Source organism: Cupressus sempervirens, chromosome 11 (genome assembly GCF_028749045.1).
Source record: "Cupressus sempervirens isolate cs-2001-9-10 chromosome 11, ASM2874904v1, whole genome shotgun sequence".
Classification (NCBI taxonomy): domain Eukaryota; kingdom Viridiplantae; phylum Streptophyta; class Pinopsida; order Cupressales; family Cupressaceae; genus Cupressus; species Cupressus sempervirens.
In genome coordinates, this window is record NC_143128.1 from 356,822,867 (window position 1) to 356,894,955 (window position 72,089).

The window sequence follows — 72,089 nt, forward strand, 5'->3', positions numbered from 1 at the left end:
TAAAACAATGTTCCACAAAATGTGTGTCATGCTCTTTGCCATCACTAATATAAAAGTGATACACTTTTTTAATGACTCATGCTCGATCTGTACTTTCCACACCATCCAAATTGATTATTGCATGTTGATAAGACACTTGGACCATAATAGTAACCTACTCTGTAAAGTAGTATTATGCTTGAAGTTGTTTTTGAATTATGAAAGAGTAATTCTCTACAAAGAAAACAATAGATAAAATTGTTCTGGGCGGGAAAGTTTCTCTTGGTGTTTGAAACTATTTTTCTTGTCACTTAGCAAAAAAAGCATGATGTATATATGGTTGAATGAATTTACAAAAAAAAAGGACATGAATTCTCCAACAAGTATCTCGTCCTCTACATATTCCAACCTTGTTGATTCCTTTCCAAATTTTGTTTACAAATTTATGTACTTATATCTCTTACATTTTACCATCCTCACCACATCAATATCTTCATCTCTCAAAGAAAATTTAGTTAGGTTACCACATATTTCACAGGTTCCTTGTATGCAATCTATTTCATCTATTGCATGATCATCTAATTTGTCACATAATATTGATGTTATAATTGGCTTGGTCATTTAGGAAAACAATTTTGACAACCACCACTTTCTTCTATCATCTTTCAAAACCCTTGATAATACAAATCAAAATCAACATGATATTGACAACAATAAGTTTCAAAAGATTTATTTATCTTCACAAAATAGGGCTTCAATCTTTCAAACATTGTTTGTTCAATCTTTGTGTCAAGATTTAAATTACAAAATGAGAGATACAATTCATGTTGTATGGCATCCAACCAATGTTTTGCATGTTGCAAATATTCCTTACGCCCAAACCTCTCCTTGATGACATCTCTTCTATTTGGTGAAGGATGAGTATTATCAATCCAAAATTGGATAACCAAGTTCTTAACCATTTCCCCAATCCTATTGGATCGATGAGCTCTACACTTTAGCACCCAATTACCTTCTAATGTACTATCATCTAATACTATCCTCCAACTATATTTGATATGAGATGAAAGTGAAGAGATCTATATATTTTGGGACATTTTCTTATTCAAAATAGATGTCAACATCGCTCTCCGTGCAACATATTTATCTGCAAATCTAGTTTTTTCCTTGATGGAATGTAATCCTTCCTTAAAACTTTCAACAAAATCTTTTTGTAGTTTAGAAGTCCTCCTATTTTTCATACTTGTATCTATAGCCAATAGTTTCAATGGCTCTTTTAATTCATCTTTAAGAAGTGAAATTGATAATAATTAAGCTTTCTCCACTATTTCAAGAATCTCAAATTCTGTAATTATTTCCTTAGACTTTTTATTCAATTTCCTCTTTGTAGTATGTGTAGGTTGACTAGCATATTCTCTCAAACTTTCCACATCCATTTCAATTGAATGATCTATGTTTCTATAATTAATTTTTCTTTTCAATCTCTCAACTAGATTGACATTCTCATTTGTTGTTTGATCACGTGCTACAAGATTTTTTTTTAAAGTCTTAAGATGTAGTCTTCTTAGGGGACATATACATGTGTATATACATAACTTGAAATATTATAGAATTTTATCTAAATCCAAACATATAAAAATATTAAATAAATTTAACTTTTAATTTGAACTAAAGAGTTCGATGAACATACTTCTTTGACCTTGAGATGATACTTCTTCAATATCCATTGCTTCAACTTCAATTTCCTCCTGTCCAACATTTCCATCATTGACTACTACACATGATAACAAATAAAATCAACCACTTGTAAGGGGAAAGGTCCCTAAAATTAAAAATTAAAGTTATAAAGCTTGCCTACCTAAAAACATAGAGAGAGGTTGTACTTGTGAGAGATGTGTGTACCTGTTTGACCTTGGGATGAACCTTCTCCAGCCTCGAGAAATTTTCCTTGTTGACTACATTCTACATATGTACATGTTTGAATTTGTAAGTATTTTAGGACCATTAAACCATTTTGAATCTTAACTTCTGTTATATACTAAATTGAACCTAGAAACCTAACACTTTTGACCAAATTATCTATACCCTCACATAAATTAAATGGACCCCCATCCGTAACTCTAGAAAATAGGTCATTTAATTCACATGAAATTAAATAAATAAATATGTGTGTGTGTGTGTGTGTGTGTGTGTGTGTGTGTGTGTGTGTGTGTGTGTGTGTAACTCCAAACATCGTGATACATAAGTTAATCGTAACGTTTATTTAATATTTATCATATTCCTAATTTGATAAACCCTAATCCTAACTATATATAATTTAATCTAGAATAAGATTACATACACTATAAATTAAAAAACGTATAGGAAAAAAGATAGTACATGCGTACCTAATCTCCTCCTATAGTATCCTGCTAAACTTTTTTGATGATTTTCATCTTCTTGTTCCTTCATTCTTTTTCATGCAAACTTATTTTCTCTTTTATTTTATCTCTCGTTGAAAATTCTTCTTACAAAATTTGAAAAACGACAAGTCGAATATATTTCCTCCCTATTGAAGTGCAAATTATCTAGGATTTATTTTGTTTATAAATTGAAATAAATGAATGTTTATTTATATGGCAACCAATTTTTTTTTAAAAATAAACAAATAGGTCGACTTTTGTTTCGATCAAAACTATCTAGGTTCTATTTAACCTTGACTTAACTAGGCTAGATAGTTTTGATCGAAACTATCTAAAAGTTGTTTCAACCAAAACTATGAAAGTACTTTCGATAGAAAGTTTGTTTCTATAGAAACTAGCAAAATAGAAGTCCTTTGCAAATGCTATAAGATATTCAATTGTTTTGATGACTTCTAGGATCAATTACTATGTTTAGATGGAACATTGAAGACATGTCATTTTGCATAATATAATTACTTAGACTGAGCTTTCTAATGAATATGGATTTGACATATTTTGAATTTTTTAGGTATACATTTTTTTGACATGAATTAAGTGGAGATTTGTTATAAAAGATAAACCTCTTTATTAGACGCTCGTAGAAAAATAGTATCTAAGAGATTTTTTTTTTTGAAAAATGACTACAATCTTTGTATTCAAGTCCTCTTTAAATAAAAAAATGAAACTTTTAAATTGGGAAAATGTATAATAAGTTACATGCATCAAAATCCATCTATGTCCAAATCAGAGTTAGGTCAACTTTAAACACCAATAAAATATGAAATACTAAGGATATAGACATTAGACCACCTCTACGAGTTTGGTATGAATGTTAATAAAATACATTTGAAAGAATCACATTGATATCTATTATAGAAAAATAAAATTAGCGAGTAGAAAACAATGTCACTTTTTAAAAATCAGGTTTTTGATGACACACTAATTTTTGTGGGAGAAAAATAATTCAATCAAATCAATTTTAAAAAAATAGAAAAAATAAATTTAGAATATACACTTAAAATCCTAAAATAGTCTAATTTACTTATCTTCAAATTCCTAACTGTTAAATGACAATTTGCATCCGAAAGTGAAAGTTTTCTTGAAAATTCACAATTCAGTGTCAATATAGGCAAAAAAGTGTAACCCATTATTGTGGGTACACTCAATCTACTTCTACTTATACTTTAGTTGTATAAGGAGTAATCTATTCAATCAATTGTGCTCTTTGGTGGTAAGATGGTGCCAAATTCTTCAAAATCTTCCACACAATTTCATCTTCTGTCTTAGTTCTACCACAACATCTTATTCCTATAACAATCTCAGGCATCCTATCAAAATATCCTCTTATAGTTTCATCTTCCTACAATTTAGCATCTTGAAACATACATATCTAACTTTGTAATATAGCCTTGTTATCATGTGCATTACCTTTAGATATACTATGTAGAGCAAGCCAAATTTCACGTGCAAGTCTAAAGATTTTACCTCTCCATATTCAGTTTTAGGAAGGTCTATCAATAATGCTTCTCTAGCAAGCATAATTCGCATGGATAGATCCTTTTCACTTTGTTTACAATATTCAAGCTTGTCTTCATCCACCATAGTCTTTCTTTTCATACTAGCCAACCATAATTCTAGACCGATGCATAATAGGTGTATCTTCATCTTTTCCTTCTAGCTATCATGATTAATTCCATCAAACTTTGGACTTCCTTTCTTGAAATAAGCCATGAATCTCCTCAAGCTAATAAAATTTTACTTCAAGGACCTGAAAGGGGGTGAATTGGTTATACATTTAAAACATCTCCCAATATCTTTATTACTTATGAAACATGTAAATAATAAATGCAACAATCATAGAAAGATAACCATGCACAACAACACCAGATATGTTCACTAGGGAAACCCTTGATCAGAGGGAAAACCCTAGTGGGAATGATGCACACAAGATGATGTACTAATATAAAAGTTCCTTGTGAAAGGATAGACCTTGTTAGGAGTCAATAAACTGCAATTAGTACATAGTCTCTATTAGGATATTTTTAATTCCTTTATGAGATTCCAACCCTGTTAGGAGTTGAAATGAGGACAACTGAACTCATTGTCCAAATAGCCTCAAAATAGTCTTCATTAGACAATCTTCTGGATAAGCATATCCAAGATCTGAATTGACTAAACAACAACTCCTTTGAAGCTCACAATAAGTCCTCAACATTAATCTCTACTATGCTCATAGCCAAATTCACATTCAAGTTCGCATAAACAATAACCATCCACACTGGATACTAATCAACAAGGAAATGACCTTTCATTTATACCAAGCCCTAATACAAAAAACAATGAGTCGACCTTGAGGCTTTTCCAATTTACAAACAATAATATAGGACATTATTAATATTTTACAATAGACATTACATATAATTAAACTCTTCCTTCAAAGATATTTGCAATAGTCGGTTCACATGGAGCATCTTCTAAACTATCTTCGCCAAACCTCACAAAATGAACACCTGTTTTTGCCATCTAGAACATAGCATCCTGAACATGTCTCTGACCATCCTCCAAGTTTGCTTAACCAAATTCCATCTTTGCTAAAAGATATAATCAATTTATCATTACCCACTTTTTAGAAACTCTCTCTAAAAGCCGCCTCCAAAAATCATCACATTACTTTGTCATATCATCATATTTTTGTATGTGCTCATAACTATAGCATCTCTACATATCACTAAATATACTCCTGATCTCACATAACCCAACTTGTTGACCATTGACAATGCCAAATACATCTACCTCTTGTCATGAATGCAACACATAAGCACTGCACATCATGTCTCCAACAATGCTAGCATACTCCCCCACGAGAATATCATCACCATTCATGTTAACTCCAAATCCACAACAACAACCCCAAATAGATACATCATGACATGTACACATATAAGAGGGTTGATCAAATGTATAACAATATAGAACAATGTGTCATGAAGCATCACATGTCATAAATCTTCATCAAAAGTTACTACTCGCCACCTTGATTGTTAGAACATGAATGCCAATATAGGATCAACCTTAAGACAAGTTCATCTAGAAACATTAGAGCAAGATGCAAAGCTAGACATAGGATCTCCATGAGTCCTAGACCACAACACAAGGATCACATAAGAAAACAAGCGAACCAGAATGATCACAACCTAAACTAACATGAAAACTATTCAAATGTACAATAAATAAATAAATCAAAATGATATATTAGACTAGGTGATGCAAGATTGCCAATGACCCAAGGATGCTCCCACATTAGATTTATATCGTATTTGTGATAACGACTAGTTTTAGAGTTTTGAGAAGAGTTTAAGTTTACGTCATGGCTCTAGAGTAATGATTGGGTTTAGAGGTTGAGTTATGATATTGTTTAAGCTAAATGTTTAATATTTTGGCTAGGGTTACAATTATAGTTACAATTAGGGTTAGGGTTATCAATAGGGTTTATTATAAGAATTATGGTTAGGGTAAGGGGTTACACCATGGTTACTACTATGGTTGGGCTTAATCTTTACTTTATGGTTAGAGTCAGGGTCTTTTATTACTATTTGATTCAGGATAACGATTTAGGTTTATGTCATGATTAGAGTTAGGGTTGTGCTTAAAATTAGAGTACAAACTCATATATGATTATTGTGATTATGATTTAATATTTTTGATAAAGTTTAAGGCAAAGATTTATAATAATAGAGCATAATTAAATAGTTTCCAACTAACCTTATTAGTTGCACAAATAATACAAAATAATAGACCATTCTCCCTCCCCCGAGTTCACCTTCAATTTCTCTATACCCATATTACATATATTCATTCACAATATCACCAATAGACTCTATTTTATTCTCTAAATTCACCTAAAATATTTGTGTAGGGGAGATAACCTAGTAGTCACCTACGCTAATTTCATGCACCTACAGTTCCTAATTTGTATGTCGAAATTTGGTGATTTTTCAATGAACCTTCTTAAGTGAGTGAAGATCTCAAAGCTAACCTTTTGACTTTCCGCATTTATGAAACTTTCTATAGAACTTGTAGAGTGCGAGGTGGTCTAAAAGTGTTATTTAAAAACATTCGTCTATTATGTTCACCTTCCAATGGTGGCTTACTAAAAAAATTGTACTTTTTGCATAAATTGACCAATCAACAACCAAGAAAGTTAAAAAATATCAACTATTTGTACAAGTGTGATCGACTATAAGTAGTATGCTATCATTTTGTGAAACTTCTTATTAGCAGTAATTGAATTTTTTTTTTTTTTTTTTTTTTTTTTTTTTTTTTTTGTAGAGTGCGAGGTGGTCTAAAAGTGTTATTTAAAAACATTCGTCTATTATGTTCACCTTCCAATGGTGGCTTACTAAAAAAATTGTACTTTTTGCATAAATTGACCAATCAACAACCAAGAAAGTTAAAAAATATCAACTATTTGTACAAGTGTGATCGACTATAAGTAGTATGCTATCATTTTGTGAAACTTCTTATTAGCAGTAATTGATATTTTTTATTTTTTATTTTTTTTAAATTTTTTTATTTTTTTTTTATTTTTGGGTCTTTTTGACATAGAAGTCATTCTAACATTTTGCAACTGGTCGTTTCCCAATTTCGTATTTTACTCCATCGCAATTTCTAGAGTTCTCAATGCGATCAAAATCTCCTTGGAGGTAACTGTCTAGAGAGGGACCCAAAAGCTTAAGACACACTGTATACCAAATTTTGTGTCCCTTACACTTTGACTCCACAAGTTCCAAATTTATATTGTCCTACTCATGAGGCTCCAAAATTCTCCAACTCTTCTCTTCATAATCACGAGTATCCGGGCCAGAGATCAATTCATGGTTTAATACTCCTAATTTGGGAACGCATAACCAGGCTCTTTTCAGTGGACATGCAAAACAACAGCCTAGTGCTGTGCTCATTACACACGTGGACGCTATTGTATGAGCTTATCATTAAAACCTCAAGTTCTTATTTGCCTGTCCATTAAGGCAAAATTAACGCTCCTGCAACTGTTGTCGTTGCAGAGATCTATCACCATACATACATATCACGTGATGACAACCGTGAAAGCAGGGCCTATTCAAGTTAAACAGAGCAGGGTTTTAGAGGTGGGTTTTCTGGATTTTTATGTGTTACGGCTTTCCTTGTTTCCCACCAGCCAATGCATTTGCTGAAATGGTGTAATCACATAGAGTAAATGCAGATTTTCGGAGGCAGATCACAATTTCTTAATGTCGATTTCTTTCTTCTAAGGTTTTGGAGTACCCATTAAGCATTTTGTCTCCACGGGCTTGCCTTTTTCTCTGGTTAATAAGGCGGACAATCTTTGAGTAGATTGAGTGAAGTAGTCAACTGGGTCGTCTATTTTTGGGTTATTATATTCAAGCATTATTTTTTTATGATTGCCATTGTTCGTTTGTATAACAATTGGCCTGACCTTCTGGGCCCTTCTGGGTACTTTTTAAAATCAAATTTCAAACATATCTCACTATGCTCTATATTAAATAAGGTGCGGAAGTTCTATTATCCTGGCTCAGAGTGTGAGCTATGCGGATTTATTTTATTGAAGTTTCGGTCTGTGGGTCATGCTCCAGAGTCTCCAATGCACACTTTATTACTAACAAATTCCACTTAGAAGAGATCCGAGGAAGGCAGATCCTAGATGCCCTGTGCTCTGTTTTCTGTTGTTTTGCTGGAATAAGAGTTCAATGGGAGTCGGATCCATAGGTAGAGATCGTTTCTTTCCACAGGTTGTTGCATTTGAAAGCTTGCTGGCATCATAGGATCAATTTTAAACCTGTATAGCTTGGCACGTTTGAGATAGCGAAGGAACATTTGGAGAGCGGGAGTTTTGATCGGAAGGTGGTGAAAATCGGAGGGTGCTTGGGAGCCAGAATATTGGTGTCTGGATCACTCCTAAAAGTCGCACTTTGAAGCTATTTTCAATGAAGAAAGGAAAACTGGAAGTTAATGGGGGAGGTCGGTTCAGATGCATACATATTCTACTGGGGTTTGCTGGCATGTATATGCTGTTTCTGTCTTTGGAATTTACCGAGCTATTTAGACCCAGTTCCTTTATCAGTCGAAACGAGGGTACGAAGAGTCTCGACGACTTAATCAGAGAGGGTTTTGGAGATTGGGAGAGTGAATTGGGGGAGCATGACAAGGTTTTATTCAAGTCGGTCTACGAAGACACGTTCCATAAAAGCGTAGATGACAGCCAAAATGCTCCTCAAAGACCTAAGAAGGAGTCATTCAGGGTATTACAAGGTACAGGACTGGAGAGTAAGAATGTCACTAAAACTGAATATGGTCGAATATCTGGTGCCATTCTGGACCAAATGAATAAAACAAAAGGCATGTCTGAACTACAACGAGTGGCAAATGATGCTTGGGTCATTGGATTGAAGGCGTGGAAAGAAGCAGAGGCAACTGTTTTGCAAGGAAATCAAAGCATTGGGGACAAGGTAGGTGAATTAGTAGAAGTCTGTCCCCAATCAATATCATTATCTGGCGACGAAGTTGAAAAGTCTTTACGCCTCATGTTTCTTCCCTGTGGATTGACATTGGGTTCTTCCATAACATTGATAGCAAAACCTCGCCCTGCTCACAATGACAACTTATTATCCACAGTTGTCTCACAGTTCATGCTTGAATTGCAAGGTCTCAAGACAGTTGATGGTGAGGAACCGCCCAGAATTCTGCATTTCAATCCCAGGCTGAAAGGTGACTGGAGTGGTAGGCCTGTTATAGAGCAGAATACGTGCTATAGGATGCAATGGGGAACAGCTCAAAGGTGTGAGGGCTGGCGATCAAGGGATGAAGAGGATGCTGGTAAACATCCTTTTTCATTAATAAAATGTAATTTGAAGTACTACACAAGATATAAAGCTAACTTTGTAGCAATCTTGAAAGTTAAGGGGATTCTAAGAAAAAAATTTGTGTATGAAAAATGTTTTCTTGGATCTTGATATGCAGAATTTCCCTCAAATTGGAGTAAATGATCTTTTACATGTCAAAAGATCTAATGATACTGTCTTTTCTTTGCTCTGGTTATTGTGCATTTTATCTCCCTTAAAACGTTGAAAAGAAAGGTCAAGAGTACGACCGTCTTTATTTCTGTTAGAGGTGAATTTAGGTCATCAGCAGCCGTAGGTGGAAGGCAAATATATTGTATGCACAAAAATATCATGGAAGTTTCAGCATAATATGACAATCACAAGAAACCTTATCGGTCTTTCAAAATGGTATGCATCATGATTAGTGAATTCATAATGTAGTGGTAACCAAAATAAGGATTTGGATCTTGTCTGTGTGATTATTTATATCCGCACAGAATACAAAGTGACTACCTTTTGGTATTTGTCAAGTTACATATTGCTCCTCTGATTTGGATGCATCTCTATTGAATTGTTTGAAGACCCTTTACATATTTAGTAGCTGAACGATTGCCATTTTCTGGTTTTTGACAGTTGATGGATATGTCAAATGTGAAAAATGGATACGAGATGATGATGAAGGTCCAAAAGAATCAAAGACTACATGGTGGTTGAATCGGTTTATTGGCCGTGAAATGAAGCCTGCAATGGATTGGCCATTCCCTTTTGTAGAAAACCACCTGTTTGTACTCACCTTAAGAGCAGGATTAGAAGGTTATCATATGAATGTGGATGGCAGGCATGTCACTTCATTCCCATATCGAACTGTGAGTTGCTGCAACTTTTCCTTTTTCTCTTGTTATACATTATTTAAGCCATTAAAACATCATGTCTCCAGAGGTTTAAGTCACCTGGCATCTTCTAAACATTAATTCATATTTCGCACAGATCTGAACTGGAAAAACAATATTTTTAGCAGAGGATTGAGCCCTTATCATAATCACGAATCTAGTTTGTGAGTCCAGGAATTGTCACCTTAATTTTAAAAGAAAGGAGTGACAATGTTTTAGTGCACACTACAGATTCATTATATACCAGCTTGAGACTTATTAATCTGCTGGGATATATCTTCTTCACAATTTTTACTTATTGTATTTTATGGCATTTTCCAAAGCATTTGTCTTCAAACATTGATTTTGTTTCGGGGACAGGGATTTGTTCTTGAAGATGCAACTGGCCTGTCAATAAATGGTGACATCGACATTCATTCAGTTTTTGCTACATCTTTACCTACATCTCATCAAAGCTTATCAAATCAAAGAAACTCGAATATGTCAAAGCTATTGAAAGCCCCTCCTTTCCCTGAAGGTCCTGTAGATCTTTTCATTGGAATACTTTCTGCGAGCAATCACTTCACAGAGCGCATGGCTGTGAGGAAAACGTGGATGCGGTCAGAGCTTATCAGATCATCAAAAGTGGTGGCTCGCTTTTTTGTTGCAGTGGTAAATACAAATTCTTGCCTTGGTTTTTATGTTTCACTTCCAAATTATGTTTTAATCTGGACAACAATGGGCTGTGAAAATGTTAAGTTCTATCCTTTTAGTCAATTAGATGTATTTAATTTTGACTTTGGTATAAGGCCATTTTAAATGCCAGGAAGAGATGCTTTGCTAAGTGCAATAAATATTGCTTTGTTACAATTAATTTTCTTCAAAACTTTATTTTGAACTTGGTACCAGCAGGCTTTGAAATTAGCAAGTTCTATTTATAATTATTCCATTTATTGTGTTAAATGTCAACTTTCATGTATACGGCCTTTTTAAGGACTTTGAAAAAATGTTTAATTCAATTATCGGATGCCTTGGACTGCTTGTCCACATAACTTGTATTGTTATTAGTCTGTTGCTTTTGAATGCAATTTTAGACATGCATTGTCAAACAGCTCACTGGTCACAAATATGCAGACAATAAGCTTAGTGATGCTTCTGTGTAAATATTATTAATACACAGTTGTGATAGACCTTTTCAGTAAAATGAATATTCTTGATTCATATAAGAAGACTTTGGTGGAGGACAAGTGGCAACCAATTCGTTCTTCACTTGTGTGGATATGATTTGGATTTCATGAATTTATCATTTAAGATGGAATGTGAAGATTCTTGGATGAATTTTGAAGCACACTATGGGGAAGATGGATGCCAGCTTTAAGCAATCCACTGCTTTCCATCTGTAAACAAACAACCAAACTGGAGTAATGAATAAAACAGTGTTGCAGCTTGTGAGAGGATATAATATGAAGTTCCAAAGGCCTGCCCTCAGACTTTAGGACACATTCAACATTCCTACAGTGGGTGGTGCACACTTCAGCCCAAACATCTCTATTTGAGTTGCATTTTGGATATCTATCACACACAATTTGATATTGTTTGTGGAGAACAAGGAGCATCAGTATAAGATTGGGGACATGATTTGTGTAATGCTCCTTTTTTCAAAATTAAGCCAAGTTGAAACCCAAAATGGCCATCTTACATATTCTACGGGTTTTGGGAATTTTGTACGAAGGAAATGGGATTAAAATTATAATTAAGAGGGCCTCAAGTAAAGATGTAAAATAAGGTTTCTTATGATTAAAGTTTATTTTAAATTAATATTCTCAAATATTAATCAAAGGTCATGATGATGAAGGAAATTTGAAGAGTTCTCTTTTGGAGGAAAGCTGTATTAAAAGGCCAAGCAAGGAGGAGGCATATTAATAAACCATTTCATTTGCTGATTGCTATTCCTTCTTTGAGCATTAGACTGCGGCTAAATTAATCAGAGGATGAAACCCTTCAATGCCTGGAATTGGAGGACAAAATCCCACAATCCGTTGGAGTGGTTGCACATAGAAATCACCAGTATGTAAATTTACTTAATTTTTGGTCTGTATCAAGGTGGCTTGCTAGCACCATTGATATTTGACTTGGAAGTATTTGGGGTCAGTGCCTGCTGTTTTTGATCTCTCACCTAGGTCAATCTGGATTTAGATTCTCATTGTCTTCTCTTTAAGGGTTGATATTGCTTAATCTGTCAATAATCAGTGTGAAATCTTAGCCATAGGTCTGGTTCTGTATGCATAGTTCATCTGTATACATTTACAGACTCTAAGTGGCAAGGATCATTGCACAATCATTGGTCAAACCAGGGCAGGTCCTCGACAAATCTGATATTGTTCCTTACAGTGCTGTATTGTCACGTAGGTTGGCTGATCAGCAAAAATTCATTGAAATTAAGAAATTATTGTTTCTGTGGGCTGTGTATTGCCATTATTGATAATTACAGAAGTTTACTTATATCATTGCAGCAGTTTTGTTTCATTAATATGATAGATTCCTGAAGTTCTATCAGTGCATAAGGATTTATTAGATCTCATATGCATGATTGTGCGGCTTGCTGCCAATACTACATTTGAAATCAAATCTGATCATGACGTTATTTTAATTTCTAAGATTAATTGGGGAAATTCAGAGTTCAATTTTAATTAGATTAGGCAGATCAAAATATTCTATTGCAGGATATTACAGGTAAGGGCATATATTTCTATACGTAACATGCCAACACCATAATCTACTGAAGTGGGGGGGCCACCCTGATCTATATCCTCCTGCCATACTCATAAATTTCTGGGGTAGGGGCCCACCCCGACCAAATGGCAGTCGGGAGGTTTAGTTTATTGGCGCGGGCACACCCTCGCATAAGAGTTGTGGTCCAATGGGTCTGTAAGTAGCTGAGGTAGGTTAGACCAGGATTCCCTCTAGTAAGGTGTCATCAATAGAAGGAATTAGTTTTCGACAGTCCATTGAATTAGATGCAATTTTTCTGGATTAAATTGTATTTATTTATTTGCTCTACATTTTGAATCACCAGTGATTCATCATCAGGAGAAAAAGCATGCCACAAGCAACATAGGAAGGAGCCTTACTGTAACTTTTATGCATGGTTTTCCTTTGTTTGAGCAAAGCTAGTCTCTATGGTGAAGCAAGTTGAAGTCATTGGTGATAATATTGCAAGGTATGAAAATGTGTCCAAGCTTTTGCGCTCCCACATAAAGTTGTAGCTGTTAGGGATTGTGAAGAATTTATGCCTCTTTAATCATCCATGTTGAGTAAGAAGAGGAAGATCAAGTATTGACTTCACTTATAGTCTTTACATGAGATGCACAAGTAGAATTAGAAGACGTTGCTCTGCAAAATAATTTTAGATGAACAAAAAGTGGAGAGCAAGAGCATTATCTGGTTAGCCTTAAGGGGTGGCTACCAAGCAAGGCCATGTTGTATCCAAGGGAGAGATAAGTTTCTTGTTTCCTTATCCACTTCAACAATTAGACTATTGTGACACCAAAATCTTCCAATGGGAAGTTATGGTTCAGAATAGACAAAATAGATTCATTGAATGGTTCTATAATAAAAAATGGGACTCCAAGCACCAAACAAACAACTCAAAATATCAATGCAATGTGGCAAGACACAACAAAAGTCATGGAAAACTATCCATCTGAACTCCATCCTGTATCAACACTCTTGAGGAAATAGGTTGTCTGCAGATTCCCAGGAAGCTGTGCAAACTCCTGCATGCTGGAAAAAAGTGAACAGGACAGTGGCTGAAAATCTAATGCCACAATAGCATTTCATGGCAAATATTTTTTCAGCAGGGATACCTGGGCATAAATTAACTCAACCTCTACTGGACAAATAACTTGTACATGGTGGTAGTTTGTTACTTTTGGTATTTATGTGCAGGGTTTAGTAATATTGGAAGTTGTTTTATTGAACAGGTTAAAGGGTGTTGGATTGGTGAAGGAATCGTGTTCAGTGTGTCCGAATGATCTTTTGGTTTATTAAACTGCAATATCTATGTAATTTGAATTGTAGTCAGTGGTTGGTTGAAGGAAATGCAAGGCACAATCTATCCTTTGATGTAGTTATACATAATTAAGTTTCTTATACTTGTGCTGATATTTGTGTATTCATGATTATTGTAGCTGTTTTCGTTCTGTTTATGTCAATCTTCTATTTCTGTGGCGGTGCAGCTAGAATCACAGATAATTGGAGCATGATTTAAGTTTTTTTAAAATTCACGTAAAGGTGGTAGTCTGTATGTTAAGATCCTTTTTGTTGAGTTGTGTAATGATTGTTACAGATATGAACTAATACAATATTCTTCATTTTCAAGATAAACCATGAAGTAGAATGCTTAACACGTCTTCCATGTAATGGTGAGCTTTTGACTCTTTCTTTAGTGCTGCCATTTCAAGAATTAGGACAAGAAGTTATATGACATTTTGAGGATGATAGATTTTATGTTTGTAATCAAATTGAGCAATTATGAAAAATTCTGACCTTCGTTATTCTTGATCCGCGTGATAATGAATTCCTCATCATCTGAATTTTGCTGATTCAAGGAACAGAGTGAGGAGTTTAGAATGGTAAATTTAATGTTTATCATCAAGCTTATTGATAATAAAATGTCTTGTGCTGTAACAACCATTAATTTCACCTTTAAATTTTTGCCAGATAGGACAAGTGTTTTCCAGAATGACATTGTTTTTTTACCAGGTTTGGTTTGGAAAATATTATACATCAATAATATAAGTATGATTATAAATTAAATACATATTTCTTTAATAATAAATAGTAAATACTAATATTAGAATTGGAGAACATCAATAAAGTGCGAAAATCATGCGAAAACATGATATCTGACCCATTTTGATGCGAATTGTTAGCAGACACTAGCAAAATAATCTGACATACAACAAGGCTCAAATTAATCCAAGAAAATCAGGTTTCAAGTTAGGGGAGTGAAAAGAGAAGGAAATATAATCTTGATGTTTGCATACATGCGCATAATCAGAGCATACGTGCAGAATAGATTCTTTTGCATATGCTTAACCTAGACGTTGACCTAAAAGCAAAGACCAAGTTGAAGGAAAAAGATTCCGAACAGCACAAAAATGGTGCAAATCCAGCAACCGCGAGTTTTGATATGGGGACCTTTACTCCCGAAGAATCAAAATTGGAGTTACTACTAATGAACAGGCAAAAAAGCACATCAATTAGTAAAATGCGAATTTCTCAGCAAACAAGGCAGTTGCTTCTGTAAAAAATATTAAGAGGCAGCCAATATTTCATAGCGAACTCCCTCTGCTATTTGATAGCGAACTCTTCTCATAGAAGCAGTGATTCTTTCATATAAGGTAGCGAAATTCTCTTAAAAAGGAAGTGATTTGTCATAAAGGAAAGTGAGATATCCAAACGAGAGTAAATTTGAAAGGGCAGTAATTTTGAAGAAGATTTCTCCCCAAAAAATCTCAAGTAAAAGGGGGTCAGAAAATAAAATCTGGGTCTCCATACACAACTTTAACACACGATCTACATCTATTATGTTATGTGTTGCATAGCATTGGAATCAAACAGATCAGGCACTTAAAAAACCCACATTTGAACTGAATTAAAAAAGATTCTCAATTAACACAATCAGGGAGTTGGCAATGGTTTTTGTACTTAGCAATTTGGCAGAATACCCATACAGATCCAAGAAATTCTCCAGATCCATCCATACAGGTAACTGCGATTTTCTCTTGCATCAGGCATCAATAAATTTCTCGGAATGGTGGCAGATCAGGTGATATAAAACTCAACTCTTCTTCTCAGTACAAATACTTTTTTGAAAGCAAATATTTATTTCTACATCTAGTTAGTTATTTTAAGTTATCACTTGCAAATAATATAAGTTTTGAATATAAAGTTACCAATAAACAAATAGTTGATTAAGTATACCTAGGGTAAAAATCACTTTGAAATTAGTGAATTTCTACAGCCCCCCAGATTCAAAATCTTTAGAAAATCATTCTAGGCGAGTTCCTATCAATCATTAGTAAATCCAATCAAATCAAAACATAAGGAAATTTTTCAATTCGATTTTTAGGTTTTTTAAATATAATAAGATCAGTCTCAAAATAAAATACTGGATTGTTAATAAAAATAAGCAAAACGAATCATGTAAACTTAGTGTATTGTTCAATCTATGTGAACCAGGCGGCTAGTGCAAAATATGACAAACAATGTTTTATCTTTTTGCGCACAAAATATGCCATCCCCTTTTATTGCAAATCGATTCCAGACTTGGTTCCTTAGAATTTGTTTGAACAAGCGAAGAATGAATCTGACGAGGAGGGTTGGATTACTGCAAAACCTAAACAATCCATATGACGAAAGCAGCATTCAATCCCCGCCAAAACTTGAATTCTTTCCCACCCTTAACGTAAGAACTCACATAGGTCTAAATCACCCTCTACCAGAAGACCAAAATCAACTCTTCCTAGACATCGTTTGGATTCGAATCCATTCATTCCTTTGAGAGAACCTGTTCTGAGTTCGTCCTTGCCTAAATTCAAATTAGATCTCAGAGTAGAATTGTCGAAGAAGGAAACCCCAGAAAACCAATGGGAAAAGGTCAGCCCTAGACTAGTATAGACTAACAAGGAGGAATTTTTCATTCTAGATCTTCAAGTTTATAAGTGGAATATACCCAATGACAATGCCAGAAGCATGGAGTCTTTGCTAGATGGACATGAACATGAACAAAGCTAGAATCTATTGTGAGATGGCTAAACGAATCTTATGGTAAGAAATTAGAAGTAACTATCTTGGAAAATGATTTTCTTTATATGGATTGCTGCAACTCCAGTTTGAAAAAAGAATTTTTATTTAAAAATGCCCTAAATTTAAAAGCTAAATCTTTTACAATCCTTGACTACCAACCTTTCTTTAACCCAAACAACCCAAGCTTCTTCATAATAAATCATGTTGTTAGTATGCCTAATCTCCCTATTGAACTTCTAACAAAAGAGACTCTTAAATGATAGGTAACAAGTTAGGAAATATGTAGGTTTTGTAGGATCAGAATTGAGGTTCTCCAGTCCAATTACCATAGTTAGTATAGATGCCAACATCTGTAAACCTAAGCCTTTAAAGATATGCATCAAGGGAAGGTCACCCATGATAGAATCAAGATTTGTAGAAGGATCTTTCGTAGAGGACTTTGCATCAACTTCTTTGATTCTGAATCAAAGCCCTTCTTTTCCATATCCTCCATTGCACATAGATTATCCTTGGAAAAGAGAGGCTTTGACATTGTGGAAACCCTAGTAGGGAATGATTTGGAAGAAGGGGAAATAAGTGAAGGTGTGCCCTCACTCCCCTCGGTTGTAGTAGGAACTATTATCTTTGTAGATCGGGTAGGGGAGGCCTTAGGATTCATCATGAATTCCCTCCTTTTAGCCCAACCAAAGTCAAAAATAGTTGTAGAGAAGACTAAGGGTGAGGAAAGTTCCGAACCAATTCTTAGTACAAATACGGGGGTAGAAACAATTGAGGCAGGTGGTAGGGACTCAAAAAGGGATAAGCCTTAGAATAACATAGTAATAATACTTAATGAGGAAGAAAGAGACTTTAGAAATGAAACAAGTCAAAGGAGAGAGGAAAAGGATTATGGAGGAGGGGACCACTTGGATAATGACATGATATTCAAGAGGAAACATTATGTCCATCAAGCCCTTTAAATGAGGAACTTGATAGCCAAGGTAGCGTAGAGGAAGAGGTTAAGATCATTTTTGAGCATTTATTCGAGTTTGTAGTTAATGAACTAATGAATGAATTCGTGGATGAAATTTGTGATGAGGAAGAACTACTAGGACATAAGGAATTGCTCATCAAGGAAATTCTAAAAGGTGATGATCCGATAGAGAAAGTGGAAGTGGAACAACTTCTAGTAGAACTAGAAGATCAAGAATTAAATGATTGGGAATAGATGGGGACAACCATGACTTAACCAAGTAAGAAGAGCCTTGATTGTGCAAAAGCAACTAAAAAGAGAGGAAGAAAATCCTTACAAGAACTAAGAATGAGGGATGGATGTGCTCATGGTCAAACTAAATTAACTGACATCTTTAATGCAGGGAAGGTGAAGATTCTTCCTAAGTTGCCATGAATGTCCTAACTTGGAATGTTAGGGGTTTAAACACCCCTAACAAGCAACGGTTCTTAAAACACTGCAGATGAAAAACAAAAGCATAACTCATTTTATTACAAGAAACAAAGGTAGATAAGAATGATCTAGAGGGTTTTAAAAAGAAGATGAGATTTAGGGAGATATGGGGATCTCCAGCTAGGGGAGCCTCAAGACATTTAGCTTTCGGATGGGACTCAAGGTTTCTGACTATAATATCTTTAGAAGATCATGGAAATTGGAGTTGTGGCTTAGTAAGAAGCTCCCAAATGAAGTTGAGCTTTAGGATTTTTACTATGTATGGCCCTGTGCAAAATATGGAGGAAATCAAAGTCTGGAAATAGATTGAAGAAAAAATAATTGTTTATAAAGGAGAGATTTCAATACTATAAACAAGGCATCAGAAAAGTGGGGTGGAACTCAAAAACTCCCTAAAGTAGTAGTAGATTTTAATGAATGGATTAACATAAATGGACTAATAGATATTGCCACTTCAATAGATAGCTACACTTGGAATAATAGGGGAAAAAGATTCAACGTTATTGCAGAGAAATTGGATAGATTTCTCTTAAATGGGGATATGGCAGAACTACCCTTTACTTTGGAATCATAAGTGAAACCCATCTCAGGTTCAAATTACTACTTAGTTAAATTATGCATCATAAAGGATAAAAAACAGGACAATTGTCCTTTCAAATTTGAATAAATGTGGTTGAAGGACGAGGGCTTTCTAAAGATGATAGAAAAATGGTGGAATGAAATTGTGTTATTTGGGTCTAAACTTTACCAAGTGGCTAGCAAACTAAAAATTATTAAGCAAAGACTTAAGGTATGGAATTATGAACACTTTGGGAATATCTTTGAAAACAAGGAAGAATTGGAGAGTCTAAACAAGGAGGTTATAGAGAAAGGGATGGATTTAGCCTTATATGAAAGAGAGAAGTGCCTAATGATCAATCATGAAGACATCTTACCAAAGAGGAATTGTTTTGGAGACAAAAAACAAGAGAAACATGGCTAGATGCAGTGGATAGAAACACAAAATTCTTTCACAATAGTACGAAACAATGTAGAATAGCCAATAGAATCACTTCCATTCAAAATAAGGATGGGGAAAAATTGGAGGATCTAGATGACATTGCAAAACAAGCAATAAAAAATACTTTGAAGAAATCTTCAATCATAATGGTAACCAGAACCTAGAAGCACAAGAAAGAGTCATTAAGAACATCCCAATGCTTATATCCAAAGAACAAAATAAAACATTGTTGTGAAAATTTACCTTTGAGGAAGTAAGAATTGCCCTCAAGCAAATGCATCCAAATAAATCTCTAGGAGCGGATGGGTTTCTGGCATGTTTCTTTCAAAAATGTTGGGACTTCATAAGGATAGATGTAACAAACAGTTTTTCATATTGAAAACAAAGACAGTTTAAACAAATATTTTTTAACATTTATTGAATAGATAATTGAAATCCTTTTCATATGACATAAATTGTTTTAACAAATAATTGAAATAACCATATCCATATCAATGATCATCTGAAAATAATTATTTTAGTGATTAATTGAAAATAACTGTATCCATGATCATCTGAAATAGCTAGATTAACAATTAACTGAACATGATCAATTGAAATAACTATATTAACGATCAACTGAAAATAACTGTATTTATGATCAACTGAAATAACTAGATTAACGATTAACTGAACATGATCAATTGAAATAACTATATTTATGATCAATTGAAATAACTAGATTAATGATCAATTGAAAATAACTGTATCTCAGATTAACTATCCTTTCTACATACAAGTATGTAAATGCTTATCAAGAAAAGAAGGAAAGAAACATACAAATATCAACCGGAGGGTCTTTAGCTAGTTGTGCAAGCCTTGGCTTTGGTGAGAGGAGAAGCATTGACATAGGCTTAACCTCCCAACCATAGACCATACTTATCCCCACACAATCTATTGAATTAGAAAGGCCCTTTCTACCTCAGGATCGGACTTGGGATGTTCTTAGTCTAGCCACCTGAGCATCCTGGTGTTTAGAATGTCCGCACAGTTATGAAACATATATGTTTGCATAACTGGCACCCCTGACATCAAGTTTTCAAAAGATGACAAACATGCCTTTAAACTATCTTGGCCAAGGATTTTTGATGGGTCCAAAGACCCGATCACCACCGCTCGACTTGACAACATGAACATCTATAGGGACGAGCATGAGCTATTAAGTATGTTTAATTAATTTATTATTCATACTTGATTTCTCTTCTGCTTTCTTGTAGATTCATTCCACCTCTTCACCTTACTTGGCTATAAAGTCGGTGAGTCCCAGGTGAGAGGAGAAGCATTGACATAGGCTTAACTTCCCAACCTTTGACCATAGTTATCCCCACACAATCTATTGAATTAAAAAGTCCCTCCCTACCTCGGGATCGGGCTTGGGATGTTTTTAGTCTAGCCGCCTGAGCATCTTGGTGTTTAGAATGTCTGTACAGTTATGAAACGAACATGTTTGCATAACTATCACCACTAACATCAAGTGATCATTAGATGACAAACATGCCTTTAAACTACCTTGGCCAAGGATTTTTGATGGGTCCAACGACCCAATCACCATCGCTCGACTTGACAACATGAACATCTATAGGGACGAGCATGAGCTATTAAGTATGTTTAATTAATTTATTATTCACACCTGATTTCTCTTTTGCTTTCTTGCAAATTCATTCCACCGCTTCACCTTACTTGGCTATATAGCCGGTGAGTCCGGAATTTTTGAGCAATCTGCTCTATGCATAAATTCTAGAAGGATTTCACTGCTTAGAAATCATGAACTGTGACCTGAAAGATTATGTTCTTGAGACTAATTGAAAATATTATTGAATTATGTTTTCTGTACAACATATTTCATTGCATTTGGAAAACTCTCCCATAAGAGATACTATTTGACTTTTTCTATGATGATTCTGGATATTATGAAAGTTATGAAGAAAAATCAATAACAATGGAATATTCAGCAAAGCTTATAACTTATTCATGGAAAGGAAAGAAATCTCTAAGCCTAGCTGGCTGCTATGGAAAAACGATTTTAAACATTGGAATATCACAATCTGGAATGATTAACACATGACCTGATATAAATTTGGAATTGTTTGAAGTTTGCAAATCGATTTGAAAATCAGCGTCCCTCCAATTGCTTGAAGACGTTACCACAGTGTTTAGGAACTTATATGATCAGCAAGAAACACTAGTACGACAGGGAGTACAAAATGATGCTGCTTTGAATAAGGTTTTAAAAAGAGTATTGCAGGTATCTACTAGGTTTAAATGCAAAGACTTGACTAGGAATAAAACCGCATAAGCAAGGAAGTAAATGTGATGATCAAAGAGACGAGAATGAGTACTTTCTTATGTCTTTCGTCTCACCCGACTCAAGATATAAAAAGGTCTTAAAGACTCTTTGGCTTCTATAACTTAAAAGATTATTTGTCAATTAAAGATGCCAAATGTTCAATTGGTTTCAATCAGAAAGAAAAAAATAAAAAAAATAAAAGGGATGGAAGAAAAGTTGGAAAGTTATAATTTGATTATTGTTATAATTTATATTTACATACGTTCATGTAAATATATTAGTGTGGTGACATCATTTTATTATATTATTATAATATAATGGTGCCATTTCATTTTTATATCTATATGTACGTATATACATATATATTATAATAATACGGTGAAAGATCATTAAAAATCCTTTGATGTACGTTTTATATTTAATTAGATTATTTTATGTTTGTCAGATTATTTATTTAATAGCTCATGCGGGTCCCACAGATGTATCGTGTGTTCAAGTCATTAGGTCCTTACCAAAGGAGTTTAAGCTCATACGTGTCAATCCTGTTGAGTGGACTAAGAAAGCATTCCATTCTGATGATCCCATTTAGCAATGTTTCCCCCCCTTCATCTTCTACTGCAATCACCCATGAAAACACTTCCAACATAATAACAATTCCATAATAATTTTCATATAAACATTTAAAAGACTTTAAATTATAACCATAATTCCCAAAATCAAGCAATTGTTAAACATCAAATAACAGTTAATGGTTAACAATCATCTTCATTAATAGTTAATACAACAGATATAAATAACTACCTACTTCACATGATCATGAAAGAAAAATCCGTTAAATCCAATGGTTATGAGCAAGTTTAAAATTAGGTCAAAAATTTGGGATGTAACAAAAGAGGTATCTGAGGCTTTAGAAGGAGTACGAAATTTTGGAAAACTCCTCAGGGAGGTGAATAATACCTTTGTCGCCCTTATTGCCAAAAAGGAGAAGTTAGAGACATTTAATGATTATCGTCCCATAGCACTTTGCAATACTCTATAAATTATTTACTAAGACTATGACAATGAGAATCGAAAAACTTCTCCCAAACTCGATTAGCGAGGAACGAACAAGGTTTGTATAGGGCAGATCTATCTTCCACAGTGTAATTCTTGCCCAAGGGGCCACTCATATCATTGATAACAATAAAGAGCCTAGTATGTTAATTAAGCTAGATATTAAAAAGGCATAAGATAGAGTGGATTGGGGCTTTTTGAGGAAATGCCTCGAAGCCTTCGGGTTTGCTAAACAATGGGTGAATTTGATCTTCAAATGCGTATCCTCCCCTAAGTTATCAATATTGGCAAATGGATCACTCAAAAGTTTTTTTGGAATTAGTAGGGGTCTTAGAGAAGGGTATCTGACCAAGTTACCGATTTAGATGTGGATTCCGAAGCGGATACGAGATGCGGGAATTTTTTTTGGGGGGGATGCGGATATATATATATATATATATATGTGCAAAGGAGATAAGTAATTTCAAATATATATGTGCAAAGAAATGAGATAAGTAATTTCAGTCGTGTATTCTTACCGTCAAGATCAAAAGATGATCTACAATGTTTCTTTCAAGTATTTTGTTTAGAGGCAAAACCCCTAGAAAGTTATTTGTACAAGGTACATAATCTATAATCTGTTTATTTGTTTCAGATTAAAAATCCTGCCCTATAATTTGAAGAGAGATTTTTCTCTCACCATTTGTCACAAAAATGACAACTTAAAATGCTCTCAAACTTGAAAAGGTTTGCAAAATGCATTTCCATATAAGCTCAACTAGACAACAGCCCAAAAGAAACCCTTGCAAAGAAACCTATTGCAATTCAAAAGGAGTTGTGGAATTAGTTTTGTAAGCCATTTTTAAGCACGCAGCATATAGTATCATTTGGTTGAAGTTTTCACCCACAAAGAGTTTCTCTGAGGCATCAATGTCTCATTGTTGTTCAAATCTATTCTATCACTCTTATCTTTCATTACATCTGTCTAATTATTTCACTCATTTTACTCATGATTTAAGCCTAATAAAACTACGCCACATATTAAAAAAATATTAAAAAATTTATGTCTTTCTTTTCTGGGTGAGGAAGCTTGTGGATTCTCTTGGGTGTCTTGTGGGTGCCATCCGAATGCCACTCACAGCGACCCAGATGCCTGAAATAGGCATCTTGTCGCATTCGGGTGCCTGTTAGTGGCATCCGGGTGGCACCCACAGCATATCCATCTGCCTCCAACACCTGTGCTCATCCGCTTCCGCATCCAGCCTCTAGGAGGCCAAATTGGTAACTTAAGTATCCAATATTCCCTTTTGTTTTCATTTTAATGGTAGAAGCATTAGGAAGATCAATAAACAATGCCAGGCATGAGAAGACTATTAAAGGTATAAGGATCACTAGTGACCTAGATCCGACAACCCATCAACAATTTGTTGATGACACTATATGCTTTTTGGACAAAGTACCATAGAGGAGGCAAAAGCATATAAAACAATATTAAGTAAATACACCAGTGCATTAGGTCAAGAGATTAACCTCGAGAAGTCAAATATCTTTTTCTTTAATATCCATCCTAATTTGAAGCAACAAATTTGCAAATTTTGAATTTTAAAAGAGGTAGTTCACCTTGTAAATACCTAGGTCTCCCTTTAGACAAAGGGGTTTGTTCAACAAAATTATGGGATTAAATAACATAAAAGGGCAAAAGAAAAATGGATTCCTGGAAAGTAAAATGGCTCTTTTTTGTGCATAGAGCAACGATGGTTCAATCTACCCTTTCAGCACAATCTATTTATCAATCATCTTGTATTGATCTCCTCAGAAAAAATAGGGATGAAATCAATACGCTTTTCAAGAAATTCTTTTGGCAGGGAATAGGGGAAAAGAGAAAAATTTCCTTGTTAGCCTGGGATGAGGTATGCAGATCTAAAGACAAGGGAGGTGTAGGGATCTCAAAATCCAAGGTAAAGTTTTAGGAGCTAAACTAGTATGGAGAATGTATAGGAATCCACACCTCAAGTGAGCAAAGATCCTAATAAAGAAATATTTGAGCAATATTGATTCAATTGACATAGTTAGGGAGAAATCATTGCTTAGAGGATCAAGAATTTAGAACTTCATGATGGATAGTAGATCCTCCATCCAAGATAAATTAACATGGAACCTGGGGAAGAGCAAAGAAGCTCTCTTCTAGCAAGACTCTTGGGGAGGATATGATGCTTTAGAAAGGGATGATAAATTCGCCCAATTAAGGTTAACCCTTGAAGCTAGATGGGGAAAAGAAGTTATAGATTGTGTGATGTTTGAGGATGAAGGAAAAGGTTGGAAATGGAAGGATTTTTAGGACATGAACCTCTCACCTAAGGAAGTGGAAGATCCAAAAAGAGCCTTGTCAAACAGGAAAGTAACATTCAATTTTGGCAAAGACAAATTGATGTCGGATGGAAGCAAGAGTGGGGAATACAACTTGAAGGAGGGGTATAAATTCCTCAGGTCTCCTCAAATGAGCACAAAGGACTCCCTCCCTACAACATTATATTGGAACAAAGCTTGTCTACCTAAGGCAGGGATTTTCAGTTGGTTAGTTTTAAATAGGAAGGTCCTTACCTCAGAAAGATTTAAGAAAATAGGACACCAAGGCCCAAGTAGATGTCTTGTATGTGCAAATTAAGAAGAATCCCTTGACCACCTTTTTTTGCATTGCCCTTATTCGAGTCAATGCTGGAAATGGCTATGTTCTCAATTGGGGTGGGTATTAGCATTTCTAAGAACTATAACGGATATGCTCCATGCTTGGCCCCTCCTTTGAAAGGATAGTATTTATAGCTCTTTATTGACTTCTACATCTTTCATAGTTGTATGGGAATTATGGAAGGAATGTAACTAAATAAGTTTTAAAGATAAGAAGATGAATGTAGAACAACTTCTAAGTAAAATTGAGACTTATGTCATTGAACTTACCAACAAATAGAGTTTGAATAAATAAAAGGAGGGGGCTATAATGTTTCATTGGGATGATAAATGAGAGGCAAGTGGATAGGTCTGAAATTACCCCTCTTATAGGAATAAGGGGGGAATATTCAAAGAGAAATTGAGAGATGTGCCAATGGCAACCGCCCCTTGGAGAGTTGGTTTAAACTCAATTTTGTTAGAGCTTCAAGAGGGAATCCGGGAAGAGCAGGCACTGGATGTAGTATCCATAACTCAAAAGGCATGGAGATAGCAAAGTTAGCAAAATATATAGGAATAGAAACTAATAATTGGGCCGAATTAATTGCTTTACTTGAAGGACTAGAACTATGTAAAACTATTGGTTGTAAAAAATGTAGAGATTGAAGGAGATTCTGCAATTATAATAATTGCTATAAGGAGCAGACCCCTCATTGGACACTGGACTCGATTTTCTCTAGAGCCCTCTCATTATGTTAGACCTTGGATAAGATCACAATCAATAATATATATCGGGAGGGCAATTAAATAGCTGATGAATTAGCTAATATAGGTATAGAAGGTCAAACATAAGTAGTCAAAATTTCAATATAGGGACTCCATATAAATCAAGGATGGTCTAGATTTTTCAGAATTTGAACCATAGTTTACATCTCATTATCTTAGGGAAGATTCAAGGGTCTTTATTTAGCTTTTACGTACTGTCTACATTTCGCATCCCAAGACAATATGATTGGATAGACAGATTTGTTGTGGAAGATGATGGTGGAGCCTGGGAAAATGAGTTGGAAGTGAATTTGGAGGTTATGGAATCTTCTAGTTTGGACTCAATAGACATTCAGAACGACAAGGCTTGTCGCCTCTTTCCTCCCATTTTATGCCAATAGAGTAACATAGGTTTATTTCTGATGTATTTTTTTGTATCCAAGCCAGTAAAACATCCTTCAATCTAATAAAATGATAATCATGTTGCTTAGGATATGTTTTCTCAGCTGTGAAATGACTACTTCATTCTATTAGATGTAGTTTCTATGATTTAGATGTATACTTTATTTTTGTTTAAGAAAAGGCTTTTGTCTCTTTACATTTCATTTCGCCTTTTCTGTATTAATGTTTCATACCTTTATAGAGCTTTATCCTTAACATAAGAAGAAGGGAAGGATGAGGAACGACCTAGAAGAAGGTGGAAAAATGTAACTTGGGACAAAAAGATGATTATCTAGATGTATCTATGTATTTTATGATGTATCAAGGCTTAGACCGTGTATCTATCAATAAAATACTAATATTAGAATTGTATATTACATATTAATAGTTAGCATTTTTTTAAAATTTTTTTTCCCTAAAGCAATCTAGGTTAGGCATCTAGGAGCCACAATAATGGCACCAAAGCTTGGATTCTCGTCACCACTAGTTCACCAGTTCTACCGTTAAACAACTGTTCTTCATAATTCTATAAATCCACCAGTTCTAAGTGCCATCCTACAAGACCCTCTATGCCTTATTCCAAAAGAAATCAAAATATGAAGTCCGCAAGAAAACATCCTCGCAGATCTCTTCCCATCAGTGACAAGATACATCCACAGAAAATAAGTTCTGGGCCTCATACACTGTGTATATGTGTGTGTGTGCGTGTGCGTGTGTAGAGAGAGAGAGAGCATATATTACAATGACGTACATAAACCACTGTGGACCTGAAATACCTACATGTGCCTATTGCTAGGCTTAATGTTAAAAATTTATATTGATTTTATCTAATAGTATATACATTTAATTATATCAAAATAATAAATAGATACTTTTTGTTTGATCTGTAAGTTGGCAGAAGCATGCCATACCCCACATAAGTGGATATAACTTGATGAAGTTCATGTACTTGCTAATTGGTGCATAAGTCATCTATAGTGTAAAACCTAAAAGAAAATATTGACACATGTAAGAATCCTACTCCCCGTCGTAATGGGGTTACCCAAGGTCGGAGAACAGGAAGTCCCAATCCTACAATCCATGGTTTTCCTTCTCCAAACTACCAAAGTCTTGATTTCAAAACCATATTTGGTGTTAGTCTGAATATGCATTTTGTTTCTAACCTCCCCACTTTTGCTGGTATTCTTTTTCTTTTTCTGTACTGTTTGCCATTTATTGCATCCGTATCCATCATTAAGACCCTTTAAAGCTTGAGGAGGAGCAAGAGGAAGAATGCTCTCAGCCCTCATGATGTGGGACCCCTCATCTATTGCTGAAGAGCCTGAAAGTTGTTTGACTAATGGTTTGTGAAGTGACAATAATGAGATGGCCTTTGAGAGGTTGCATTGCAACTTTTTGCCTGATCCGGGTCACGTGTCACTTAGCTGAGACGATTTATTATCCACCTTTGATTGTGGAGAAATTTCATCAACCTTCCCCTCATTTTTCTTTCTGGTATCGATTTTTGGAGAATGAATGTTTGTTTTGGGAGAATTTGCTACAGTATAATGTTTAGAGGAAGCATCTTTCCTCACCAGTTAGTCTCTCATATTGGCATGGATTTAACATTTGAACATTCTATTCCAGTGTGTCCAAAGGTTGCTTACAATTGTGAGTCGTGACTGTTAGCATTGAAGACTACTTCTGCCGAGAGATCTTTGGCACTGTTCAGTTCTACCAAAACCTTAGCAAAGGGTGTGTATGAAATCACTTGAATTTTCATCTGTACACTCGAATTTACCAAGAGAGTTTCCAATTGCTGCAAAATATGATGCAGATGAGTAGTGAATGGGAAGACTTGAGAGGCGAACCCAGATTGACATGACTGAAAATGACTAAGTAGATGGATTAATCATTAAAATTTGGATGTCAAGATCTCAACAGCAACATGCTCTTTCCCCACAACCAAACAGAGCTGAGAATGGCATTTCTGTCTTTCTTACTGCCAAAAACCACAATAAAAAAGCCTCTTGCACATGGGTAAATTTCTAAATATTCTTCCACTAGAGGAAGCCACGATTTTAAAACTCAATCATGAAGCTCTGGAAAGGCTCTGCCAGGAATAGCTAAACTTTGTAGTTAACCCATTCTCAAAATAAAATTCTTCATTTTCATGCATCTCCTTCATTAAAATGACATCAAAATTCAGTTCCAACAGTTTCTTAGAGAAATGAATGACCCTCCTATTTGTAATACTTTAGTGTTTTGGATTCAATGGTGAAGCCAAGAGTGGATGAGATCCAGATCTGGCAGCATCCATGAAGGAAGTCTGCAATATTAGAAGTCTTTTCTCACATGCTGATTTCAGGCTGACACAGCGGAACAATGAGTATTATTTAAAAATTGTCCAAAATGCTTGAAATCAGTGAAGTGATCGGACACTGTGTTGGTTAACAGTTTGTCCTCCGATTAGATTTTATAATCTTGACTCTTTGATACCCAATGCTTGAAAAGACAAAAGGATGTTTACCAACAACTGGGTCAGTGTATGTCTTCTGTCATTGCGCTCTGAATTGATTAGGTACAGCTCCCTATGATTCTTGCAATAATATACAATGAATATATCTTTATGTGATCAGAAATTCTTGATATTATAAGCTCTTAACCTGAGAGCAGTAAAGGATAACCAAGTTGTTTGTGTGCACAAACAGCTCAGGCAAGATGTATGTGAATAACCAATCACACTCAATGGAATGATTGCAGTAGATTATCTTAATATTTTCTGACTTGTAATTCTATTCTAAATGCAAACTACTCATCTAAATGCAGTATTAGGAAAGAAAGGATTATACATATGAGAGCAAGTGGAATTGCTTTGGCTATTAACCTTGACTGAAATGGAATTCAACAATTGTCCAATAGATTTGCATACATTATCCTTTAATTCCCAATGAAATATCTAACATGTATGAAACTATCAAGAGAAGAAACAAATTGTATATTAAGCAGCAAATGGAATTACTGTACTGCAAATATCAAAACGACGTGGAATTCATCTGATTATTTACAGCATCATACACAATTGTCTTTTAACTTTAAGTGCAAAGCTATCCAATGCATGGACTAGAAAACATGAAAAGAAAATACTGTAAATGGAATTACAGAACCATTCCCTCTCCAGTTTACCGACCCTTGTTATGTAAAATGAAGTTGCATTTATAGTTCTATATCATTTCTTAATTCTGGCAGAGCAACAGTCACAGAATAGAAAGAAAATCAAATATGAAAATTTCTAGTCATATGAACACGTGACATCTTCTCCACTGCTGATTCTGAATCCATTTTGTTTCTAAAACACACGATGACCATTCCGGCTTCTTGTAATCTTTAGAAAAGATTGTGGAAAATCATTCTTTCTTTCATTCTCTGTTGTTTCGTGCCAAATCCATATATTTCATATTCTAATGGTTGCCGCATTTTCAAATTATTACCATCAATGTTAAATCAACGATTGTGATTTAAATGTTGAGACTTTCCTTTATGTTTTCCACCGTAGGTCCACGGAGTACACGTGTCTTCTTGTTGCTATGTTGCGTAGAATAACAATCGAGCAACTTCACATAGCGAGATAGCGACATTCGTGGATCTTTTTATGATTTGACGGTGATAACAAAACGATGTTAGATCTCTTTGTTTCGTGGTGCAGGTCCCTCATTACAACTAGGCACACCGTGGCAAATAGTTGGCACCATTCCATTGCTTGGAGAATCTGAAGTTGAGTTTCTTTCTTTCGTGGCACTTATTGACTAGATTTTGATTGCGCTTCGTCAAATGTGATGGCACATTAGACACGTGCCTTCACGTCGCTTTGTCGCATAAATTATCAAACGGGCATCTTTACATAGCGACATTACGATCTCTTTAGATCTTCTTTGATCTAACAGATGAAGGCATATAACTTTCGTTTAATATTTTAATGGGACTCGATCTAACATGTAAGCATTTAGACTTTTCAATTGGCCAATAGCATGCTTTCTTTTGTTCAATTGACTTTTCAACTTTGGTCTTCGCCACCTTTGACCTAGTTCTTTTACCATTCCTACATTTTTTAATGTTGATTATGTATTGGATCTAACTGATTTTGCTTCTGCCTAGTTTTCATGATTTGTATATCAATCTTTAGTAGTGTTCGATGTCTTCTGCTGCATTTGCTCTATATATGCCCATGATAATGTATCCTTTCATAGATATAGATCTTTGACCATGGAATTAGAAACTTTCAGAGATAAATAACTGCTTTTCAACATGAATCTTTGCCTTAGACATGATTAGAAACAAGGAATTATGAATCATTAGAAACATCCAGATCTTCTATTTAGGAAAATGCATAACAAACCCTCCCAAAACCCAATCACCTAGCTAAGAAATAATGTATTGGTCATATGATTTCTCGCATTAGGTTAAGTCAAAGGGAGATGAGAAGAAAGACCATCCTAAGGGCAATCTAGTCTTAGACTCAAGGCTTCGACTCTTGACTTTACTCAAAAACCCTAAAGCAAAGATATAGATTGAAACTTGGGCAACACACAATAAGAAGATTTTTTTTCTAGTTCATTAATGACAAAATCATCATTTTAATTTTTAAGACTATAACCATATTATGTAAGGTGCAGAAGCATTGTAGTAAGCATAGAGTGCATGTTAATGTTGTGCGCAACAGTTATTTTTTTTTTATTACGCTTGGGTTCACCTGCCCTGGTGACCTGGTTGTGCCTTTGGTAAGCCTTGGATGCATCTAGAGAGGCCCCAACCCATCCAGGATTGTTATAGGAGCTTGCGTGGGCATACTTGGTAGCTTAGAATTGAATAGTAAAATCTCTAGATTGTAATGCACATTGAACAGGTTTTGACTCAAAAACAGTTAGTGGGAAAAGTGTTCCCAATATGAAGGCAAGATTTTCTGATCCTACATCAATCTTGAATTTGCATCTACATTTTGTTAAATTCTAGGATCGTTGCAAATGTACTAACAATTGCCATTGTATTGATTGTGTTCCAAATGCAAATGAAGGCTTATAAATATGAGAGGAGGAGACATGTCTTATGAAGAGATGTCTACGGTTAAACATCACTAGTTAACATATTAATATAATACTAATATAAATAACCATATATGTAACTTATCTTAAGCATATATGTAATATTAATATGTTAACCATACATGTAATATATTATTATATAATTTTATATAATTTATGTTCCCTCAAGTTTCCGGTACGAAGACGACAGGACGAGTTTCCATAACGATAAATTTTTTTGGCGATTTTGGGGATTGGGGGGGGGGGGGGACACATATATATATATATATATATATATATAGGGAAATTCTAAAGTCTACATTGAAATTTCCAAATATACATGTCATTCATATGAAACTAAGCACAAAGCATGTCATTCAAACATTATAGAACCATAACATACAACAGTGGAATGTCATCTAGGAAATAATATCCGATTTCAGTACGCAATTGTCAAAATGCATATCAATATTAGTGAACAATATCATAATGATAAACATGATAAATTTGAAAATCTAAATCTAAATATGCCTAAAGCTATACGCCCAAAGGCTAGAGGGCTGCCATAAAGTAATAAGTATCAATGTATTGTAATCATGATCATGTTCAACATAAAAAACAAAACATAGAAAAATGAAGCAGACTGCTGCTCCTATTTTGTCTCTTCTTGTAAAATGAAAACTCTAGCTAGCTGCAACACAAAATGAAAACCAAACAGCTGACAAAACAACTAAAATGTGGTGTCTTTAAAGCTTTTAGGGCATTTGGAGGGGTGAGGCCCACTTGGGCAACCTAGTTAGGAGCCATAAAATTATTTTTTAATGTTCACTTTTTAATTTTTTTGCATAAAAATAAAAATAAAAAAACATTTGGGGATGGTCGGTTGTACCTGGTACGGTCGGGGGACGTTTAGGTGTCCCCTTTCCATACCGGAGATGGCCAGCCGTCCCCCTTTTTTTCCCAGCCATCCCTGAGTTTTAGGGACGTCCCTTGGCAATTTGCATTTTTTTGGGGTGGTTGGGGACGTCCCCTACCTGCCCCCCCGTCTCCGGGACGTCCCTGAGACTTCCCCATCTCGGAAACAAGGGTATTTTGATTGGGGATGTGTCCCCGGGGAACATAGTATATAATGTATGATATATATAATATATATGACGATTTACCATCAACAAGGTATCTCATGTCAAAATCAATCCGACAGAAGCTACAAACCTTAACACTCCCTCTTAGCTAGGGAGGATTTATAGAACACATTATGCTCTCAAGAATATGAAGAGATATCATTTCAGTATGATATGCATTTCACTATGAGGCTAAATTTCTCTCTCATAACATACAATTGAAATACTTTCCATAACTTTAAAACACCACCTTGAGTGTGGTCTACAATAGTAACTATGTCATGGTGTCTGACAAGATTTGGCCCAAAGAACCATAAGAAGTTGGTTATCACGGTGTTCGGCCCAAAGAACCATGATAATAGGTCTACCATTTATAAGATCGCCACCTTACAATGGTTACCTTTTGTCTGTTCGTTATCATGATTTCCAACACTCAGGGACAACAATTTAATGAAGTCTATCATGATAACAGATCTACCATTTATAAGATCGTCATCTTATAATGGTTACCTTTTGTTTATATATGTCAATGAAAGATCCTCACCTTTCATTACATATCATAACATCATGTTGTAACTTACATGATATCCACCAAGAACCACCATAGCTGCTACTAGAGGGTGGAACAAGGATTTTCACCTCAGACTACACTCTCATAGAGGAGAGCACATTACAAAGAATTTCACTTAGAACTTCTCCTCATAGAGAAGATATCATCCATACAAAGAATTTCACTTAGAACTTCTCCTCATAGAGAAGATATCATCCACAAAGGATTTCATCTCAAACTTTCTCTCTCTGAACAATGATCTTGGGAAGTTAGGTCCAATAGTTACTCCTTTAGAAACTGTCTTCCCCCAAGGATTCTTGTCAGATTCACTTTGATTCTGATGTCAATCTTCTAATTTTCTAGTGATAAGTCAATACGTCCTCATGATACACTCAAGAGTAGGCCCATCAAAATTATGCAGTTACACGTATTTTTAGACTCCCTCTGAGTATCAATCTTCTAAGCTACTACATTGCCTTCGAAGAAGTGTCATACTCTCTCTTAATATAGAAAGATACTCATAATTTCAATCATCAAGGATATTTGCTTCAAGAGCCTCACTTTATCCAGCTTGATTATCAGGGTCTTTGGAGCTGCTATCATTAGATTGAGTCTCCACAATATTTGGTAGCATTTTTAAAGTACCAACTTTCTTTTCTTGTAGGAACATCGTGAAAAAAATAAAGGAGAAGATCAAGGCAAACAACCCTTATAGTATGTATAGAATTACAAATAAGAGAGATAAATGTAAAAGATATGAATACTTATCTACACATGAAGATTCATATATTGTTTTTTTAGATTATTTGAGAATGGAACATCTCTAAAGAAGGTTCAACTGGGAATGGAGCATTGACTATTACTCCCCCCACAATTTAAAATTCCCACTAATTCTATATTATGGAGTCGAGAAATTCCTACCAATTTGCTTTAGGAGTAAACTTGTAATCTATTTGTGATCTCAATTTATATGCACCCTATTGACAAAACATTGTTCAACGAAATCACATATTTCCTATCTCAGCTACCATTGTGATGACCCCTCTCCTTATTAAGTTTTCTCTCTCGATTTGTTTAAGGTGGTAGTTAGTATAAATATCTTATTTTGATAGTAAATGTACATTCTTATTCATCTCAATTTATTGATCACTAGATAATCCATCTCAACATGGTTTACTTCCTCTTAATCAATAAGACCGAGATCACTGAAGGTTAACTAAATAACATCCTTAGTCTTGTGGGATTGGATGTGGTGACATCTTGTTCATCTGGTTTTTCACACTTGCAGATAGGCTCCGTGCTCTTAGAGCTAATAGGAAATTGTTCTCTCTCCCTTCTAAGATTTTCCTAGATGAAGATCTCACGAAGGCTCAGGTTGTAGAGCTGAAACATGCTCGTGGTATTGTAGCAGAGGCTAGACAGGCTGGCAAATGGGCAGTTATTAGAAATCTCAAAGCAGTTATTTGGGATTCCCCCTAGTGATTGGGAAGCGCATCAGGCTTCCATGACCAAATGACGGTCTCGCTAGTAGTCGGACAAGAGGGAGACCCCCACTTGCTCCCTTCTTTTCAACTGCTGGAATGGTAATGGTTCTTTATGGTCATTACCCGGTCTTTTACATGATGCAGTAGGACCTATTGATATACTCGCCATCACTGAGACCCACGAGAGTCTTGTGCGTCCTCTTCCAGGGTTTACAGGTTACCAGTGGTTATTCGTTTGTAGAGAAGAGGTTCGTGCATCTGGTGGGGTCCATGGTTTCGATGGTGTTGCATGCTTGATTAGAGATTCTATTTTTAGTTGTACTCCTACTATCCACTCCAATACGTTTGCTAGGTTCATGTGAGTCTGTATCGACCATAAGTGCCATAGACAGAGAGATTTCTTTATTGTTGTTTGCTATTTCTTGCCAGCTTCCTCTCATTATGTTATTCATGGTACCGAGGATGGTGAACCTTATGTTGACCTTAGTTAGAGTGTCTCTCAGTTTGCTACTTTAGGTGACATCATCATTCTTGGTGACTTCAATGCGAGGACTAGAGAACTCCAGACTCCGCTCTATGACTGATGCTCTGACTCCACCTGTTCCACTGTGATTGGTCCGACTTCTTTGGGACCAGCGTATTTCTGAGGATGCTCTTGGACTGATTTCTTGCTATGGTTGTCATCTTTTGTAGATGGGTGAGTCTTCTGGTTTGGTGATCTTGAATGGCCTTTCTTGCTTTCCTAGTTCAGAGCTCTTGACTTGTTGGCCTCATTGTGGGGGTGCTAGTGTCGTTGATTATGTCCTTGCCTCTCCCTCCTTCATCTCCTTCATTCACAGTTTCACCATTTTGCACCTTCCTCTTGTGGATCATGCTCTCCTTAGTATCCATCTTCGTCTTTCTCCGCTTTCATCGCCTCCTCTTCAGTTGCCTCATCTCGCCCCCTCTATTGCCTATTCCCCTGCTCACTTCCGTTTCCTCGACGGTGACAGTTAGCTCTTTTCCTTTCATCTTTTGAGACTCCTTAATCCTGTTTGTTTTGCTGATTCTTGTGAGGCCTCCATTTTTGACTTGCTTGCGACGACCATTTGGAAGTCTGCCATCCTTTCCATTCCGCACTGTCCTTCACCCTCCCTCCATCACAAATGTCGTAATACATGCCCTATGAACCAATGGTTTGATGTTGACTGCAAATCTTTTCATCCTTTTGGTTGTTCTGCTTTTGAGACTCACTCTCGTGACTACGGTCACCTTCGATTGTCATACCTTTGTTTTCTTCGCTACAAGAAACGATCTTTTACCACTTCTCAGTGCAAATCTCTTTGCTCCACGTTAATCCGTAATCCCCAATTTTTTGGCACACTCATTTCCCTCATTGTACCCCTTCATCTTTCATCATTGACTTTTGCTCCCTCACCACTCACACCATGGCTCTCTATGACATTCCTGGGCAGCCTTCTATTCATCCCACTCTGTCTCCTTTCTCTCACTTGTTCACCCCCTCTTGCATTTATGAGGCCATCAGATCCATGAGATGCAGCAGAGCGGCTAATGATGAGGGGTTCTAGGCTGAACTCTTCAAGTTTGGTGCCTCCATTCTGGGCCCCTATCTCTCTATACTATTTAATAAGGTGGTTTGTATTGGTTCTCCAACTTCTTGGTCCAGGCATCTGATTTATCCAATCTATAAGACTAGTCTTGCATCTTATCTGAGGAATTATAGGACTATTATGATCAGGCATACATTTGCCAAACTATATGCTACAACACTCAATGCTATGTTATCCAGAGAGCTTGATAGGAAAGGTTGTAGGACCAGAGGTTAGGCTAGTTTCTGGGCTGATTACCAGACTATGGATCACATTTTCACTTTACGAGCTATTATTGAGGAGGCTAGACACAGGTCAGAGAAAGTTTACTACTTTGTTGATTTTCGCAAGGCTTTTGATTTAGTTCCTAGGATGGCTTTATTTCAGAGGCTTCAGGAGATTGGGATTTCAGAGATGTTACTAACGACTATCATGAGATTATATGAAACTGTTGTGGGTGGTTTCTCAATCCCGATCCATAGCAGCATTGGGGTTAAACAAGGCTGCCCCTCTTTCTCCCACTTTGTTCGGTTTGTATATTGACGAGCTTGAGGACTTCCTTTTGAAGTCTTCGCTTCCAGGCGACGGTTGCTACTTACATCAAGTTATGATCTCCATTCTTCTTTTTGAGGATGATGTGGTTCTTTGTGCTTCTTCTCTAGAGAGTTTACAGAGGCTTTTGGATGGTTTGGCTTCCTTTTGTGTTCAGAGATAGCTAGCGGTTAACATAGGTAAGACTCGGGTTATGATCTTTGATTGCCTAAAGACTTCTCATCTTCATTTCTTTTTCCAAGGATAGAAGATTGAGATTGTTTCGTCTTATATCTATTTGGGAGTTAAGTTCTCTGGGCCTCGCTTTAGTATGAGACCGACGATATAGTCTAGAGTTTGTAAGGGTATGGGTTCTCTTGCTATGCTTGAGAAATAGTGCTTCAGACACCATTTCTAGGATGCCCTGTCTAAGTTATCCCTCTTGGACTGCTTTGTTCGGCCGACTGTTCTTTATGGCTTAGTGGTTTGGGTGCCTTCCCTCAGTTCTGATTGGGCCTCAATTAAGCGAGTTCAAACACTACTTTTACGACACGTCATTAGATGTCACAGATTCACTCCTCACAATATCATTCTTGCCGAGTTTGGTGCTCATCCCTTTAGTCTTGCAATTATTTTTGGTTTGATTTGGTTCTGTCATCGTTAGCGTGGTTTTGGGGATTCGATCAGTGATCATGATAGATATTCCTACCTAGCTTATCGTTCTTCTATAGCTGTTTCACGTGTCAATACTAGCTCTTGTGTTCGTTGTTGGTATGCACAGGTATCTTCTTTGTTGAGCTCGATTGGATTGTGATATTGATCGTCTCTGTCCTTATCAGTTCTCTTTGAATGCCCCTGCTCATCTCCTCCCTTTTAAGCAAGAGTTAAATGAGCATGTTAGACTTGATATTTACAAACAGTATATTATTACTACCTGGACTAACCCACATGGTGGCTTATGTTCGAGGATGGCCTTTTATGTGGAGCACTTTTTGGAGATCATTGATGGGATTATTGTACGCCCTAGTTACCTTTCTCAACGATGGAGTCATGCCCTTCATAGCTCTTTGGGGTTTTTTAGAGTTGGTTCTCACCGTCTTCGTGCTCAAACAGATCATCATATTGATAGAGGAGAACGGATTTGTGAGCTGCGTACTTTAGCTGAGGTTGAGATGGAGACTCATTTTTTTTCCTGTGCCCTATCTTTTATGAGATTCGAGGAAGATTTTGTTCGCTGTTCCGTGATTGCTTTTCATTTCAGCTTTCTTCAATTATTATGACTAGTGGTGTCTAGCGCTCTATCTTCAAGAGGCCACTTTGCTTCGTGATAGTACTCTATAGTCACTACTTCCTCACCGGCATAGTTCCGATAAGCCTATCACTACCTTTTTTGCACCCTTATCTCCTTTGTGGGGTGTGAAAAGGCTAACTTGTCCTACTAGTTCTGTTGGTCATTCCAGATCTGTCAGACCTTGCAGGGGTTTCTTACGCCAACGACGCTCCTCCACGAGTTCACAGAGACAGTTCAGGGCTCCTATTCACTCACAGCCTTATCCTTTTGTGGCTAACTTCTTTTTGCCAAGGAAGGACTCAGTCTTTTTCTTGTCCTTTCTCTTCTTGTTTCTTGTTTTTTGTCTGTTGTTCGCTTTTCTCAGACACCGTTTGGTGCTCTTGCTGTTGTCAATTATCTATTTGTAAACTCTCAGTCCCACAGACCTCTTGTGGTCTTTTGTTGGACATTAATAATTTTATCTTATCTCCCTCTCTTTCAAGATTCCCTTTAATAACATGCTAGGCTCCCTGAATCTCAATCTCCTTCTTGCAATAACATTATCGGAGGAAAAGATCAAGGCAAATGCTCATAAAGAAACTAAGGGAGAGAATACAATGATTAGATAAATAAAATACTCAAGGATAATAACTACTCATTTGTACATCAATATCCTTTTATTTGATCTATCATTCCATTGGATATTACTTTGAGAATAATCCCCATTATTTCAAAATAAAAATAAAAATATATATTTATATATTGAATATATGCATATGTTTCATTTTCTATAGATATACTTCAATTGATATTTTTAACATATTATTTTTCTTATTAATGCCACATAATAATCTAGGGTGACAAATTTTCACAATCTGTGAGAAATAAACATCTAATATTAATTTACAACGTTAAAATGAACTTTATCGTAATTACCTTATCTTTCATAGTGGGACCCTCTAGTCCTTGTGGTAGTCATGCATGGGAATGACTTGATGTTCTTATATTACTTTATTATTGTTCCCAATTTAATATTCTCATCATGCAAAGGAAATTTGAATATCCTTTAATATGCTTTGTCATTATTCTTATCAAATGTATTTTTCAATATAAAACATATTATACATTCAATGACTTAATAATATAAAGGGACCTCAAATATATTATCAAGGAGAAAATACCACCAACTTACCTTGCTGGGATCAGCGATCCACATCTCTAATGATCTCCCTCCTATATAACTTTGGCACATACGATGGCATCTCTATTCCGTCTACATAAAGTTTAATATTTGCCACGTGGTTGAAGACAACTTCGCTGGAGAAAAATCTAGGATTATAGATTTGTGAGTGACATAGATATCGTTAAAAGGGAACGGGAAAAATGATCTCCCTCCTATATAACTTTGGCATGTACGATGGCATCTCTATCCCGTCTACATAAAGTTCAATATCTGCCACGTGGTTGAAGACAACTTCGCTAGAGAAAGATCTAAGATTATAGATTTGTGAGTGACATAGATATTGTTAAGAGGGAATGGGAAAAGACTTCATGTGGGTCAAGTCCATTGGAGTTATTTTCCATGGAACTCACCACCTCTTCCTTGGAGTCAGGAAGGTCGCCACATGGGACAATTCCATCGACCAACTGGCTATTGTTGTGGATGGCAAAACTGTTCTGCTTCCCCAAAAGGAGGGAGCTTCTCTATTTTTGCCCCCACTGAAATTGAATATCTCTCGCCAAAAACCTAACAATGAGGTGAGTGTTGAAGTGGAGGGCATGTTTAAGATCACTGCTAGGGCTGTTCCTATCACTCCACAGGAATCTTTGGTGCACAAACACAGGATTACCTGTGACGACTGCTTTGCACATCTGGAGCTGAACTTCAAATTCTACTCACTCAGACCCCACATGGTCAGAGTTCTTGGACAGACATACACACAAGACTACAAAAGCTCAATCAACATGGGGTTGCCAATGCCAGTAATGGGAGGTGAAGCCAATTGTTTGAGCAGCAATCTGTTCAGCACTGACTGCAAAGTTTCTCGATTCGGTGGGGGAGGGGAAGAAGAGAAGAAGAAGCACTTGACCATACGCAACCTCGACTATGCTGGTCAACTGGGTGGTAGTGGCATTGTCTGCCGCAGGTAGACATATCCATATAATACACAAACTGTTCGTGCTTCACGCAATAAACTCCTCACCATTGATAATAAGCTTTCAATAATGCTGGTTTAGGCAATCAATAACCATCGATAATGCTTCTTATTGTTAGTGTATTTTGGCATATTTATGTTTTATTGAGTCTACACATCTTGCATTCTCCTTCTTTTTCCATTCCGTTTGTTCATTGCTATGTTAATGTCAAATCGCTTGCATATTTTATTTTCAAACTAATGCTCATCAATATTTGAATCCTCACTTCCTATAGAGCTCCTATCACCATATAAGATCTAATTCATCTGAAGTCTCTAAATTTGAGACATAACTCTTTCCGACTCTATCACTATGGCAAATTTGGTCAATTTATTTACTCTCTCCAGCTCTTTATTACAATATCAATTGGTAATCTTTTCATACTTATGAGCCACCACACTTATTATGATGTGCAAACCGCATTAACCAACCATGGATGATAAGGAAGGATGGGAGACCTTTGATAATTTAAATGTGATTTACATATATATATATATCTTATCACTCTGTAGGGTTCACGGCGATGAAGACAGTTTGAAAAGACTATTTTATAATTAAGTGTTATAAGCTGGTGCAAAGTCGCGACCTTGAATAAGTCATATAATTCCTTATTATTGTAGGATCACTATTGATCTGAGCCAAACTGTTCAGAGAACTTCATGATGCTTGATGTATTGTAACTAGTAGTCTGATAATATTGTTCAACAAGTAAATTTATGTATATAGAACTTCATTCCTTGCAATATTATTGAGTATTTTAATTATGCATCAAATTAACCAGCCACTCTCATTGATATCAGAACATTGAGGTGATGAGATTACATTAATGACTGCACCTACGATGAACTTGAACATTTCTTGTGTTGTTCCTCTAATTGCTAATCGACATCGTTCTTTTTCTGTTCCCTTTTTCTTAGTTACATTTGCAATTGGCTCTGATACCATGTTAAATTCTAGGATTGCTGCAAATGTACTAACAATTGCCACTGTATTGATTGTGTTCCAAATGCAAATGAAGGCTTATAAATATGAGAGGAGACATGTCTCGTGAAGAGATATGCCTCTACAGTTAAACATCACTAGTTAACATATTAATATAATAGTAATGTAAATAACCATATATGTAACTCACCTTAAGCGTATACATATCATTAATATGTTAACCATATATGTAAAATATTATTATATTATTATATAATAATATATAATGTATAATATGTACCATACATATTATATTACATATATAATATATATTATATATATAAGATATTTATTTTAAAGAAGATTTACCATCATCAAGGTATCTCAAGTAAAAATCAATCTGACAGAAGCTACAACCTAAACACATTTAAGCTCTTTTTTTATGTTGCGCTTATTAACAAGGGTTAGGAATTATATTTTAGAAGCCATGATTTTGAAACTCAATCATGAAGCCATGATTTTGAAACTCAAGTATGAAGTTCTCGAAGGCTATGCCAGGAACAGCTTAACTTTCCATTTAGTCCATTCTCAAAATAAAATTCTTCATTTTCATGCAGCTCCTTCATCAAAATGACATTGAAATTCAGTTTCAAGGATTTCTTAGAGAAATGAACAACCATCCTATTTGCAATACTTTAATCTTCTGGATTCAATGGTGAAGCCAAGGGCGGATGAGATCCAGATCTGGTAGCATCCATAAAGGGAGCCTACAAAATCAGAGCCTTTTCTCAGATGCTGGTTTCAGGCTGCCACATCAGAACAATGAGCGTTACTAGCAAAAATCTCCGTGTGAGAACTCCTAGGGGATACCCACCCTAGACAGATTTAGACACAATCTTTGGCATCAGTCAGGGAGAACAATGGTGCTTAGAAACCATTGCATCCTTTGCGTCAGAATAAGTGCAGGGTTAAGAAGCAGCCATGGGTGATTCATCCTTCTCACAAATGGCCGAGGGGAAGGCATTGGCCTCAACCTCATAAACCTCATCCCTATGCAGAAGCCCTAATCACTGAAAAATTCCAGAGAGATGGCATTGCACTCTGATATCTCTACATGAGTGTAATATAATTACACATTATAAATCAGAATATTACAAATAATAATTTAATAATAAATTATTTATAAATTGTCCAAATGCGTGAAAGCAGTGAAGTGATGAGACAGCATCGATAATTTTTTTCTAGTTCATGAATGACAAAACTATCATTTTAAAGTCTACAACCATATAATGTAAGGCGCAGAAGCATTCAGTAAGCAAAGAGTGCAACTGTCCTGCACAGTGGTTATTTTATTTTTTCTATTTTTTTTTGGTTTTGTGTGGGTTCACCCAGGGTACTGCCCTGGTGACCTGGGTATGCCTTTGGCAGGCCTAAGATGCATCTGGAGAGGCCCTAGATCCATCCAGGATGGTTACAGGGGCCTGCTTGGGGCATACCTGGTAGCTTAGAATTGAATAGTGTAATCTCTAGATTGAAATGCACATTGAACAGGTTATGACTCAAAAACAATCAGTAGGAAGTGTTCCCAATATGAAGGCATGAATTTCTGATCCTGCATCAATTGCAAAACTGCATCTACATTTGATCTCATTTTTTTATGTTGTGCTTATTTGACAAGGGCTAGGAATTATATGTTAGAACCCTTTATTAGCTGAATCTGACTGTACAGTAGACATGTTTTGGCTTCCACTTAACCTATAACAAGCCTAATCGCGTGTTTGATATTATTAATAATTATTGATAGCTAGTTCTATTCAATCCTCATCTACAGGTGGACATGCTGGTAAATATTCCAAACATACTTGGCTTAATAAATTAGTACCATTTGGTTAGTGTTCCTGCTTGAACTTGGCAAATGATTCTGTGTTGAGGATGCTTAAGGGTGTTCTGCACAAGACTAGGGAAAGTTTTAAGCGTAGATTTTTTATTTGTTTTAATTTTTAAACAATAGAAAGTTATAAGTCCAACATTCTAGATTAACCATGTGCTAATGCTGAGTTATTTATCCGAGGATAGAATAAACTAATATTAAATATCAATAAACAACTTAAAATTGAATTGGCTATAAATAAATGAAATATAAATGAAAAATTCACCCCCGAGTTAGCCATAATTATATAGAACTATTAACAAACCCAAACTAGTGAAGCCTATTAACTTAAATTTTATTGAGGATAGGTCTCCTGCTTTCATTAGATATTTTGGGTCATCTTTTCTGTTTAGATTATTAGGAGTTAGAACTTCTCTCAATATCTTAGACCTTTTTAACCAATCTTTTTGAAAACTGAACTTCATAAATAATGGCATGCGTGTCATCAATACTTATATGATGCATAGTTTTGCACAAGGATCCCCTGGGGACATGTTTCTGAATCCTTTATATTATGTTGAATCTATGCACTAATCTTGTTTGAATGGATTAACATGTTCGTTCAATTTATTATCAAGCTCCATGAATAGTAAATCTCATAAATGTGTTAGGACATTGCGAACTATATATGTTCAACAGATTTGAAGAAATTTCTCAAGCTCCAGAGTACTGAGGGAGTAACAACAGTATTAATATCTTTGCCCTTAACTAATATGCCATTTTTGATACTTTGCAGAGATGTCTGTAGTAATGAAAAATCTTTAGTTTAATTGCTTCATCTATTAGCAGCTATTCCCAAGCTAAAATATTTCACAGTAGCTGATTGTATTAACTTAACCTTTTTCATTAGAATGCAAAAACTCTTAACAAGTTAGCTGAAGAGCAGTCAGTTATACTGAGAGTGGGGTGGGGGGGATCAATCACTATAATATAATCTTTTACCTTTTTTTCGAAACTTAAGCAACCTCAACAATAGCAATGGCACAAGATCTAACAATTTTGCAACACAAGAGGCACACAAGGAGAGTATATGATTTATATGGAAATCCTTATGGAAGAAAACCGCTTGAAGACATTGCTTACAAATAAATTTCTCTTACAATTTTCAGAGGTGCCAACGTACAAGAGACCAATCCCTACATTTGAGCACCAAGTCAGCAAGAAACACCTATATCTTCTGTTCTATACCTCTTAAGAATTTGCTTAAATCTCTTCTTGAATCTGATCAAGATATCTTCACAAGTCTGCTCAATTTTTTTCTCCAGTATGCTAAAAAACTCTTTACAATTCTGCCATGAATATCTCATGTTTCTGATCATAAGTCTCTCATTATCCTGCTTGTATGCCTGCTCAAGTCTGCTAAATCTACTCATATCTGCCATATAAATCAGCTCAATGTCTGCAATAAAATTGATGTGATGAATGCTCTTTATGACTGCTCCCAAATGATGTATTAATCGCACTGAGGTCTGCTCCAAGCTTGCTCTAAATCAGGCTTAATATCTGCAATGAATTCTTCGCAGTTATTTGAACATTTTCTTCATAAACATAATACATCTGCACTTATTCTTCGTATAAGACTTCAATTATTCTCTTTAAGTATTTTGCACATATTCTTCATATACATCCGCATTATTTTTTATTGGTTATAGGGAATTTTTAGCTTTGTCCATAACTAGGTGAGGCTGCAAACACGGGACCTTATCCCCTAACATTAACACAACAACCACCGAGACCCGCAAGTATGGTAGCTCAATAGGGTCACAAAGCCTGCGAGCACACCAGCTCAGCAAGGATCTGACACACCTGTATTGGGAGTTCAGCTTGCCATTTTTTCCCAAAAGATGGATCTATCAATAAACTGTTACCATCCTAGGTAGGGATCTCACATGAGACTGTTAAACGTTGTCACAAATTATGAGAGTATATGTTGGACACTTACCAATCATGTCCCTCTCAGTATTTCCAGAGGGGATTCAAACCTGCAACCCCACTCTTACCACTTATGGGGAGTTGAGCTGGCCATTTCTCCTAAAAGATGCATATATTCAGAAATTGTTAGTATCCCAGTTAAGGATCTTATAGGAGGCTGTTAAACTATGTTGGATATTGGATGAGATTCCTGCTGGAATTGTTGCTGGTTATGTTTGGCATTGATCAACATGTGTTAGTCAGACAATATTCTTTAGTTATTCATTGCACTTGATCATTTCGGTGAAGACACAGTTTTGATAATCTGATCATGCACAACTTGGATTATGTTCTTGGATGTGTTGAGATGATATGTATGTCATTGCAGGTATTGATGTTTTCATTTGTGGAAGTTACAATGAATTTATCAGAGATAGGATTCAGACGGTTTTACTGTAAACAGATTTGGACTGTTGTACAATATCTTTTTAGGAAAGTTTCGATGGAGTCAAATCATGGTATGTGAGTATAGAGATGCTGTCCAGACATTGATATGCACCCTCTACTGGATTTGTTCATGGATTGAAGACAGAGAAGATAAAATTTTCTATTGACAGATGACAGTGAAGTGTTTCTTGGCCGACTCAGTCAGGATACATGTTGATTTGATTAATGAGCATGGTTATTGTTGTGGTAGTGTGTTGAAATAATTATTGTGGACCTAGTCATGATTATTGCATTGGTTGATGAGATTTATTTTCTAATTAAGTCTTATTAGGCTGACCTAATGGAGAGTCAAGGACTTGTATGTAATAAGGGAATTATTTGGTGAATTATGTATGTTATGTATGTGATGGTTATGATGCAAACCTGAGATTGCTAATATGGATCTGATGAAAGGTTGTGATACATAGGAAAGACAGTGACTGAAGCTCAGAGACATTTGCGAAGAGGTATTTGTGAAATCTAATAGAGTTGTTGCACTTCATTGGAATTGTATTGGCACAGTTGATGCTATCTGTAGGTTCACTCTTTCAGTGGATTACTGTCCACAGTGGATTTTAGTCCACCCTTTGAGTTGTTGCTTTTGTTATAATTGGACTGTAGTCCGAATTAGGGTTGCTTGCACTTGTTGTATTTGAGCAGTGAGCTCCAGGGGAGTGCCTGAATGCATGTGTATTCCCTTCAACCTTTAACAGGTTTCTAGATGTGCTAGTACATCATCTAGTGGGTTTGATCTCCATTGTGGTTTTTCCCCTAATAAGGTTTCCACGTCAAAAAATCTTGTATTATTTCTTGGTCATTGCATTTAATTGTTCATATCTGTGGTATGGTGAATGGCTTAAGGTTTTAATATTCCTTCATCTCATCCCTCCTGACTGATTGGTTGTTTTGAATCTACCTAACTTTGTTTTGATTTGTGTTAAATGACTGTTTGTTTCTTACATAGCTTTCTTGCGTTTAACTTGTTCTATATTCACACATGCTCTCTTTTATTAAAATCTTCCTCCATGCATATTTATGGACCACTTAGAAATTTGATTTCTAGCAAGTTCTTTAATGAAATTTTGTCTATAGTTCTTTGGTGTAAGAATGGATAGAATAATCAAATAGCCAATTGTTTCTGACCCTTATTCTTTTAATAACAAAAAATGTCCTTTTGATATTGACATATTGTTATACATTCTTCAGTACCAGTACCACTTACAGCTTTTGGCCATCTGTAATTATTGCTTTTTTTCCATCATTCTTCCCAGTTTACTTTACAAGGTTGTTTATGATGGAATTTAATGCTATGTGCTCACCTTCTGTTTAAAACATTCTATTCTATCTCTAAAGAAAATATTTCGCTTCTTCCTACTTTTGTGGAAGAGGTCTATGTAGTGATTAGCCTGGGATAGCATTCAACACCATCTCTCGAGAAGCATTCCTCTAAATGACCTTTGATCCATCTCAATATCCCAAAGTTGGAAATTGAACTTACCAATTTGGTGAGATGTACCCATCGCACTTCGACCAGTTTGTCAAACTTGTGATGCAGAGCTCATCTGGAGTTAACCTTGAAAAGGCCATTCCTTTTTTAGATTAGGCATATCATATTGGATGAATAAACTAATGATCCTTATCAGCCCCTGCCAAAAACTCTAAACTCAACAAGTTTTTGTTTAATTTCATACACTGATTAGAAACCTGGCCAAATACTCGTTTGGGAAGGAATTGCCTATTACTTTATTTTCCAAGGTGAATACTTTTTTTCATTCATTAAATGTAATGGTGGAGTACAGACTGAAGGCTTCGAATGGGAGTTATACATTCTTTTCAGGGAGTAGGATGGAGATATAATTTCTCTATAACAATGGTATGCATTGAACTTTTAGAATGGAAGGTCCAAAGTTTGGTTTAAATTAAAGTTGACTGGGCTATAGATACTGGCAAGAGTAAATCTGAGTTTACAACAAATTTTGATTTAGTCTCCTCTATTTGCTAAATGTAATTATCTGTCCTATGTGATGCAGAGGAACGTGGGCCTTTCCAAATTCTATGACAAAAAATGCTCAAAATAATGTGTTTTCCAAAGGTCTCCCAACACAACCATAAGGCTTTAGGTTACCCAAATCAACTTTCCCTCCAAAATCTCCCTAACCGTTGGAATTCAAAAATTTGAATTTCCTACTTACATTTTCATGCTCTATTCTATTCAAAACTTATTCAAATTGCACATGAATGTTCTTACAGGTAATCTAACCTATCTAAGATTCTTTCAATCCATTTTATTCCCATGTGGGTACTATTGACCCCCTTTACATCATTTGATCCTAAGGTTCTTATCAGGACCTTTAGAATTTATACATTTTATATTAGTTTGTCATTACATATGGCCATGATTGGCCTTAAAACATTCCAATTGACTCTTGATGATGTCTTTGAACCTTCCTTCACACAGTATGTCTTCATTTGATCAAATCCTTGCTTGGGTGCCCATGCACCCCTATGGGGGTGATCAGATAATCTGATTGATATTTGCATGAATGGTGCATTCAGTATAAGACCATATAAGCGATGCTTTTGATTAAGGTAAATTGGTTGAAGGGACCACAAACCTTGTTTAATATAGAACAGCTCAAAGCATACACAAAATTCTCGCAGATGGTAAGAAAACACAACTGCAGCCATGCTGTGGAGTGAGAACCAACACAGTGCATTCAATTTGGTATGCAGAAAAGAGTACCCTGAGATCTAGGCCAAACAATTTTAAACCCCATCCTGTTCAATTCCATGCTCTTCATGATGGTATGCGATTGGGAGAAAGATTTGGAAGACCTTTCTTTTGCTTTTGAACAATTGTCCAAGATATTTTATCATCCAACGTCTCAAACCCAGCAGAAGGGGTGAAGGGAACTCTCCCTTATAGGACCCATTGATGGGCAGAAAAGAGATAGAGGAAACCCTGTTTGGAGCTTCCAATCGTCGAACAACCACTTCAAGAGCGGATCGGATGTAGTGCTAATGCTGAAGGTATAGCAGATGAAACAACCAAAATTAAAGGGGTGGGACACACTAATAGGAGCCAATAAAACTGAAGGAATGGGGTTCTTCAGAGTTGCAACAACCTCATGAGAAACCCCTTTGGGAACATGGCTTGTTGTAGGGGGAATGGGAAGAGGAAACCTAACATCCGAAGAAGACTTGTCATCCTAATAGGAACCATTAACTAGAGAGTCAAAAGCATCAATAGTCAAGTGGTCTTTGTGTGCATTCCTCCACCACGTAGCTGTGCCTTTATGAGGGGACTGGACAATCAAAAGCCAGGTGGCTGATGGAAAACATCATCTATATCTGAAGGAAAGATCCTCATAGCCAAGCAGTTGACTCCATGGTCCATCTCTCACCACCGAAACAATATGCTCTGAAGAGCCTTGGAGATATGTATGTCCACTAGAATATGAGAAAACACGGAGGGATCCATGTAGGGAGTAGCAGAGTCAACCTTCAAGAAATGATCAATCACATTGCCAATGGCCTGAATGTAGGGACCTCCCAAGAATTGGAGGGGAAGATTTTGAATCAGAACCAAATTAAGTTTAACGTTGAGAGCTTCAAAAAGGGATTTGAAGGAGATAGACCAAGGCTTGACTGAGTATTCTTTACTTGCATTTTCATGTTTTTAAAGGATATTTTGCTATCCACTTTCCTTACTTATCTAACACATAGTTACCATGAAATGTGAGTAATTTTTAAAAATTGAGCTGAAATTACAGTTTAGGACAAGTCAAAAAAATGAATTATCAAATGTTAAAGAATTGTGTGATGTTCTCATATGTTGCATACTAAATTACTGATGTCAGTAATAACCTTGGGCTGTATATTATGCAGAATGCAAGAAAGGAGGTCAATCTACAGCTAAAGAAAGAAGCTGATTTTTACGGTGATATGATTATTGTTCCATTTATGGATCGCTATGAGCTTGTAGTTTTGAAGACTGTTGCAATCTGCGAATATGGTGTAAGTTGCTAATGATATGCTCTAGAATACATGGTTAAATAGCAAATACTAAATTTGGTTTATGTTGGTTCTAGTCCCTTTCATTGTCATTATAAAAACAATTAATTTGTCTTCTTCTTGATCTTCACAATGTGCAGGAAATCTAAATATGAAATCAGATACTTCACATTCAGAAAAAAATCTATTTTATTTTCCCACCATAATCCATACAAACTATGTTATTAATTTTTTAGGACAACTAATCTAGATTCGACTTTCTGGCATCATATAAAATCACTCTACCACAGTTATTGCTGAAGCTTTTGCTTGTTTCCACTGCAAACAATTTTATATGTTTTTTCTGGATCTTAAACTAGTTTGGTTTTTGTACACTTGTTAAGCATCCTACAGCTAAAAATGGAAAATATTCATTTTATTTCTCTAGCCTCTGACAATTGTTATGTTATAATCTCATCATTCATGTATTGATAGATTTTCTGCAGGATACCTTTATTATCACATAATATAGGTTTTTTGATTTCATTTTTCAAGACAAGTTATGCTTTGCATGTTTAAACATTCTCCAAACTATATGCAGGTGCAAAACATATCTGCGAAGTACATAATGAAATGTGATGATGATACATTTGTGAGAGTCGATACCATATTGAAAGAAATAAAATCAACTCCCCATAAACATGGCTTATATATGGGTAACCTCAATCTTTTTCACAAGCCCCTCCGAATGGGAAAATGGGCTGTAACATATGAGGTAAGTTCTGGGACTACTGGAAGTGTGTTATATTCTTATATACTTCTTAATGCGGCAACTGAGATTGGTTACAAAAGAACTTTTAAAAATGGAAGTTTTAGTTCTGATTTTTGTCTCCTTGAAAGTTACACAATCATGGTATAAGCTTTTTCTGATTAATGTTTTGCTTATCAAGTCAATTGATTTACACAGTTCCTGTTCTGAAGTAGAATATTGAATGTATGTTATCTTGTAGTACACTCAGTTTAGTTTGTTGCTATTGGTCACATCCGAGTTAAATTCATGTTTGATATTTAGGAATGGCCAGAAGAAGACTATCCCACATATGCAAATGGACCAGGGTATATAATTTCAAATGACATAGCGAATTTCGTTGCATCTCAACATGCTAACCACAGTTTGAGGGTAAGTTATTTGGCTGTTCTTTCTTCAGACCTCTGTGGAGATGTTTTATCTTTTTTCGTTCTCGACTTGTGATTTCTAAGTCATTCTTACTTGAGTTGTTTAGTTTGGTAAGTTTACACGTATCTCCCAGTTGACACACCTTTGTTGTTTTCTCTAGTTGTTCAAGATGGAAGATGTCAGCATGGGGATGTGGGTTGAACAATTTAATGCATCATCACGTGTTCAATACTCACATAATTGGAAGTTCTGCCAATATGGTTGCACTGATGATTACTTTACCGCACATTATCAGTCTCCCAGACAGATGCTTTGCATGTGGGACAAATTATTGAAAGGAAAAGTTGAGTGCTGTTCTTTATAAAAACATTATATGGCAGTAAATATGCTGTCAAATTTAATGGAAATGTTTACCTGTGTTAAAGATCCTACCTTGTATTTATCATCTATGCAGTTCTCAATTTTGATGCCTTTCTCAAAAGGTCCTCTTTGCTGAAGCAGCGTTGATCTTTATGCTTAAAGATCTGAATACCCTTGTAGTTACAGACCCGATCTTTTATAACGGGTGCTGTAACAATCATGTAGTCAAAATATTCATAAATCTTTGTTCTCATGTAATGTAAATTGCAAGGTTACACGGAAATTTCCACTGCTCAATCTTTGTTCTTAAAATATCTGAGTAGGGTTCTTTCTTCTTGTTGCTTTGTTTCCTTTTCAGTCACCGTTTGGTGCCTTTGCTTGGCTGGCTCTTCTGTTTGTATGCTCAGTCCCATAAACCGTTTTAGTTTTTTGTGGACATTAATAATTTTATCTTATCTTATCTTATCTACCAATTACTTTGTTATTTGGAATATATACTATAGTAATTGCATAGATTTTAGAACAGTGGTTCCAATTTTAAACATGGATTTAAATTGTTTGGTTGTTTGTTGGTATTGATGTATAGCATCAGTCGAAGTAATATGGAGCACTTGAATTCATGATTTACATGAACCTTGTTTTATTGATAAGAATAATAGAATAATAGAATTATATATATATATAAAATTGGAATATATACTATAGTAATTGTGTAGATTTTAGAACAGTGGTTCCAATTTTAAACATGGATTTAAATTGTTTGGTTGTTTGTTGGTATTGATGTATAGCATCAGTCGAAGTGATATGGAGCACTTGAATTCATGATTTACATGAACCTTGTTTTATTGATAAGAATAATAGAATAAAAGAATTATATATATATATATATAATGTTCGTAAATGACTTATTCAAATCCGGCTCTTATCCTTGAAGAGATTATTGTTATCGGGGCCCTTGTATATTTCTGTTACTGCCGCAGATTGTAAAGTAAACAAATTACAGTTGTTATGCATGGAACTAATGTTTGTTATGTCCACGTAAGGGCACGACCCTACATGGAGTCATGTCTCTATGGGGATGTAACTCCTTGTTCATATATAAATAATGCTGAGCAATCATTGAGGACATATATCAATCACAAGGCATATACAGTCCCAACGATCACTCTTCCTGCAGGTATACAAAAGACATTATTCAAGACAAGTTCAGTGTCCTCCATTGTCATTCAAGTTTGAAGATTATCTTGCACATACTATCATTCAAGTTCGAAGATTTGCATCATTAGAACAAGACAATCAAATTGATATACACGTAAATTTGAATTTGTACAGTCTACAATTATAGTGTATCTCTATTAGAGATCCTTGCATTTAACATGGTATCATAGCCATCTTGATAAGAAATTCTATTTTTTAGAATAAAAATAAAAATATCAGATTTATCAAATTTTGAATTTTATCATCAAATTCAAAATGGTAAATCACGCAAGATTACAGGATAGACTTGAGGGAGCATCAAACTTTTCATCATGAAAATTTTTAGTCATGATCGTACTAAGAGAAATGGAATTAGAAGAGTACATAGAATCAAACAAATCTATCCTTTAAAATGATCCAGATAAAAGGACATGTAAAAGACAACAAGAAGGTCATAAAAATTATTATAGACTCCGTGCAGGATAATATTCTCCCTTCTATATCCATTCTTAAAATTGCATGTGAGATGTTCTCTACTATCAAGAACACTTTTGAAATCAGTAATACTAGTGGATTGCTAACTTTAAAGCAAAATCTTTTATACATAAAAATAAATAATGGAGAGTCTATTACGTTATATTTTCTAAGAATCTCTGAGTTAAAAGATCAATTTGCAATAGTTGAAAGTCAAGTTGATGACAAAGCATGGTAACTTTAAAAGGACTTCCAGTATCTTAGGAAACCTTTATTCGAGGTCAAAGCTCCTGATTTGAGCTTTCTAAATTTGAATTATTAAAAAATGAATGCACTCAAGAAGAATCAAGATTAGTTTCAAGAGGATTAAAGCATAAATCAAGCAGGAGCCATTCAAACTCTTCATGCAAATTCAAACAAAAGAAAGGAAAATTCAAATGTAATAAGAAGAAATTTAATAAAACATATAAGAAACAAGATTGGTCAAAAGTAAAATGCTTCAAATTTGACAAAAGTGGTCACTCTCACAACTTCTGCCCTAAATGGAAAAAAATTCAAGCAACCCTCGCAGAAGTCAAAGAAGAGAAATAGTAAAAAGAAGAAAACCTTGCATTTTATCTAGATTTAGAAATGGAAGTTTATATAAACTTTGTAATCAACAAAATTTAGCCCTAAGTCATGAAACATCAAATTCTACCAAAATTTTGCATAGGAGACTAGGCCACTTTCATTTCCGTGCATTATCATCAATAGGAAAAATTGTAAAAGGATTACCTAATCGCAAAACTGACCAGTTAGGCATTTGCAAAGGATGTGCCCTAGACAAAAACACCAAGCAATCCTTTCCTAAAAGCATTCACAAATCAAAATTTGCACTTAAATTCATTTATAAGGACCTATGTGGTCCTATGTCTGTACCTTCCATAAATGGGTCTCTATTATGTAATTTTTATTGATGACTATACTAGAGGAACTTGGATCTACTTACTCAAACAAAAGGAATCAATTAAAGTATTATCAGAATTCAAAGAATTCAAAGCTCTAGTAAAAAACTAGTCAGGACAAAAAACTAAAATTTTAAGATCAGACAATGGAGGTGAATACATCTTGGAAATTATCAAAGATTTCTGTATTTCTGTTGGGATTAAGAGGGAGTTTTTTGTACCATATAATCCTCAACAAAATGGAGTTGTAGAGCGTAAAAATATATCAATTATTGAATTAGCCAGAGCAATAATGCACGACCAAAATCTTCGTACTTTTTTTTGGGCCGAAGCATATAATGCTGCAATTTACATTCAAAATAGATTTTCTCACTCAGTAATAGAAAACACCACTCCTAAAGAAGTATTTACATGTATCAAACTAGATTTAAGTCACCTAAGAATATTTGGGTGTCCTGTTTATATTCATATTCCTAAAAAGAAGAATAAAACTAGAACCATTTGGAAAGAAGGGAATACTCATTGGATATAGTGAAACAACCAAAGGCTACATGATCTATGCTCCGGGTCAAAGAACAATTGAGATCAGTAGAGATGTTAAATTTGAAGAAGATATTGCCATCAATCTTTCTGAGAACAGTGATGAATCATAAACAAAACCTATCCCTAAATTAGATGAAAATCACCCAGTAGAAAATGAGAGGGAGAATGATACTGAACCTCCTTCACCTACTATCTCAAATCCTGAGAATATTGAAAATACTAGCAATAAAAAGAGGTCACTTTGGGATAGAAAAATGATAGAAGAGAATCATGTTGAACTTGATGAAGTAATCAGAGAAAGCAAGAGAACAAGAAATCAATCATGTTATGTGGCACTATTAACTGAACTTATCAAAATAGAACCTTCAAATGTTGAAGAACCCTTATCAATCAAACTTTGGAAAGGAGCAATGATTGAAGAATATAATTCAATACTAAAAAATGATGTATGGGATGTTGTACCCAAGCCTAAAAAAAATTTAGTTGTTTCTTCTAAGTGGATTTACAAAATCAAGCATGCACATGTTGAGAAATTGAAAAATACAAAGTCAAATTTGTAACACACAAGTTCTCGCTGAAGGAAGGTATCGATTATGAAGAAACCTTTGCTCCAGTTGCTAAATAAACATTTGTCAGGACTATCTTAAAGGATGGAAAGTTCATCAAATGGATGTTAAAATGATATTCTTAAATGGTGAAATTGAAGAAGTTTATATTGAGCAACCGGAAGGGTTCATCACTCATGACAGAAATTCTCACGTGTGTATGTTAAAGAATGCACTATATGGTCTTAAACAAGCTCCCAAAGTTTGATATGAAAGATCTAGGTCTTCTCCACTACTTGCTAGTGTAGACACCTAAAATCTTTAGAAAATAAAGTATTTTTTATTTTCTGAAAAAGTCCTGATGACATCATCATTTATTAATTAATTAATTAATTAATTAATTAATTAATTTTTATGCCATTAAATCCCTTTATCTTAATTAAAAATATTTAATTAAGGAATCCCTCTAAAAAATGTTTAAATCTTATTTAAACATTATTTCCTTATTTATTAATTTTTTAATTAATAAATTGACCAAAAATCCTAAAATAAATAAAAAATTTATTTTTTGCCCAAAACTTGGCCAATTTCCTTATGACCAATAACCTCTTCCAAAATCTTCTAATCCTTCTTTAATTTCGATTAAAGGCTAATCCCATCATTTCCTACCCCTAATACCAACTCAAAATATTTAATTAAGATTAAATATTAATCCCCATGTTTATTAAAAAAGTTTTAATAAATATCTCCTCAACCCAAACCCTTGAAATAAATAAAATTTTATTTATTTCCTAAAAATCTAATTTATCCTCATCCTAAGAAGTTCTAGACTCTTCTAGAAAGTCTTCATCCTCATCCTAGGAAATTCTAGACTATTCTAGAAAGTCTTTATCCTCATCCAAAGTCTAGACTCTTCTAGAAGATGTCTTTAAACCTAATCCTAATCCCCTCCTAACCTTGTCACATTCCCTAAACATGGGTTAAGAATTACTAACCCAAGCCAAAGTTAACAAATATCTCCTCCTTCACCCACCCTCATTAAATGCCATCCACTTGCCTATCCCTAAGCTAATCCTAAACCATCCTAATCCATCCTCTAATCATTTGCACAAGCCTAAACAAGCTTAGAACCTTCCTAATCAAGCCCAAGTCGAAATTGCTCTCATCACCCTCAAAATATCTCAACCATAAAACTTTATGAAGTCCACTAGGTCATAAATGACTCTTCCAAGCTCTTTTATTGCTCTTACAAGTCATTATGAGGGTCTTTATGAGAATTTTATCCCTTGAGCCTCCTTTTTTGACTCATCCTTCCCCTTTCCTCCATCCTCTCACCATGTGACATGTGTCACTCCCCGATTGGCTATAAGGAAGCACAATCCATGTGCTCTCCTCTCATGCAATCTGAGCCCTCCATGAGCTTTTTCCCATTCTTGCATCTTAGCCCTCAATCCCTCAAGCCTTTGCCTATTTAAGGAATCCTCTCCCAAGCCATTTTAACACAATCCATGAAGTAAAGTCATAATGCCATTTTGAGAAGCCATTTTACATCAAAACCATACACTCACACCCAAATTCCAACTCCATTTGAAGCCCTTTTTGAAGCATAAGCTTGAACATACATCCTATCTATTTAGACAAAGCTACTCAACAAGAGAGCTTCTCATTGAGAGAGCCCATTAATGGCTCATATTCTCAATTGAGAGCTCATCTTAGTCTATCTTGAAGTTTATGAATTTTTTTTAGTTTGTAGAAGCTTTATTTAAATTTGGTTTCTATTAGCATACTAACATTGCTCATATACATTTTGGCACGCCCGGTGGGACCTCGCATGGGTCATCTTCATTAGCTTTTTTAGTCAAGTTTTGTATGTCATTTGATGATTTTGGGTGATTTTGCTTGTTTTTGTGATTGGTAGGATTGTATAAATTGGTTTTGTAGGTCCACATGAGCATGAAGAAGACAAAGGAACTCATAGTCTATCTCATAGTATTTGCAGATTTTTCAAGCTTATAGGTGGACAAAGCACTTGGAATTCTTCTTCCTCTTCTTGTCTATATTCTTCTTATTCCATCTAATTCTTCTTCTTCTTCTTGTGGGAGATCTTGGCCATTTTTTTTTTTAAGGAAGCAAAATCATACACACTTCTTTTTAGTGCTTAAAATGAGCCCCCAAATTATACTTAAATCCATTAAAAAATTAAAAATTTGCAAAAAAGAGAAAAATCTTTTAACAAGTGAAACTAAACCAATATAATCATTTTCATCCTTGCAACATCAAGGTTTTAGATGCATTCATGCAAAATTAGGAACACTTCATTTTTGGGAATTTAAAAAGAACTTCAAGTTTACATTTCAAAAGGTTCAAAATCAACACTAAGTGCACACTAAAGTTCTTTTAAAAAAATCTCATGAAAACTAAGAGTCCTAAATGGTTGCCAAAAATTATTTTAAAAGCTTTGTTATTTGTTCCAAACAAATTTCTTATTGCAAAATCTTGAATGTTTCTTAGGATTTTCATGCATCAAAACAATCTAGGAATATCATTTTTGGGCTTAAAACATGCAAACTAGAACACAAAATCTTGAATGAAAACCAAAGTCCAAAGAGTCATTTTCACTTTTGAGTCCAAAACAATCTTGAATGATCTAAGGTTAAAACAAAGCACTTCAAAGTTCTTAAAACAACACACAAAATCTCAATCTTGAATGCTCAAAGGAAAAAATTTGAATGTTTAATCACTTGTCTTTGAATGCATGTTGCTAAACACACTCTTGAATGCCATGGATTAAAATCAATTTTTCCTTGAATGCATGATTAAAACAACAAATCCAATCTTGAATTCCAAGGATCAATTAACCATTGCAATATCAAACACTTCATTTGGAGCTTCTAAAATTGAACAAAACAAATCTCTTTTCCACATGCAATTTAGGTAAAGTTTGATTTTTGGATATTTAAGAGAATTTGTTAAGTTAAATACAAATTTGCAAAAATCAATTTGAGTAGTTCCTTGGACTCACCTCTTTTCTAATCACCCATCAATTCAACCATTGGTTGCAATCTCAACACCATTTATGGGGATGGGTCTACTTGAAAAAGGTGTTAAATGCTCCACAATCTAACTCACTCACTTGGTCTTTGAACGTTTGCTTTAACTTTATCAAAAATTTTAAATGACCAAAACTCTAGATTAAATCAATCACACTTCAAGTTTGGGCACTAAAATTGAACAACTATTGACGTGGAGGGCCTCCGGGCGCGCGCTTGGCAATCGAGTTTCACACATCTTTGTTTTGGGCTTAAAATAAACTCACACTCAATCTTGAATGCCTTAAAGAAAAATCAATCGATACTTGACGTGGAGGGCCTCCGGGCGCACGGGTTTACCTTCTTGTTGACCCTAACTCTTCTTCTTGTTCGCATTCTTCGATCAATTTTATTTTTGTCGACGCTTCAAAGTTGAAATAAACATTGTATCTTAAACATGAGTGCTTGCTGTACACTCGAAAGTGTCCCACTCTAAACCCTTCTATCCAAACAATTCCATGAGTTGGAATGTTCGGATGCCGGCTTAGAGCTCCCTATCCACGGAGTGCAAGAGAGTGTATTTCAAGTTCAAGGGCTCTCAGATGAGCCTTAGAGATACTCTTCTTGCTAGTAAACCATGCAATGGGAGGTTCCAAAGACAAGATGCAAGAATGCAAATGTCCCAAGGAGTTCCTCAAGGATGCAATGCAAATGAAGATTAAGCTAGAATGAGAATGTCAAATGCAGCTATGCTAGAATATGAATGAGAGTGTTACAATCCAAATATTAAGCTATGTGAGAGATTATTGCAAAATAGAAGCTAAACTAACATGCAACATGAATCTAAGCTAAAATGCCATGGATGAGAGAATGTAGACAAGGAAGAGAAGTTCTCCACAAAGCTCCAAAGAAAACCTGTTAGAAAACCTGCAGCATAACAATGTTCAAAAGATGGATGGATTGAGGGGGAAAGCTCTCTCCCTTTTAAAGATGTATGGACGGTAGAGATCAAGATGAGGATGGTGGATGATCAACGGTGGAATTTGAAAAGAGGAGTGATCCATGTGCACACACAAATCAACCAATAGAATATAAGTTGACTTGTCATATAAGACAAAAGTCACAAAGCCTTTTCTTTTAATTGCAAAATAGAAAAAAGACTTTATGTGTGCACTTTAAGTGGGTTAGAAGAATGGGGTCTTTTATTTAATTAAAAGGGGACATGTTCTTTTAATCAAATAATGAACTTAGGATAGCATAGTCAAACTATAGGTTACAATCAAATAAATTGATTATTAGCAATTTGGTCTAGGTAAATGATTAAATTAATTTAGCCAAAATGCTGAGAAGGGGGCTAATAGTCTAGATGACCATTTTTAGGTGATTACACTTGCAAGGTCTAGATCAGAAAACTTAAGCGTCAGTTGGTAAAAGAACAAGCGTATTTTTTAGCCCAAGATCATCCAAGTCTTCTCTCCCCTTGTCGTCTTTCGAGGCCATCTTGGGTGCATAAGATAAGGATCCAAAATCTTGTCTTAGCTTTTTAGGAGGCCTGCTTGGGGATTTCATCACCCCTTGGGACGACCTCAACTCTAGCGTTCTGGTGGAGTATAAAGATCGGGAGGTGAATCCAAAGACACCTCTCTTGGGATCAAAATTTTGTCACTCGGGCTAAGCCTCAAGGAACTTTATACCCTTGAGAAGTGAAAGAGGAGAAGTGGGTTACCGCTCCTCTCGGCTGTGTGACATCTTTTTTGGTTTCATCTATGGATTTGGGCCTCACGTACCTTGCGTATATTGAGGACTCCCTAGCTAAACCAAATTTCATCCTTGTAGAAAGCTTCCTAGGATGTTGGTGTGTTTGACGTGCTTGCTCCAAAATTTTGTCTGCTTGTTTGTTCATAGCTTTTGAATGAATGTTTGCCAATTTTGATCGAAATCCCAGAAAAGCAGAAATCTCCCAACTCAAGGCATACTTAGCATAGTCATTGCCTCATCAAAAAATCATCCAAGCTCCCCCGCTGCAACCAAATCTATCTAGTTCCTTGCTTTAGAACAATCCCAAATCCAAAGTCTCTCCAAATCACCCCCCCCCCCCCCCTAGCCAGCTAGAAACCCAATCCAAAATCACACCCAAGCCTTTAAAGAGTTGTTGTCACTTTGCTAGATTTTTCTATCCAATCAATCCTACCAATCAACCAATCTCACCAAGGTTATCCCTTTGACAGAGCATTGTCTAGGGTAATCTAGCTTTCTCACTTGTATCCCTCATCACCTTGAGCTAAAGGTTGGGATCCACAAGTGGTCAATCTCGTGTCATGCCATAGGATCACTAGTCTATCCTTAAGTTGACACAATCACCACGAATCTTACACATAGGAAAGCAAAACTCTCACTTTTTGATAGCATACCCTTGAAGTCTTCCACCCACAAGAAAGCCAAAAATCTCCAACCAATCCTCCTTAGGTCTGTCATGCAACTTTGACTCTCCCTAGGAAATCTTTCATCATCCAATCCAAAATCTGTGCTTAATCCAAATCCAACCATGAGCTTCTGTGTTCATCCATATGCAAGACCCCATCCCCATCAAACTCACCATCAAAGCATGAAGTACCAATCCTATCATGATGTGTTTGGTCGCATTGTCCTTGCTCCCGCCACCTCCTATTCCAATGATGATGAAAATCTTGTTGACTATGACGGGTATATTGAAAGCATTAGAAACATTCCCCAAGCATCCCCCAAAATCCAAGAGTTATTCCAAACTATCTAGTCATGCCATCCGATATTCCAGCTTCCCCTCCATCACCCCATCAACCAAGCTTCCAATCTTCCACCCCCATCACACTAGCTATTCCTGTCAATCCACTTCCACCTTTGACACACGAGTCTCCAAGGAATCTCCTAGAGAAAATACAAGAAAAGTCGCCTCCAACAGTCGATAAGCCATGTCATCTAATCCAACCATGTGAAGTAGTCAGTGATGAAGCTTCCCCATCTATAATATCACCTCCATCTCCCATAGCTATCATCCCCATACCATCCATCAAATTTCTTAAAATCCTTCCACTTCCCGCAAGCATCAAAATCCCACAACCTATCAAATCCCTCCAAATCCTATCCACATCGCCTCCAAGCATTTCCCAAATCTCTCGTAATGAACCTTATGCATCCATCTTCTACTCACCCATCTCCACTACTGAATCTCCCATCTATCCATCCACTGCCTTTGAAGAATCCATCCCTTCACCTCTTATTGCACCATCCACTCCAAACCAATCCTATCAAGATCCTGCCCAAAAGCATGTTGACATCCCCCAAAGCATAAATGAAGATATCATCATACCATGTCTTCCATCCATAGTGCAGTCACCATCTCCTCCATCTCCAAAACCTCGAGCCATATCTCCTCCACTACAAGATATCTTGTCATCCCACCGGCTACATCAAGATCCTATCCTTCCATCTCCCCCGCTCCATGCTTCCATCTTACCACCTATCCAAGCTATTCCACCATCTATAATCTACCCTTTTGGTTCACTTACATTCATCCATGGTGGCCCTCTCTCAGCAGAAGAATTAAGAACAGTATCTTCCCATTGCAATAAACCTAATAAATCACTTCTACCATTTTTTGCAAGCAAAAAGTTTCCTCAGCTTGTTCAAATGCTCAATCGATGGCATTATCAAGGTCAAGGTTTAGGACCACAAGAGCAAGGAATCAGAGAGCCTATTATTGCACAAAAAAATCTAGGATTTCATGGTCTTGGATATGTATCCAAAGGCTCACCATCTAAAGGTGTTGGTACACCACACCCCCAAACCAAGCCTATCTCCAAGCCCACCATGCCAGCCTCCCATCACTCCTTCAAGAAATCTTATGTCATCCCCCCTCCACCATCTTTGCAACCCAAAACAACCTACCATATCCCCCCTTGATCCGCTAAATCCATTTTGGGTCCTTATGTCGCAAAATCTACCATCCTCCATCCTCCTATCAGCCATCATAAAAATCCTATTCCATCCATTCCTATGCAAGATCAACAAAGGCACATATCAGGGCACATCATCCATCATCATCCCCCTACACGCTCTTTCATATCCTCTCCATCTCACAAAGCTTCTCCTAACCATCTTCCCAAAGCTTACCATAGCAATGTGAATGCCAACTTCAAAATGCATAAAGCTAAAAATCCACATCCTAGGCAATCATATGTCTATTCTAAAAGACATACTCCAAAAAGGCAAAATCCAATCAAAGAATGCAAAACAATGCAACAGCCTATGAAAAGAAAATCCAAAACCATGTGGATCCCAAAGAAAAAAGTTGAAACCCAATGCATAATGGCATCCACCATTGCTAATCCCCCATCTAGTGACTCATGTCCCCCATCTCCTAACTCCATCTTCGGTGCCTATATCCCCAAGCACGCTTCCACAAATCCTCCATCACGCCTGCATCTACCATCTATCCCCCATATGCTCTTTTCACACCCGTTCCAACATGCCAATGTTGCTCTTGCAAGCATCCCCATCTCATGCTCCTTTCCAACCTTTTCATCCCTCCATCTCTTACCATCAATCCCATCTAATCCAATCTATTGTATAAATCACACATCCGGTGTACCAACAGCTAGCAACAAAATTGAACATTCCAACAGCCAGTGAAAAATCCCAAAAAAGCCAAAATAGCTAAAGAAAGCCAAAATCATTCTAGCTAAGTCCAAAGTCAAAAAGTCAAAAAAAAGAAAAGAAAAATAAAGTGTCCACTGGTGAAAACTTGGCAATTCAAGCGCCTTGGACAAGTACCATGATGAAAACTTGGCAAACAAGCGTCATGCGTAATCCTGCCATCCCTAGCTTAGCCTATCAACCTCATGCTTTTGGTCATCTCTTGACATCCAACTCCATCTTCCAATCTATCCACCTATCCTCCACCCTCCATCTTCCATCTCACACCATCCACTAATCTTATGCAGCTTCAGCCAATCATCTCAGCTATCATCCATCTCCCTAGCCCCTTCAGCTTTTTCCATCCTTGCTTCAATCCTATCACATCCATCATAAGACTTCCTTCCGCATGTTATCTTCTGATTGGGGGCACTATATTCCTTGGAGATCTTGTCTTGTCCATCGTCCCTTGTCATTGGTATCTAGCTCTAGGCTATCCTCATGCAAACCCAATGTCATCTCTTTATATCCGTCATAATCCTAGCTATCTACCATCCTATCCAACCATCTCATCCTACTCCTCTAGCTATCCTTGGTCACAAAATCTCTCATCATCATTGGATGCATCCTGCCAAATCCATATCTTTCGCTATCACCCCACCCTTAGCTTTCGCATCTTGCACAACATCGAACCATCCCGCTATCCTATCATCCTGAGCTCCTGCCTGTTTGTAACTATCTTGTTCTGTTAGCTTGTACCATATCTTGATTAGCCTGCTTATAAATATCTTGGTCTGTCAGCTTGTACATCCTCTTTAGCTTAGTACCATTGTATCTATCTAGTGTTCATGTCAGTTTTTCCTTGATCAACATCTTGCACCCATCGCACATCTTGGTTAGCTATTCCAATGCATCCTTTAGCTAGATTTCCTGTCACCAAAGTGTTATCTTTCTTAGTTCAGCTTGCCAGATACATCACTTATGCAAACCCACCAGCTTAGGTGCTCTCCGATAGGTCCTTGCAGGATATAGCTTTCCTCAGTCTGATCTTGGTCCGTTAGTACCTTGTCCTACCCATCTCGTTGGCAAACGACTCTCTTTTGGATTTTCACTTTCTTTTGATTTGGGATTTTCCCTTTTGGGTCTTGAAGTATCTTTTCCAAGCAATCTCCTTGTTCCCTCCTCAAGGTTGCCATGATCTTCCATATCATGGTATGCTGCGAATGGGGCAATTAGAGCGTAAGGTCTTGATCAGGTCTTTTGCTTGTTTTCTTTTTCTGCTTGTGGGTTACCTAGTGTCGTTTCCACGCTGCTTCCTCTGGGATTCATGTGTGATATTGGGGCAATCCTTGTGTGTTTTTTTTTTGAGTCAGTTCGTCAGTCCTTTGGACAGTTGGTAAAAAGGCCTTGATGTTCTTGGTAACCCTGGCAATTAACCAATAGTCCTATAGCAAATCTAGTGCTCAACTACATGGTGGTACTTCTCTTTGAAGTATCCCCCCGCTCAAAAAGCTTCAATGGTTTTCCTTCATTTCCATTATCCCCCATCCATATCCAGCATTTGTCTCTCCTACCCTAGCTTATGCATCAGTATCTCTTTGAATCACTCATCACTCTTAGCTTTAGGGATCCACAATCCTAGTCTTAGAGATCGACCAATCCAAATCAATCCACCAAGCCTCATCTTTTGAGATCCACAATCCTAGTCCTAGGGATCTCCGAAACCCATCTTCCACCAATCTGACTCTTTGAAATCCTATTGCATCAGCTTTATAATCCCCTCATCCATCTCCCTATCCTGGATTCCTTTTTATAGCGCTCCGCTCCTTCATCCTCCACCTTCCCTAAAGTCTTAAGCTTGCTTCCTCTTGTGCATCTGATTCTCCTTTATCATTCTCCCATAGTGAGAGTTTGAGCTAATTTAGCCCCTTCTCTTTGCCAATCTGAGTTTCCTTGCTCATCCGAGATTCTTGTACTTTTCAAGAAGCCATAGAGCCTCGCTTTCTCTCCCCGCTGCCTTCTTGAGGGGGCATCTCACAGTCCATTCTCTCCTCTTCTGCTCTAGCCTTGGGCATCTTATTTTCTTATCTTTGATGCCATGCCACTTGCGGCATCACATCAAAGAGGGGCAAAATGTAGACACCTAAAATTTTTAGAAAATAAAGTATTTTTTATTTTCTGAAAAAGTCCTGATGACATCATCATTTATTAATTAATTAATTAATTAATTTTTATGCCATTAAATCCCTTTATCTTAATTAAAAATATTTAATTAAGGAATCCCTCTAAAAAATGTTTAAATCTTATTTAAACATTATTTCCTTATTTATTAATTTTTTAATTAATAAATTGACCAAAAATCCTAAAATAAATAAAAAATTTATTTTTTGCCCAAAACTTGGCCAATTTCCTTATGACCAATAACCTCTTCCAAAATCTTCTAATCCTTCTTTAATTTCGATTAAAGGCTAATCCCATCATTTCCTACCCCTAATACCAACTCAAAATATTTAATTAAGATTAAATATTAATCCCCATGTTTATTAAAAAAGTTTTAATAAATATCTCCTCAACCCAAACCCTTGAAATAAATAAAATTTTATTTATTTCCTAAAAATCTAATTTATCCTCATCCTAAGAAGTTCTAGACTCTTCTAGAAAGTCTTCATCCTCATCCTAGGAAATTCTAGACTATTCTAGAAAGTCTTTATCCTCATCCAAAGTCTAGACTCTTCTAGAAGATGTCTTTAAACCTAATCCTAATCCCCTCCTAACCTTGTCACATTCCCTAAACATGGGTTAAGAATTACTAACCCAAGCCAAAGTTAACAAATATCTCCTCCTTCACCCACCCTCATTAAATGCCATCCACTTGCCTATCCCTAAGCTAATCCTAAACCATCCTAATCCATCCTCTAATCATTTGCACAAGCCTAAACAAGCTTAGAACCTTCCTAATCAAGCCCAAGTCGAAATTGCTCTCATCACCCTCAAAATATCTCAACCATAAAACTTTATGAAGTCCACTAGGTCATAAATGACTCTTCCAAGCTCTTTTATTGCTCTTACAAGTCATTATGAGGGTCTTTATGAGAATTTTATCCCTTGAGCCTCCTTTTTTGACTCATCCTTCCCCTTTCCTCCATCCTCTCACCATGTGACATGTGTCACTCCCCGATTGGCTATAAGGAAGCACAATCCATGTGCTCTCCTCTCATGCAATCTGAGCCCTCCATGAGCTTTTTCCCATTCTTGCATCTTAGCCCTCAATCCCTCAAGCCTTTGCCTATTTAAGGAATCCTCTCCCAAGCCATTTTAACACAATCCATGAAGTAAAGTCATAATGCCATTTTGAGAAGCCATTTTACATCAAAACCATACACTCACACCCAAATTCCAACTCCATTTGAAGCCCTTTTTGAAGCATAAGCTTGAACATACATCCTATCTATTTAGACAAAGCTACTCAACAAGAGAGCTTCTCATTGAGAGAGCCCATTAATGGCTCATATTCTCAATTGAGAGCTCATCTTAGTCTATCTTGAAGTTTATGAATTTTTTTTAGTTTGTAGAAGCTTTATTTAAATTTGGTTTCTATTAGCATACTAACATTGCTCATATACAGCTAGTACTAGAAGTCTGGCAAAAGGGGGACTATATTTTTCTAAATTAGGGAAAATATACTATTGATATTTTGACAAAATTTGGAATGGTGGATTGTAAACTAGCTACTACTCCTATGGAAGTCAACTGACATAAGCAGAAGGATGATATGATTAAATTTGAACCTACGGATTGTACTCACTATGGGCAGATCATTGGATCCTTAATGTATTTGGTGAATACTCGTCTTGATATATGTAATGTTACTGATACCTTAAGTCAGTTCATGTGTGCACCAAAGAAGATACATATAATGACAGCTAAATATTTTAAGATATCTAAGAGGTACTGTTGGCATGGGAATCATATATGATCAAGTCAAAATCAATCTTCATGGATATTCAGATTTTGATTGGGTAGGCAACTCTACTGAATGTAAAAGTACTTCTGGATGTTGCTTCAGTCTTAGATCTAGGATGATTTCTTGGTTCAATAGAAAACAATCCTCAATTTCCTTAGGCTCTACTGAAATAGAATATATAGCCTCTTCCTTGGGAGCCAGAGAAACTGTATGGTTACGAAAGTTACTAGTTTGTTTAAGAAGCCTATGAAGTCCACTGTCATTCATTGTGATAATTGGAGTTGTATCAAGCTTTCAACTAATCCAATTTTTCAGAATCGGTCTAAGCATATTGAAATTCCTTATCTTTACATTAGAGATATGGTAGATCAAGGTGTTATCAAATTGGAGTACATAAGTACTAATGAGCAAACAATAGATGTTTTTACCAAGCCTCTTGCCAAAGTGAAATTGGAATACTTCAGAGGAAAACTTGGTATGCTTAAATTGTAATATTGAATATTGAATTTAAATTTCAATTCATATGTGTTTATGCTTCTGTGGTTAGTTGCATCAAATATGTAATGAAAGGTAATGATCTTTCATGGACATATATATTCATAAGGTAATCTTTGTAAGGTGCCGATCTTGCAAATGATAGGCCTGTTATTATGATAGTTTTGTTCCGGATACGCCAGAAGTTATTGATAATGAATGTATTATGATTACTCTAGATATTGTTTTGGACAATTAGAGATAATAATATATGTTATGATAGTTTTCATAACATAATAATTTTAATTATTTGACAAGTCACTATTTTAGAGTTTTAAAGTTAGATAATGTGTTGTGTACAAATATTCTAAGTTCTGGTATTTCTTAAAGTGTTTGTTACTTCTCCCTTGCTAAGAAGGAGTGTTGATGTATAACATTAGTCAAAGTGATATTAAGCACTTGAATTCATGATAACCTTGTTTTACTGATAAGAATAATACACACGCACGTACGCACGCACGCACGCACACACACACACACACACATAAAATTAATTTTCATAAATGAGTTCATCAAATCGGGCTCTTATTCTTGAAGAGATTATTGTAATCGGGGCCCCTTGTATATATCTATTACTGTTACCGACTGTAAAGTAAACAAATTATAGTTTTTATGCATGGAACTAATGTTAGTTATGCCCACGTAGGGGCATAATGACCCTACATGGCCTTTGGCCATGAAGAGTCATGTCTCTACGGGGACATAACTCCTTGTTCATATATAAATAATGTTGAGCAATCATTGAGGACATATATCAATCACAAGGCATACACAGTCCCAATGCTCGCTCTCCCTGCAGGTACACAAAAGACATTATTCAAGACAAGTTCATCATCCTCCATTGTCATTCAAGATTGAAGATTATCTTGCACAGAATATCATTCAAGTTCGAAGATCTGCATCATTAGAACAAGACAATCAAATTGATATACAAGTAAATAAATCTGAATTTGTACAGTCTGCAATTATAATTTATCTCTATTAGAGATCCTTGTATTTAATAGTTGGCATTTCTGTTGGATTATGGTGACTGATCAGGAAAATACAGTAACCCTAAAATGAATAAAATACTTGTATAAAAGGGTTTAGGGTTAGGTATTTTTCATTATGTTGTGATGCAAAATTGGTTCTTGCGGCGGTATTGAGCTGTAAGGGATTACGAATTGTAATCAGGTTGTAATCACTGGATTGTAATAAGATCAGACTTGTTATTTGGTGGACGTAGCCCAGGGATTGGGTGAACCACGTTAAATCTTGGTGCCTTGTGTTCATTTCTGTGTGATCTATTTTTTTCTGTCATTGGTTATATTTGCATGTAGTTTTTATTTCTGTTCATAGTTTATCCTAACAATTTCTGTGTTAGTTCTTGTGATTTTAGTATCTTATCTCATCACATCTGGAATTGAACAACCTAAAAATCATAACATGCTAGTAAATTTTGTTTAGATTTTACTATTTAATGCAACATCAACTAAAGTATTCTAATCTTCTGAAAACCTAATGTGAGAAAAATCACGATAAGAATCATTCACTATATAAAATAATAAAATTACAATATTTTAGGCTAGAAGCCAAAGAACTCATGATTGTCTCTGATGTTTAGGCACATTGTTAAGGAAATCTATTCCTAAGAGGACTTGTACAACTTTCGGGAAAGATATAGGTCTACACAAGGCTTCCTAGAGAGTAAATTGCCTTCTAGTAGGCACAAAAATTTTTATAACCTTTGTCTAATTCAGCAATTCATGGTTGTATTCTTCCTGATCAACTTTTATAACCTCTTGTCTAATTCAACAATTCACCCTTCTGCTCTTCCTTATTTGCTTTACTTTTGTTTCACATTTTATCCATAGGAACTCCGGTACTTCCTGACACACTCTCGTGCATCTCACCCATTCTCTCACACACATACACACACAAAACACACATACAGTGTAATTTTGTTCATTGGAAGCTGAACAAGGTCAACCATAACAAATATAAGTGGTGTTTGTACAAAATTGACCATAAGAAATATAAGTGGTGTTTATACAAAGTCGACCATCATGAACACAACTATTCAATGTGGTCTACTACAGGAGATAAAGAGAGCCCAAATCCATCACAATAAGTCCTTCTCAAATGATATAATGAAAGTGGATGCATCACAATATTCTCCAAAGCTGGTCCCAAATGTAATGTGTAGAAAAATAGTAAAACATGTTACCAGTCAGCTCAATAACACTCTTTAAATCACATAATGCTATGTGAAGCCTAACACACCACATTATGATCACTCTTAACCTCTTCATTCCTTTTTGGACCAAAAAGAGTTAAATCCAACCATTACAAATTGTTGAGTCATCCTCAAGCCAAGCCAATGTAGACAACATCGCACTTAGGACAACATGTCTTCACTTGTGAAGCAATCCAACAAAAAAATTTAAACTATAAACATAGCCACCAATGCACTGCCTAAGATACCAATGTGAAACAAAGTAGAGCGTTCTTCAAGCTTGTCCTATCCATTCCTGATAACCAACCTGTGATCAAACAACACATCATAAATTCTTCAAATTAACAAGAAGAGATTTGAAACCATTAGTATAATATTCAAAATATAGTCATTATAACGAGAACTGAAAGTTTCTATCATGTTATGTGAAGGGAAGCAAAACATTTTCCCATAATGTCTTCAAATACTCTTTTTTCTGCATAGTCTAATTTCTCATACTTCTATTTTACAGATATATACCTCATATTGACTTATTTTCACCATCATAACATCATCTGAGTGCACATTTTCAAACATCTATTAACCTTCAAATGCTCTTTCCTGCACATCAAGCATCAAATACTCTTTTCTGCACAACACAACTCTCTTCATTAGATATAATCAATAGTCACAACATATATCGTCTTACTAGCTTCTCAGTCACAACTTCTTAATAAGTTGACACTAATGCAACCATTAGTTGACATCAGTGACAACACTAATTATATAATGCTAACATCACAATCCTTCAAAAAAGAACTAGTTTTCCCATCAACATTTACATCAAGAAATAGGAAAAGTTGGAATATTATATAAAAATTACATTTCTCTCTATACATAAAATTAGTTGCTTCAATAGATAAGATATTAGTCCAAGTGAAAATCTCACATTTAGCTAGGCCTCATAATATGTACATTTTAGAGGGAAATTCAATGCAACACACTATTTGAAAGATGAGGGATATAATGCAGAAAGTCAGTCGATCACAAATAGACTTTATGGAATGGGTTACCAAAGGCAATTTGTTAGTGATTGAATAAGAGAATGGGATATTTACATGGAACAATAAAAATTTGGCTTTCAATCATATTGATGAGAAATTGGACATTTTTTTCTTCCAATGGGACCTCCCTACCTTCCCTTTTGGACTAAGGCCTTCATCCTACCTTTCTCAAGGCCATGTTACTATCTAGTGCAATTGATGATTAAAGGGGAAAAAATACTAGTTTAAGGTCCCTTTAAATTTGAAAATACATGAATGGAGTACACATTTTTCAACATGATAAAAAGTTGGAGGGAGGAGAAAAATTTAGGTTCAAAGCTTTTTTTCTTAGTGGCAAAGCTAAGACCCATTAAACAAAGGCTCTTAAAATGGAATAAAGAGAACTTCAAGGACATTTTAAAAACAAATAACAAGATAGAAGAATAAAATAAATCTTTGAATACATAAAGGTAATGAAGAAAGGAATTTATATAGTCCCAGATCAAAGAGACCTTAAAGAGATCGGTCCAATCGTGCAACAAGAGTTAACACAATAGAAATAACAAGTATTTGGAAAGACCGAGTGAGAACAACATATGTTAACAAAAAATTAGATGTACACAGGCTCAACAATTGGCCTTCTTACATGCCAGACTCATGCATGCTTGTTTTCTTACAAACTTTGGTCAAAGGCCTCATATCTAATCCTAATGAATAATATCTTTTTAATTATCTTCAATTGCCTCAAGAGATACATTTGATTACAATATATAGGCATTGCAACATGCAAGTCAACTCTCAAGATCTAAACTATTCCCCAAGAATAGGGAACATATTATAGCGAATGTGCCTAGTCTCAAATCATAAGGAACAAATGACATAACATGTTTGAAGGCTTGTGGTTCCAAATTTAGGTCCTCACATGATCCAAGAAAAATAGCCGAATGTGCCAACAAAGATCCATGATCGTAGATTTCTATTGCAAGATCAAAATCCACCAACAATCATGAAAATTGGCAAGAATACACTGCCCAAGAGAAGATGAATGATAACTCAAGAAAAAAAGTGTTAAAAATAGATAATACTAAGGGGGAGGGGGGGTGAATCAATATTTTCAATACTTTTGCCCACAATTGAATTTTATTAATTACTTTTCCACATGCATGAGAGAGAACCAATAGTGCTAAACAAAATAAACAACTATACAAGAAGAGAACTCATAACATCATAATTTGTTAACTAGGGAAACCCTGACCAAGGGAAAACCTTGGTGGGGATGGAACCCACAAGATGATTCACTATATAAAGAATCTAGTTAAGGATATTGACCCTATTAGGAGTCTATGAAGAATGTATAATGTCTAAAGTCCCTATTAGGAGACTAGGCCTTGTTAGAAGCCTCAACCCTATTAGGAGTTGCTTCGACCCTGTCAGGAGTTGGTAGAACATATACAAATATGTGCAAGAAGAGCTCACTGCCCTTACATGCAACTATACAAATGAGTTCTTCAAGAGAATAGATTAATGGTATCTAACTTCTGATTTTGTTATGAAGTTCTTTCATTGTACGCTCAATGGTATCTAACTTCTGATTCTATTTTAGAAAGTTGTTAGTGAGCATCTGAAGCTCAGTTACCTTTTCTTTGATTTGATAATCAAAACTACGAAGATGGATGCATGCCAAGTTGAACTTAGCATAAGCCTATTTTCCTTCTTTTGTACT

At 35.7% G+C, this 72,089-nt stretch overlaps 1 protein-coding gene across 1 annotated transcript; it reads left to right on the top strand.

Annotated features, from left to right (window-relative positions):
- The first annotated feature begins 7,220 nt into the window (after positions 1 to 7,220).
- LOC149529548 (hydroxyproline O-galactosyltransferase GALT2-like) lies at positions 7,221 to 51,525 on the top strand. The gene is made up of 7 exons (XM_089811641.1): positions 7,221 to 9,293; positions 9,932 to 10,164; positions 10,549 to 10,839; positions 49,587 to 49,715; positions 50,293 to 50,466; positions 50,764 to 50,871; positions 51,029 to 51,525. Exons 1-7 carry the CDS (start codon positions 8,405 to 8,407, stop codon positions 51,230 to 51,232), a joined length of 2,028 nt encoding a protein of 675 aa, XP_089667767.1. The 5' UTR covers positions 7,221 to 8,404; the 3' UTR covers positions 51,233 to 51,525.
- The last annotated feature ends 20,564 nt before the right edge of the window (positions 51,526 to 72,089 follow it).

Excerpts from the sequence above, each read along its gene's own strand:
- LOC149529548 (XM_089811641.1), top strand. The coding sequence starts at position 8,405 with ATGAAGAAAGGAAAACTGGAAGTTAATGGGGGAGGTCGGTTCAGATGC. Across the intron at positions 9,294-9,931 it reads AAGGGATGAAGAGGATGCTG|TTGATGGATATGTCAAATGT; the intron begins GTAAACATCCTT and ends GGTTTTTGACAG. Across the intron at positions 10,840-49,586 it reads CTCGCTTTTTTGTTGCAGTG|AATGCAAGAAAGGAGGTCAA; the intron begins GTAAATACAAAT and ends TATATTATGCAG.